Source organism: Phragmites australis, chromosome 6, assembly GCF_958298935.1.
Source record: "Phragmites australis chromosome 6, lpPhrAust1.1, whole genome shotgun sequence".
Classification (NCBI taxonomy): domain Eukaryota; kingdom Viridiplantae; phylum Streptophyta; class Magnoliopsida; order Poales; family Poaceae; genus Phragmites; species Phragmites australis.
Window position 1 is genome coordinate 8,616,521 of NC_084926.1, and position 59,905 is coordinate 8,676,425.

The 59,905-nt window shown below is 43.3% G+C and overlaps 5 protein-coding genes across 6 annotated transcripts; 3 read left to right on the top strand and 2 right to left on the bottom strand.

The window, feature by feature from the left end:
• The first annotated feature begins 21,182 nt into the window (after positions 1-21,182).
• Positions 21,183-22,090, top strand: LOC133921516 (RING-H2 finger protein ATL8-like). Its single transcript, XM_062366431.1, has one exon. The coding sequence runs from the start codon at positions 21,262-21,264 to the stop codon at positions 21,808-21,810; it is 549 nt and encodes a 182-aa protein (XP_062222415.1). The 5' UTR covers positions 21,183-21,261; the 3' UTR covers positions 21,811-22,090.
• A 1,799-nt stretch (positions 22,091-23,889) lies between these two features.
• Positions 23,890-29,731, bottom strand: LOC133921515 (calcium-dependent protein kinase 5). The gene is made up of 7 exons (XM_062366429.1): positions 28,639-29,731; positions 27,669-27,812; positions 27,309-27,461; positions 26,894-27,009; positions 26,246-26,413; positions 24,803-25,027; positions 23,890-24,357 (listed from the first exon to the last, which is right to left on the bottom strand). The coding sequence occupies exons 1-7, from the start codon at positions 29,381-29,383 to the stop codon at positions 24,235-24,237; spliced, it is 1,674 nt and encodes a 557-aa protein (XP_062222413.1). The 5' UTR covers positions 29,384-29,731; the 3' UTR covers positions 23,890-24,234.
• A 5,483-nt stretch (positions 29,732-35,214) lies between these two features.
• On the top strand, positions 35,215-39,463 carry LOC133921517 (probable protein phosphatase 2C 25). The gene is made up of 5 exons (XM_062366432.1): positions 35,215-35,358; positions 35,508-35,962; positions 38,091-38,455; positions 38,750-38,986; positions 39,082-39,463. Exons 2-5 carry the CDS (start codon positions 35,653-35,655, stop codon positions 39,331-39,333), a joined length of 1,164 nt encoding a protein of 387 aa, XP_062222416.1. The 5' UTR covers positions 35,215-35,358; positions 35,508-35,652; the 3' UTR covers positions 39,334-39,463.
• A 9,024-nt stretch (positions 39,464-48,487) lies between these two features.
• Positions 48,488-51,416, top strand: LOC133921519 (protein REVEILLE 1-like). Its single transcript, XM_062366435.1, has 6 exons — positions 48,488-48,682; positions 48,807-48,935; positions 49,063-49,174; positions 49,265-49,326; positions 49,519-49,953; positions 50,301-51,416. Exons 1-6 carry the CDS (start codon positions 48,668-48,670, stop codon positions 50,976-50,978), a joined length of 1,431 nt encoding a protein of 476 aa, XP_062222419.1. The 5' UTR covers positions 48,488-48,667; the 3' UTR covers positions 50,979-51,416.
• Positions 51,417-51,892: 476 nt separating this feature from the next.
• LOC133921518 (PH, RCC1 and FYVE domains-containing protein 1-like) lies at positions 51,893-58,261 on the bottom strand. 2 transcript variants are annotated; one of them, XM_062366434.1, is made up of 9 exons: positions 57,911-58,261; positions 57,352-57,438; positions 56,389-56,478; positions 56,204-56,290; positions 55,910-56,104; positions 53,411-55,435; positions 53,116-53,262; positions 52,615-53,027; positions 51,893-52,521 (listed from the first exon to the last, which is right to left on the bottom strand). In XM_062366434.1, exons 1-9 carry the CDS (start codon positions 57,959-57,961, stop codon positions 52,422-52,424), a joined length of 3,195 nt encoding a protein of 1,064 aa, XP_062222418.1. In that variant the 5' UTR covers positions 57,962-58,261; the 3' UTR covers positions 51,893-52,421. The 2 variants fall into 2 exon arrangements, with proteins under 2 accessions (XP_062222418.1, XP_062222417.1); XM_062366433.1 differs by having other exon boundaries at positions 53,116-53,265.
• Positions 58,262-59,905: the final 1,644 nt, after the last annotated feature.

A 59,905-nucleotide genomic window follows, 5' to 3' on the forward strand; every position in this document is an offset into this window, starting at 1 on the left:
ACCGTGCCATCCACAGCTCCGTGCCCGTCCCCAACTCTCACTGGCAACTGTCATCCGTCGTCTGTGCTTGTCCTCGACAGCGCCAACCGCTGACTGCCCAGATCCACTGTCCTTGATCGCACTGACCGCTGTCCATGCCCGTCCTCGCACTGACGCAATTGTTCCTCTTGTTGAATCATGTAATGAATCCCCCCTCTACATTGGCACAAGCTAGAACAATAGAAATTGGTTGATTTCATAATGCGGAGATGAATGCTCTGCGATTTTTCCTTAGACGTGGGTTGTTCTATTCTTTCAACTTATTTAGAACATGTGTTCTTGAATATGCTTGTCTACTCTATATTGGCACGAGCTAGAACATATGTTTCTGTTGTTAAAGTATTTCAAAGTATTGGGCTGGCCAGTTCATTTTATAGGTCTAGGAATTCTTGATATGCTTGTTCTGACACTGCTGATGGTATAAGTAACTTGTGTGGCCTCCCTTTCATGCTTGATATTGCTTATCAAGTTATGTGTGATGCTTTGTTTCTTTGTCTCCTTGATGTAAGTAGTTTCTGCCACTACTGATGATGTATCTATCAATATGTCAATAAGTTCATTATCTGTAGTTTAGATGTATATTTAAATTGTTGATATGATGGTGTTACTATATTTACGGGTATATAGGCGTGTCCGCAGGTGGCGGGGATGGGTTTCAGTTTTAACCAGTGGCGGGTAATGGGTGCGGGCGCGGATTTAGGAATTAGCGCGTGGGTATGAGTTTGTATAGCTTCTACCTACAGGTATTATACCTGTTGCCATCCCTAGATTCGATTCATCACTTGTGCTTAGCATTTTTAGGTTCTCTTCGTATCTACTATTTTTTGGGGCTCCGAATTGCACACTCAACATTCTTGATGTTTTTAGTTTTACTTCTAAGATCAGACGTTTGCTGCATTCTTGAACCTGATATTATGGTATTAGGGTGGATTATTCCCTTTGAGATCATGCAATGATTATGATATATTAAAATATAGAATAATGCTATTTATTTGTCGACAATTTTAGGAGGGAGAATCTGACAAATTTCTAACGTTCCAATCGGCGAAGAGATTCATGCCGGACGCCTCCCCTTCCACCTTTGACAAGCTCCGATGAGTTCTATTAACTCCGGTGAAGTTAGGGTTTTAGGTTGGGGTTAGGGTTTGAGTTTCTTGGGCGGGGGGAGGGGGGATTTAGGGTCTCCGGCTACAGAGGGAGCTCCGAGGGAGGTCGCTCGACGACAGTGGGTGGGCGACGGAGGAACGGTAGTTGGCCAATGATGGTGGCAGGGGTGTCGAGGATGTAGTAGTTAGCGGTGGGTGGCGATGGAGGACGAAGGCTCTGGTGGCGGGGGTGCCACCGTAGCTAGGCGGAGAGGCGTGAAAGTCCTTGATGTCAACTAGAGGGGGGGGGGGTGAATAGTCATTTCTAAAATTTAAAACTCTGCAGCGGATCAGACAGTGTCCGGGACTCCAGCTCAATCCGGATACTCCGGGTTCTAGAGTATCCAAGTTCACTCGGATTATCCGGACTAAACAGGAACTCGAAATCAAAGTAAATTTAAGTAAGTCTAATGTAGTCTACGAGTTACCACTATCTCTATAAGATGAATGAGCTCCTTTCAACAATAATCTGCACTCAAACACTCGCAAGCAACAATATTGAGGCAAATCCCCAAATAACAATTTGAATGAGTATTTGCAAGAAATTAAATGGAAACAAGATTTGTTCCTGAAGTTCGGTCACCTCACAAAGAAGTGCCTATGTCTCCGTTGAGGAGCTCACAAAGAGCCGAATTTTTTTCAACCCTATCCTCACCCAAGCGACCACAAAGATCGAGCTAGGGTTCTTACTCAATTCGCAGGTAATACAAACTTTTCTTGGCACTCCACAATAATTGGCTGCTTTACGAGTGACCTCTTGTCGTCTAGAAGCACAAAGCTTCAAGAGAAAGAACGCAAATCGCAGCTTGGCAAGAATTCAAAATGCTCAAAGATTTTCTTGTTGCTCTCTTGCTACAATCTCACTCCCCAAGCCTAACTCTCAAATCTTTGCAAAAATCAAGAACTAGAGGTGTTTGGGAAGGCTATTGAATGCTCTAAAGAGAGTTTGTTCACCGGTAGATCAGCAGCAATAAATGGAGGGGGTGAAGAGGTATTTATACCCTTCCCCCCAAAACTAGCTGTTACTGTGCTTTTCAGACAGACCTGGAGTATCTGGGTTCACCCGGAGACTCTGGGTAGCACATAAACACACATACCTAACATGTCAGAACTAATCGTTACACTGACTCGGAGTATCCGAGTTCACCCGGAGACTCCGAGTAACACTTGAGAAAAACCGGCTAGAACACTAGTTCGGAGGATGCCCGGAAAGTCCGAAAGCATCAGGATCCGGAGACTCCGGACCAACTCGGAGACTCTGGCTAAAGCACCCTTGGCTAACCGATACTCTTTCTCAGAGTCTCACTCGGAGACTCCGGGACACTAACAGTATCCGGAGTATCCAGGCTAACCCAGAGACTCTGGGCTCAGGCTTTGAAGCGAGACCGAGACTCTCTCTCTCTCTCGGAGTCTCACTCGGAGACTCTGGAACACTTACATAGTCCGGAGTATCCGGGCTAACCCGGAGACTCTGGGCTCAGAATTAAAGCCAAACCGAGACCTTTTCTCGGAGCCTCACTCGGAGACTCCGGGGCACCTAACAGAATCTGGAGTTTCCGGACTAACCCGGAGACTCCGGGCTCAGACAACTCTGCCCTTTTCCCGGTGTCCGTGAGTGATGGTGTCCCTCAAAATTTGGTTTTCACAAGATACTTTGAGCACTTAGACACTAGCAAGACTCAAAAAGCATCCCTCTTTATAGTACGACATTCATAAACTCAAATTCAAAATTAAAATAAATTGAACCCTATGAGTTTTTTCATGTCGCTTCTCTTTTCTTTTTGAGGGACATTGACTTCTTTTAACATTTTTCAATGGGACTAAAACATGTTCATAAACTCGATAAACCCATTAGTCTCTTAATCGTTTATCATCAATAAGTCAAAACCCACAAGTGGCCTAGATGCACTTTCAAGGCATAAATGGCAAGGGAGCGCGGGGAGGACGGGCGCCAAGAAGAGAGATCAGCACAGGAGGGAGGGGTGGGCCGTGTGCGGTAGGAGGCGTCGGGGTCAGGAGCACGCGTCGGAGTCGGGACCTGGAGGTAGATGGCGGTGAGATCGAGTTAAAATGAGGCTCGGCGTTAGGGTAGTATTGTATGTTGTACAAGCTAATCTAGTCCATTGAATATTGATCCAACATAGCAAAATTCGACAGATTTTTTATGGGAAAATCTGTCAACAGTCAACTAGACAAACCTAAAATATATGCAAGGTGTTCGACAAACTAACCATTTTAAGAAGGAATAAAGGAACCGATAAGAGAGTCGTTCGTCATCGTATTAAGAAGGAATAAAAGGAGATATACAAAACAAATAGAAACCCAAGACAACAACCCCACAAGGTTAGAGAAACAGAAGAAAAACTACATGAAAAAAAACAGCACCACAACACGCCACTAAAATGAGAAGTACGACTCAAACCATCGCCTTAATCTGTGAGGTCAGACAGCCCCTTTGTGCCGGCCACCCATCAAAGCGCAGCCTCATCCCAAATGGCACGCACCAGCCTATTGTTATCCAGAGAAGCGCCATCAAACTGTCTGATCATCTTTGGTTTGTTTTTGCAGTCTTTCATTGCTAAGCACGTGAGGCATGTTTTTGGAGTGGAAACAGTTTAATACTGCACAACGTGTCCACTTTTGAGTATATGTTTTCGGGAAGAAATACTTGAAAGGTCGGTTTACTAGCCTACTATCCTATTCCTTCTGTTTTATTTACTTCAGTATATTGTAGCTAGCAGTCAACACTTGCTAGTGTAAGTACGAACTAAACTTAGGAGCTTGCACAAGGCTAAATCACAAGGGACACCGAAAGAGAAGAAGCATACTAATCTACACTGCTTGAAACATTGGGAAAGAGCATGATCTTTTAAACGAACTACAAGTGATACACAGTACCAGCAATGATATCGCGTTGCCAAACAGAGTGGTTGTGGAGGAAGAACCAGAGCAGGGAAAGGCGTTCCAATGAAGCATCATGTCACCGGATATCATTTTTCGGATCTTGGAACAGTGCAATAGGATATGAAATCGTCTAGTACTGTGCCCTAAGCTACTACTCTGTAAACATTTGACTTCCCTACTCTAATGGCAGGGGCATTTTTTTACTTAGGATCTTGATTCTACAATTGAAATGGCTAGTTTATAATGTCGAGATGCACTTTATACTGAATAGCATCTTACATGCTAATCTGCTGTATTTCAGGAAAGCTGGTGCACGATCAATATCGACTCTGCCAATTTGATAACTTTGTCTAACGCTGTTCATCTCATCGTTGGAAAATCAACCATGGAGAGGGTGCATATTGTTTCCTGTTCTCCTTTATTACTTGCGTTCTGACCTTTTTGGGTCTAAGATGCTTGTTCATCTCGAACTGCAGCCGTATCTGTGCAATTGCATCAAGTGGTGGAAGTTTCATCTCCTGCCAAGTTTTTTGTGATAAACATGTAATATATTAAGTAAAACCAAGGATACAGGAACACCCTCGCAGAGGGCGTAGATTACAGCACTGCAACAGGGCAATGCATTCACGGTTAACACTGCGACACGTACACGCACACGGACACGGGGACGGCATGGTGGTCGGCTGAACGCCGGCGAGGTTGGTCGTTACTGGAGCCGGCGGCGCCAGACAGCAAAACGGCCGGGCGGAAGGACCTCCCTTGCTTCCTGGGAAGCGCCCGGTGCAGTCTTCTGGCCCCATGTTTCAGGTGAGGAGGTCGTTTCTCATCCTGACGGTCTGAAAATCGGACGTGTGAAGTGCAATCACCCTTTGGCTGCAACTGTGCACTTTCGTCTTGGGCATGGCATCAGTATGAAGAATTCCGAAAAGACCATAGGAGTAATCTTCAGTATACTCTTATCATTTAATGGTAAAAAGGAAATTAGCAAATCAATCGAAACGCATATAAAATCCTTTCCCTAGTGGCAAATATAAAATTTCCCTAGCCATTGATACAAATACCGTATATTACCGCTGCCCCCCCCCCCCCCCCCCCAAAAAAAATTGTATGCATAAACGAAGAAACGGACACCAGTCACGCTGAGTACAGACGTACAGGCAGAGAAGAGATCTGTTCTGAAAACGGTGGCATGAGCGGGATTTATCACCCGTTGGCCGTTGCCTCTCGCCTGGAAGGCTTGGCCGGCATTGGCAACGCCGCGAGCCCGCGACGCCGTCTCCCGATCCGCGGCGGCCGAGGGCCTAGTGTGGTCTGACGAGTGACGAAGCCTACTGCTAGTCTGCTACGGTGCGAGTGCAGCCCCTCCCCTCTGCCGCGCAACTTGTTGCTCGGAACGGGAGAAGCGCTCTCCTCGCCGGCGTTTGACCGCTTTGCCTGGACTCTTCTAACCAAGGCCATATCTCTGCCTACGGCCTTGGCCCATTTTAGCCCGTTTCCAAATTTTCTTTTTACAAAAAAGGTGAAGAAAAGATCGATGTTTCTAACTCTCTTCTGATTGCGTCAGGCAGGTTCATCTCGATTTGTCGACGCTGCTGTCTATTGTAACTCTGGTCTCTGGGAATAGAGGTGAGCAGGTGAACAGCGCATAGGAAGTCCCGGGTCAGCTCCAGCAAAATTGCTAATATCCCACTCGATCTGATTGATCGCGCGGAAATTGAACATCTTATTGTCACCTTTCTTCAGGGGCATCCCCTAGATGTTCCCATCATGCATGTCAGACGCGTCGGTCGGCAGCGTGCTTGCTATTCGGATAGAATCGCCCTCCCATACCACCATCCACTTACACAGATCTTATCGGAAAACCAGCGTCTTTCTTATCCAAGATGCCCTGTCACGTTTCAGGCTCACGCTTTGCCGGTCCTAATCACCTTGGATCTAAAGTATTGCACCAATTACCTTTTCTTAAAGTTCGGCTAATTCGCACATGTATTGATTCGATCTTCGCCCTGAAAAGGATGAATTCATCCCATACTTGGTCCTGGACCCATGGTTTCGGTTCTTGCTTCAACACTTGGTTTGTTCCCTTGATGGGGGAACCTCCCCGCCGGAGCAAAATGCTAAGCGTCTTTTGTCTCGGGAGTTCAGGCCTCATTTTGTTTTGTTGTACCTGTGGACAACCTCCCAGGATTTTCTACTTGTAAATACTTCTGCTCTATCAATTGAATTGGCACTGTCTCGTGCCTTTCATTCAAAAAATAATAATCAAAGTTCAAGTTTTTCTTTTTTGAAAAAAAAGTTTATGCTAGGAACTCTAGCGTTCACTTAAGAAGAGAGCGATGGCCTGCCTGACGGATGTTGTCCTCGACGATACACTCTACCAACCAAGCAAGCGCTCTGTCCTTCGTCGAGTTCAAGTTCTAGTACCGATTCAGATGCGCACATACTCCCTTTACCAATAACAAAACCCCTGACCAAGTAGAGAGAGAGAGAGAGAGAAGAAATCTTGATCCTTCATCCGTGCAGTGAAGCCGGCCAGCGTGTTCGTGTCTGCAGAGAAACCACGTATGCAGCGTCCGCTTTCGAGCTCGATCGTGCGTTTGCAAAGTCCGGTTTCTGGTAGTCTGGTATGCACTGCTGCAACGTGCTGATCAAAGCGACATCCGATTGTAATGTGCATGTAGGCTGACCCGTCCCATCGAAATAGATCTTTGTGGATATTATACCATGCTATCATACGTACGGTCTAACCGTGATCCAAGAGAAAGAAAAATACACTGTTAAGATGGAGCAATAGGATTGTTTCAGGTGGCCCGAAGACAAAATTAGATGGCTGTGCGTCTCACCTTTTGATCAGTCTTTATATCTCTTGAAACAGACTGTTCGGGGCAAGGTGATCATCTTCTTGTAAAGATCAGCTGAAGTGATTATCACTTAGAATTGGTCCTTGTGTGATTTTCACATGGCCCTTCGGTACTTCAAGATGAATTCAGCTTCTTGGTATATCGCTTAGAATAAAGTTTGCAGTTTCTTTCTTTCAAAAAGTTTGCAGTTTCTCGTATCGAGGGAATGGAGCACTGTCTTCTTCTTTATTTTTGAGCAAATGGAGACTGTCGTCTTCTTTATTTTTGAGCAAATGGAGCACTGTCTTCCAAAAGATCATTATTTGGTCAATTAGGTGCAGCGCAAACCTGTCTTTGCGTTGCAGATGTATCGTCCCGTGCCTCGATCTCTTGGCCACAAGACCATTTTGGCTTGCATGCAACTGAAAGTTCGCCGCGGCTTTACTCTGAAAGGTAAGAAGAAATGCTATGGAATGTGCGGTTTCGGGGCTGAAAAGAGGCATTACAAGCCACCCAACCGCTGTGCATCGACACATCACACGCGAGCACTTTGGCATCTCTAATACCCCTGCGAGATCTACACATCGATCGAGTAGTGCGGTCGTACGTCCAGCGGCCTGCCGATGCCGTCCGTCCGTCCGTCAGTTACATACACCAGGGCACGCCATGTGATACGCATGTGCCGCGCGAAAAAGGCGCGGCTCCATGTGCGAAGTGGACACGGATGGACATTGGATAAAAAATGAGTGGGGTTATGTATGATTTCTCACCACCTTGTTGACGTCAAAGGTTATACTATCCGGTTTCATAACGTTGTTGAATGAGACTAGTTTGATGTTATCGTCGTCTATCTCTAGCAATCTTATATCGTTGTGTGAGTTGAACTAGAAAAATATCTGAGCTATAATAAAAACGTCGAATATGAACTCGAACCGATAGCGATGGAATGACAGTCAGAATCGATGATAATCGAAGAGGAGTGTGACTGCACGACGGCAGCAAGCAAGTGAAGGAGCACCCCCACGTACCGTGATAACGCGATTTCAAAATGCCAATGCAAGGGCCAAAGTATCTACAACGAATCTACAATGACTGAGTCGTTGGGTAGCGAGCGAAGGAGGTCTAATGGTTAGTTACTCAATACAATACGTTAGTCAAAAGAATTGATAAAAGCTAAGGCCCCACTGCTCATGCCGTGCGTCCGCCCCTGGAAGTGGATGCGCTTTGGCTCGCCACTACCGATCGCCTAAAGAAGCAGGACGATCGAGCCGGGGAGGGAGGTCGCTGAAAAAGGCGAGTTCCACGGCGCTTCCTGGCGAACTCCGTAACAAACACGAGAAAAACGGAAGAAGGACAGCAAACACACGCACGCACACACACGAGACCGTCGTCGGATGTCACCGCGCACTGCTTTGCATCGCACACGCCGGCGTTTTACAGGCAGCCGCAGCCTGTGGCAGCTAATGTTCTTTCTTCACACGTCATGGCCGCACATTTTTTACGTTGCAACGCATGCCCTCCGGTCCGGTGTCGCGGAAACGGCAAGTTCGTCCCAGGCACATGCCAAGCCGTGCTTTCGGAGACCATACGAGCCCGGCATGCGTTTCGGGGCTTCGACCTGCGCCGACCACGCGCGACGTACGAATCTAAAGAACGGCGGGGAGGAGGCGGGCTACAAACGGACGTGACCACTGAGCAGTGAGCACCCAGCGCAAAAAGGTCAGTGCAGCGGCACATGCAGGCCAGGCCGAGTGACAGGTAGCGAAGGGAAACCGAAAGTCTCTGTACCTCAGCGAAGTGTTGCTCGTGTGGTTGCAGGGAAGGACATCTGGCCCTTGCTCGTTACCCCTGTTCTGGCACAAGTGTTTCATTGGTTTGGCTATGAGAGGTACGGTTAGAACACACGCATTAATATTTAATTTTTCTTTTTTAATAATGGAATAAAATTCTGGCTTCAACCTCCAAAGAGACATCTAACCGTTCTTATTATAAAGTTTCGACCATAAAGCTGATGGCATCACACACCTGTGATGTGGACAAATCGAAAGTAACATGCACCCACATAGTTTTGATGAGATACATTATTAGCAAATCCTATTATAAATCTCCATCCATGCAAGATGAAAATCTGTATAAAGGTAGTTTTCAATGTACGGCATGCAAGCTTTATCATCTCCTTATCCTCTTCACTTCTTTGTAGCAGCGCTCCGCTATGTTCCCATGTATATTACCTATATATAAGATTTAATTGGTGTTTTATCAAAGACCAAATTATTCCTACTAACCCATAAGGCCCAGCATAAAGTAGCAACTCCCACTAACAATTGCAACTTTAATTTAGAACCCACTCTCGTAAGCCAATTATCGCATGTACTACTAAAGGAATTTAGCAAAGTGACAGTCAAAAAAGATTCTGGATAATTTCATTACTGCTAAAAAATAAGATTGACTTCCCATTTCAATTTCTTCTTGATAAGTTGTCTTGGTAAGTGTAACGCCTTTCTTTAAGTGCCATATAAAAATCTTAATTTTTTAGGGGCAACTTAAGTTTCCATATTTCCTTGTTTACATTCGATATACAGTTGTTTATTAGAGCCTGATATATCGATTGGGCTGAGAGCTGACCACTTTGATGTTGGTTTCAGCCGAATATATCCATCATATCATTTAATTGTACATGAACAATCCTTGCTATAAGATTATTCCATACATTAATAGTGTAACCTACCGATGTCCGTCAAAAAGATATATTGAATGGTACACTACTTAACACTTTAGCTACTATTGTATGCTTATTTTGTACATGTTATACAACCATAGATACTGTCGGTGTATCAGGAACCGGGGGTCCCCGAATCCAGAGGTCAGACCAGCCATCCGTCACATGGCGCCATCCCGCGGAGTCTCTCCCGGAAGGTGAGAAAAGATCAAGTCCCGGGAGAGGGTGCTCGGGGCCGCAGTCGGTGGTCCCTGAGTACCCCAATTCCCTGATGATCCACGAACTCTAAGTACCAGGAAGAAAACGCTCGGGAAGGTATATAGTGACCCCCGAGCACCCTAGTCCCCCGACGACCAGGAGAGCTAAGCACCGGAAGGAACGTGCCCGGAGCTGCCGGCGGTGGCCCCTGGGCACCTAAGTATCCCGAGGACTCACCGAAGGAAGTTCCGGGAGAGAGTGCTCGGGGAGATGAACAGTAGAGCACTCAGTTCCCCAAGAATTCGTGCAAGTATGCCCGGGAGAGAGTGCTCGGGGAGGTGAACAGTACCCCCGAGCACTCGGTTCCCCGAGGACAAGAAAGGGCATTCTCGGGAGAGAGTGGTCGGGGAGATGAACAGTACCCCCGAGCTCTCGGTACCCCGACGACCCAAAAAGCCCCCTGGCAGAGGCCCCCGAGGGGCCCACCGATGAGGTGTCAGCCAGTCAAAGGCCTGAGGCCGCATTTAAAGAGCGTGCGTGGCCTGTCACCTCCAACTGCTCCCGCCGAGCTTAGCGTCAGTTCCTGCCACGTTCTGGCAGAGAGGCGTAGGGTTATTAATTGCACGGGTCCCGTCCTGTGCTATCCGGCCCGTCTCAGGATAACGTCGTGAGGGCCGAGGCGTTCCGTCTGCCGCGCTGCTGTGGCAGGGGAACAAGACAGGGTGGGCATGCCGGGCCGCTCTGCGGCTGCCCGGTGGGTCCTCTCCACGGTGCCCGTTGCCAGGCCATTTATGGTGATGGATGACCGGGCGTATGCCGCATTTTCCACCCCCGGTCACTTCGTCCAGAGGAAATGATGACGCCCTTTCCATTTATGGTGTCTTGGAACTCGTACCTCCTCCCTCCCGTTCAGGGCACGTTGCTGCCGGCGGGTATTTAAAGCAGCCGGCGGCACAGAAGGAAACAATCCAAAAAAGGTATGGAAAAAAGAGAGGACGTACAAGCATAGACAAGAATGCAGCACAAGAGAAACACGGCCGAGAAGTGAGCAGCACGAGACAGGCCGAAGAACAAAGAGCCCCAGGCTCTAGGATAGACTCACATTCTTGTAACCAGCAACATCCTTGAGAGACTTCCTCAGGGCATTTATAGTATCCATACAGGAGTAGAGTGTTACGCCCCTGTGCGGCCCGAACCTGTCTAAATTCCGGTGCATTTACTTATTTTCGCACTAGGTCATTCCACCACCACCGGCAGTTGCATTCATTCCTATTTATTTCTCCGATGAACATACTCAGGATCATCCCCCCGGCCGAATCTCTAAAAATGGGTCTCTCGGGATCCCTGCGACAGGAGTTAATCCTCCGACAGATACCTCTTCTTAAAGGAGTTATTACCAATCCATTATCCTCCCAAAATAAAATCTAGCATCCATCATTTAAATGACATATGCTAAGATTAAGGAATTTGTCTTTTACCTTCGTTAGGCTCGACAAAAAAATGTGAAGCGTCTGGTTTTCTTTCTACCCGCCCAATTATCTTGTTTTTCAAATACTTGTTTCTTAATAGCTATTACCACACACCATCTTCATTGATTGCCTTAAATAACCATTTGGTAAGTGAAAGGATCAATGACGTCCTAGGAGGGGGTGAATTTGGACATTTAAAACTATTCGGCTCCAAAAAAACTTCATAAGATAAACCTATATTAATTTATATCTAAATATGCTCTAGGTTCATCTAGTGTGTTTACTCTACCATTCAAAAGGTTTGCAACCTATAGCCAATCCTAACAATCTACTCTATGAAAGTAAGCATGCAAGGATAGATTACAAGAAGTAGATGTAAAAATATAAATAAGATTGAGAGAGTAAAATCGACACAAACGATTTTTATCTCGTGGTATTGATGGTATAAACGCCACTTTTAGTCCACGTTGTAGTAGCTGCCTAGGTTATAGCTCCTAGACGACACCCGGTCATAGCCCTTGAGCCACCTAGACTTCAAGTAGGTTGAACCACTAAGCCACTAAGGCAAGATCTCACCACAAGCCTTTTTTTGTCACTTGCCTCTGTCTTCACTTTGGAACTTGAATCATAAGAAGTAGATTGCTCCAAGAAGTAGAAGTATTTAACTTATAATTAAAATCAAATAGAGATGTAGATATCTCCAAAGGGACCTTAGGTTAAGATTCTGTGAGATCATGTGATGGAAAATTGGTTTGATTGATGAAATTGGTAGAACAAAGTGATTTAACATAATGATATTTGGTTGATGTTCATGAGTTGCTAAGATATGCTTGGATAGCATAGTTGGTTTGATGCGTTGTCATTAGTTGGGTATGCATATGTTAGCATGTTGATACCAATTGAAAGGATCGGTGACATTTAAGGGGAGTGAATTAAGAACTTAAAATTATTCGGCTCCAAAAAAATTTACAAGATAAACTTATATCAAATTCTAACTAAATGTACTTTAGGTTTATCTAGTATGCCTATTCTATCATTCAAAAGGTTTGTAACCTATAGCTAATCCTAGCAATCTACTCTATGAAGGTAAACATGTAAGGATATATTGCAAGCAGTAAATGCAGAAATGTAAATAAGGTAGAGTGAGAAAACTCAGTACAAAAGATTTTTATCCTATGGTATCAATACCATAAACATCACTCCTAGTCCACGTTGGAGTAGCCATCTAAGCTATAGCTCCCGGACGACACCCGATTATGGCCCTTGAGCCACCTAGGTCTCAAGTAGGTTTAGCCAACAAGCCTCTCTTCCGATCACTTATCGTCATCTTCACTTTAGAGCTTGAGCCACCAAGGAAAGGGTCTTCGCATCCCCATACAAGACTCTTGCCATCGCTCCTCACCAAGTCAGAGGGTCAACAAGCATGAGCCACCAAGGATCACAGTGTCGGTGAGTCATCAAAACTCTAAGGTGTCAGTGTACCACTTGATATAAGCTAAGATCACCTTTTGATCCTCTCTCTAAGCAGCAACACCTAGTAATAACTCTCTTTAGGACTATTAGCACTAACCACTTCCTAATCATATGCTTAATTTCCTTAGATGATCATTTTAAGCATTTTGGTGGCTTGAATGTCTTCTCAAGTATCTATGAGCTTTCCTAGAATACAACACACTCAAATAATCGAGTGGGGGTATTTATAGCCTCAACCCCACGAACTAGTCGTTGCTCCAACAACTCTAACAACCTATGAACACCGGATGATCTAGTGTCAACAGCAGTACCAACATTGGATCATCTGGTGTGTACAATAGTACAAAGTAGCTGTTGGAACTCCACTCAAATTCATTTATGAACACCAGATATTCCGGTGTAGCCTTCAACTCCATCACCGGACTACCTGGTGTGTAGACTTGAGCCTGACTGAGTCACTTCTCATTGTGTATTAGTCCGGTGTGTATAACCCCTCTGATCACCAGACTATTCGGCGTGTACATCTTCTCACACCTCTGAAAACTTTCTGAAAAATCCTCCGGTGAAGCCTCTGGTTTATTCTTCTCTTTATCGCCAGACCATCCGGTGAGTTCAAAGCTCTTCTGCACTGAAAAACTTGCTCGTGGAAAATGCTTCGGTGTGCACTTCTCCTTAACATCGGACCATCCGGTGTGTTTAACTGTAGAACCTCTTCTGAGATAAAATGCTCCGGTGTGCACACTTGCTGAGCATCGGATCATCCAATGTACTCTTCTCTATTTTCTCCTTTGAGCTAAAATTTTTTCCGATGTGTACAACAGCCAGAACACCGAACCATCCGATGAAGTTATTTTTCCTGAGACTTCTTCAATTCAATCAATCTTGAGTTCGTCTTCAATGTCTTCTTCATGTATTGCATCCATGAGACCTACTAAAGTATATACTTAACAAAAATGTTAGTCTTATTGACTATATTATCATTAATCAACAAAATCACATACATACCTTAAAGGATCATGTTCGCTACAATCTCACTATTTTTGGTGATTGATGACAACACAACCAAAACAAGAGGCAAATACTAAAAATATCAATTGAAAACAAAAAAAACCAAATGTGAATGACACAAAGCATTACCTACTTGCTTGGATGAATGGTAAGAACAAACAAATTAACAATTGTAAGGAAAAGATCATATCTTTGTCTTACCATGTTCTTACCTTTATTTCGCCCCCCTTTTGTGGCTGTCAAGGAGACAATTCTCCCCCTATCGCCACTATCTCCCTTGATCGACCCAAACAATAGATCCTTCATTTTGTCCCCCTTTGTCAACCTTGCCATCCCTAGATATTTTGCTTTCTTACTTGTTCTTCTCCTAGGCATGCTATCTTGCTTTGATCGCTAAAATTCTCCCGCTTTGTGAACAATCTCAAAAAAGCTACAAGCATATGTTGACTTTAAGGAAAAATGTTACAACAAATGGGAGAGAGCTTTATAAATCATAATCCAATAAGATGATACCACTTGTAGTAATATATATAAATCACAATTCATAAAACTCACATAATATGGTCTAAATTCCTCCTATGTGTGTGCATGCGATTAGGCTCACTTGTGATGAACCACTTGTAGGTATGTGACAATACTTGCACACTAAACAATATATAAAGATAGGAAGTTTAAGAGATATTATGCATGAAGGTAGCTTAAATGTACAAATGATTTGATAATAATATCAATTGAAGCCTTTAAGTATTTTATATTTCCAGGGACTTATAGATTATTCCATGAGAATACAAAAGATACGACTTGCAACACATGTTAGTCTCAAAATTACAACCCATAGGATGTGTTTCCCTAATGTGCGCATATAAATATTGAATACATATGAGAGACATGTATTTGTCACTGATAAAAATAAGGAACTTATCTTATAGATTGGACTTATTGCACGTAAATAAAAGATTTGAAAACAAGTGTCATGAAATGAACCTACAACTAAAAAACCATATAGGTTGCTAATGGGTTAGAGAGAAATACAAGAAACCTACCATATAAAAATCTATATCATGCATTACAAAGAAATAAAATATATACATACAATCCTAGACAAGGTAAATGTACTAGATATAAAATAAAATATATGAATAAAAATCTACCTATAATTACCTATTTTACCTTTAGATAGGGGATTTGAGTAGATGATGATGAAAGTCTTCATCAAAGCGTCCAATCTTGTATACTTAGCTTCTTTGCTTGAACCTTCACTTCATCTTGTGCGCTAATTCTCCAAATCCTCCGAACTGACCCGTCGACTTCAAATCTTTTTTGAACCCAAACCAATTGGGGGCCCTACATATTGGTGATGACTTCCTTGAGCATCCAAATAGGTTGGTTCCACCCCCGCTCCTTTCTCCCAACTATATGTGCAACCACTTTGCTATTGTCTTTCTTCTTGAGCTTGTAGTAACTACTTTTGATCTTGATCTTGTAGTTATGCTTAGTGTAGATATTAGAAGTCTTGTTGGAGAGGTTCATCATCTTTTTCTTCTCTCTGGTCTCCTTCTTGACTCTTGAATTGAAAGAATTTGTGACCTTCTTGATGACACTTGAATCTTGTCACAGTGGACCCCTCTGTAAGCTTGTTCACCATGTTATCAGTTGTCAAGTACTTATTGAGCTTCTCCACTTCTTACTTGAGCTCATAATTCTCTTATGCAATGATATCATTACTTGATTCTACAACAACATTCTCAACATATATCTCATTGCAAATATGTGAGCTAGATAGATTAATCAAATCATCATAAGAAGTAGAAACATCTACCTTATGATTCAAATCAAAGAGAGAGGTAGATTTCTCCAAAGAGCTCTTAAGTTGAGATTAAATGCACTCAAGTTTTACTTTAAGATCTTCATGATCTTGTTTAGCAATTCGAAATTGCTCAATAATTGTTTAAAATTAGAGATAAACAAAGCATAAATGTTATTCAGGGCAGTAAATTTCTTCAGTTCTTTAGCTTGTTTCTTTAAGGTCATTTGTTTCTCACTTATCAATTCAAGAAGTTCTTCTTTAGAGGGTCCATCCTTATCGGATTCATTATCATTTACATCGTTTTCCATAAATTTTGTCATAAGGCACTTGTGTGATGATGACTTACGTAAGAGCTTCTCTTGGAGGAGTGGATGGTGAAGCTCTCATTACTTGATCTTGAATATTCATATTCACTCACCTATCTTCCTATACTTTGCCACTTTCCTTTGTCTCCCTCTTGTTCTTGGTCTTCTTCTCCTTCTTGATATGACCAATTGTATTGACCAAATTGCTCATGAAGATTGAATGATCAATCTTAGTATTGATCCTCTTGAGGTCCTTCTCCAATCTTGATATGTGCTTGGTGATCTTAGAATCCATTTCTTCATCACTCGAGGTGTTTTGCCCATCTTATTTATCGCTCTCTTCATCTTCATCACCATCATCTTCGCTTGAGCTTGACTCTTGCTCTTATCTTCTCATCTTCTCTTTCATGTGTGGGCAATGAGCTTTCTTGCTTGTGAGGGCAAAGTTGTTAGCATCGAATGAGGATGAGTCTTCAACTTTCATGTTCATGGTCATCTCATGGGCGACGATCTTGCTGAGAACTTGGCTTAGATTCATCTTGCTAATATTGGATGAGGATGAGCCTTCAACTTTTATGTTCATGGTCATTTTATGGGCGGTAATCTTACCGAGAATTGGGCTTGAAGTCATCTTGCTAATGTTATTATTGTCGTAGATAATAGACATAATTAACTTGTACTTTGGAAGAAGAGCTTGAAATATTCTTCTCACTACTTTATCGTCTCTAATAGACGTCAAAGCTAGCTCATTGATATCTTTGATAAGAATATTCAAACGTGAGTACACGATATTAGCACTTTCATGGGGAAGTTATTTAATGCTATTGAGTTGAGAGACTAGCGTATAATATTTCTCATTACGCATATTATTTGTGCCTTCATATATTTCGATGAGATTAGTCTAAATATCATGAGCATTGATAAAAGAATAAACTCGATTAAATGACTCAATACTTAGAGATGATAAAATGATGCTCTTCGCTAAAGCAACAAATTGACTCTCCTTGTTTTCGACACGTTGCTTCATCCCCTGTTTGGTGACTCTCCAAATATCTAAATCTTTGGTTTGCAAATAACAAGTTATTAGAATCTTTCAATAGAGAAAGTGAGTACCGTCAAAATATGGAGCACTACCGGTATCCATCACTACCCCGGGCGTTACAACTCACTAGGCAGTGAAGCTAAACCGATCAAAATGAGAACACAGCTCAAATGCCACTTGAATTGGCGTATACTTGTGAAAGATGTGGACCTTTGCTCTGATACCAATTGAAAGGATCGATGACGTTCTAAGAGGGGGTGAATTATGACACTTCAAACTATTCGACTCAAAAAAAACTTCAAAAGATAAACATATATCAGTTTCTATCTAAATATGCTCTAGATTTATCTAATATGTCTACTCTACTAAGGTTCACAATCCATAGTCAATCCTAGCAATCTAGTCTATGAAGGTAAACATGTAAGGATAGATTGCAAGAAGTAAATACGAAAATGTAAATAAGGTAGAGATGGCAAACTCGACATAAGGAACTTTTATCTCGTGGTATCAATGCCATAAATATCACTCATAGTCCATGTTGGAGTAGCCACCTAGGCTATAGCTGCCGGAAGACAGCCGGTCACAACCCTTGAGCCACCTAAGTCTCAAGTTGGTTGAGCCACCAAACCATCAATTCAAGGCCTCAACACAAGCCTCTCTTCTATTCATTTGCCGCTATCTTCACGTCGGAGCTTGAGCCACCAAGGTAAGGGTCTTCGTGTCCCCGTACAAGAGTCTTTCCGCTGCTCCACATCAAGTCAAAGAGTCAATAAGCATGAGCCACTATGGCTCACGATACCGATGAGTCACCAAGACTCCAAGGTGCCGGTGTACCATTTGGTACAAGTTAGGATTATTTCTTGATCCTCTCTCTAGACAGCAACACATAGCAACAACTCTCTCTAGATCTATTAGCACTAATCACTTCCTAATCATATGCTTAATTGTCTTAGATGATCAATTTAAGCACTTAGTTGGCTCAGATGTCTTATCAAGTGTCTATGAGTTTCACAAAACTCCAGCACACTCAAATGACCGAGTGAGGGGTATTTATAGCCTCAACCCTGTGAACTAGTTGCTGCTCTAACGGCTCCAACAAACTGTGAACACTGGATGATCTGGTGTCAACAGCAATACCAACACCGGACCATTAGATATATACAACAGTACAAACTAACCGTTGAAACTCCACTCATATCCATTTCTAAACACCAGATATTCTGATGTAACCTTCAACTCCATCATCGGTCTATCCAATATGTAGACTTGAGCTTGACCGGGCCACTTCTCACTATGCATTAGTCAGGTGTGTATAACCCCTCTGATCACCGGATCATCCAGTGTGTACAACTTCTCACACCTCTGAAAATATTCTGAAAAAATCCTCCGATGAAGCCTCTAGTGTATTCTTCTCTTCATCATCGGACCATCCGGTGAGTTCAAAGCTCTTCTGCACTGAAAAACTTGCTCCTAGAAAATGCTCATGTGTGCACTTCTCCTTAACATCGAAACATCCGGTGTGTTGAACTGTAGAATCTCTTCTGACACAAAATGCTCTGGTGTGCACACTTGCTGAGCACCGGACTATCTGATGTACTCTTCTCCTTTTTCTCCTCCGAGCTGAAAAATACTTTGGCGTGTACAATAGCCAGAATATCGGATCATCCGGTGAAGTTATTTTTTCTAGGACTTCTTCAATTCAATCAATCTTGAGTTCAGCTTCAGTAGCTTCCTCATATATTATATCTATGAGATATACTAAATCATATACTTGACAAACATGTTGATCCTATTAACTATGTTCGCTACACTAAGTAAGCATTGATTCTGCAGGTCTAGGTTTTTTTATACCTAACCAATCTTGATCATTGGGTCCATACAGCATACTCCACTTAGCAAACCGATACTTCTTTTTGTATTGGTCATTTTGCCAAAAGAATCGAGGTATGTGATACTCCATTTTTTAGGATTCCTCTAGGGATTAGAAAAGATACATTGCTAGGCTGGTCAAAACTGAGTTAATTAATATTAACCTATCACCAATAGATAGATATTTTCTTTTCTAATTACTTAATTTATTCTCAAATCTTTCTTCAATTACTTTCCAATCCTTATTACATAGTTTTGTGTGGTGCATTGGGATGCTAGATATCTCAATGGGTAAGTTCTCATCTCACACCTAAACAACTACGAATATTGGACTCCACACTCATTTTGCATCCCCATAGCAAAATAGCTCACTCGTATGGAAGTTGATCTTGAGACCAGACAACTAATTGTTTAAATACACAAAGTATAAGCTTCATATTTTTGCGTGCTCGATACCATGTTCCATAAAGGTAACAGTATCATCTATACATTGTAAGATGAACAAACCATCTTCAATTAGATGTGGCATGAACCTTGTGATATGTCCATCCTCCTTAACTCTAGCAATAAGGGTTTCCAACATGTCAACCACTATGTTAAATAGTTGTAAGCCTTCTTCATTTGAAAATTTGGACCTACATGATCATTAATTTTTATCCCCACATTTCCTCCTTAGATGAAGGATTCAATCCAATTACACTAGAATGGTGGACAACATTTCATTATCAGAGTTTATTGGATAAAAGGCCGCATAGATTTATTGTAGGCTTTCTCAAAATCAAGTTTTGAGATGTGCTTACCTGCAGTGTTGGATAAAATGCCACTTAAACTTATCACGGGTTTTCTCAAAAAAATAGCATCACTATCCGTCTAGCCAGTGAACATCTCTGTCATGTCCCTGCCATTACCAAAGATGTGGTTACGTGCACTATAGGAGCGGACAACTCGACCTCAGCAATGTGTAGATCAGCCATGGAGAAATTCGCCGCCTATGCTTCCTGGATGAACTACGGCGTTGTAATGGATTCTTTGTCACTCTCATCATCATCCGATTATTCCCCTTCTGACAATCCCCAAAATTTGGAGCCACTCCAAGGTTTGACACCATGGCGCAATTTTGGTTTGCTTCCCAACTCCACCGCTATGGAGATGATATCTGGCATGCGCTTTTTCACCCTCCTGCATTCCTCATCGGTTCGATCCACATGAAATATGTCCTCCGACAAGCGATTGGAGGACTTTGCCTGTAGCGCCAGTGTCAGTCGTCGTCCCCTCATCACCGCTCTACGCCCTCTGGCCAACCTGGACAAATAAGACTTTATCTATTTTTTTCTCCTTTTGCTATTCCTTTTTTCCGTTTTTCGTTCACTGCAAGGAAGAAGAACACGTAACCCACACCATGCTCACACACACTTTTATGAGTTAAGAACAACTTACATAGCGCTAAAAGAACGGAACAAGATCAACGGTGGAAAGAAAGATCAACTCAGGGCTCTTCTTTTTTTTTTTTGGCGGGAGATCGACCCAGGGCTCTAAGTAAACTAAACTGTAACCAGTGGACTGTTGAAAACATGTTTCAAATAAAATAGAGAAAATGTTGAAATTTGTAACCTACGGATACTAAAAATATATAAACATAATAAACGGTTAGCATTTCCCTTATGAAAATGTTCTATAAGTCAAAATTGGATCCTACACTTTGCAGTTTGCACTCCCTACAATTCCGAATGGAAGCCCTTTTAAACTTGAGCGCATGGTGTCCCTCCCCGCCCCACCCCCCACCCCCCCCCCCCCCAAAAAAAACTTGTACGCATGAATTAACATAGTCGATATAGTGACCTTATTACTGCCTTGATCACTAGTCCACTACAGCAGCTGAACAGTCCATTTATTGGTTAGAAGAAACATTACGAGGAGCAGCATTTAAGCAAAGGTACGACAAAGAAGAAATGAATGAAAATCATACAGCGAATTATATGAAACAAATTGAAGGGGCTTAAACATCTTATATTTAGACCGGAGGGAGTGAAAATTGAAGTCACCTCACTCAAAGCTTTTTCCTCCATTTTGTACACTTCGCTCGGACTAGTTTATGGATGCTTGGCTAAAAGAAGCGCTGAAAGGGAGCATTATGAGTGCCATTTTAAGCCCTGAAACGGCGAAGGACTATTGAAACACCCAAGGGAAGACCCACTTCAAATTTCAACCACCAAAGAAACTATTCCACCGGCCTGTGATCTGTTCTTTTCTTCTGATTTCCAAAGACCAAAAGTCACCGATCAGCTACACGCACGCCGGCACGCGGGAGCTCTCTATATAAGCTCAAGCAAACCACCCCTCCTACACACACTTCTCATTCTCACGGTGCCCAAGCTACCATCAGCCAACAACAGCAGGTCAGCAGCATAGCTCGTGACTCGCGCCATCTCTGCTAGAGCCAGCCATGGCTAGAACGCTCGTTGAAGCGGCCGCCGGCTCGCCGAGCTCGCCGGAAGACTCCCTCAACTCGGACATGGTCCTCATCCTCGCCGGACTGCTCTGCGCGCTCGTCTGCATCCTCGGCCTCGGCCTCGTCGCGCGGTGCGCGTGCTCGCGGCGCTGGGCCACCGGGGGCCGGGCACCACAGGGTGCGGCAGGCGCGAACAAGGGCGTCAAGAAGGAGGTGCTGCGCTCGCTCCCGACTGTCACGTACATCTCCGACCGCAGCAAGGCGGCGGAGGAGGGGGCTGAGGCGGACGAGTGCGCCATCTGCCTCGCGGAGTTCGAGGACGGCCAGGACATGCGCGTGCTGCCGCAGTGCGGCCACGGGTTCCACGCCGCCTGCGTCGACACGTGGCTGCGCGCGCACTCCTCCTGCCCGTCGTGCCGGCGGGTGCTGGCCGTGGAGCAGCTGCCACCCGGTGAGCGGTGCCGCCGCTGCGGCGTGCGCCCTGGCATCAGCACGCTCTGGAAGGCGCCCTGCAGCGCCGAGGGGCCGGCGTTCTTGGCGTAGTGCTGTGCGCACTATAGACAAGAACTAACCAATGTGCAAGCTCATTGGTTAACCATTTTCTTTTCTTTTCTTGTTTAGCCTTGTAGGTTTCAAGGTTTCATTGTTGTTTAGGTGTGATCAGTGAGTAGTGACTAGCTGGGACCTGGGCTGGGAATGTGGAGCATTTGGGACAAGCATCAAGATATGTGTACCTGATTGATGGATAAAAAAAATGTCCTTGTAACTTTTTTGTAAATATGTGCAATGATATGAATCTTGAAGTCAGTTTCAATTGGGAGAATTCAGTGGTGATAAGTTGTCGTGGTTACCGAAGAGTATGTCTATTCAAGTCTCCATTCGTATCATGAGATTAACCGTTAATTCAGCTGTTCATCAGGAGTGCTCGCTTGAATTTGAGTTAGACCAACGTTGAAGAAAGACAGCAATCAGAATCTGTGCTGCAAGATTATAGAACGACAACTGCTCATCGCTGAGATATTTGGTTAACTTTATCTTCTTCCGTTGATTCCATCTAAAAGGTGTATTACCTGTTGTACATGGACCAACAGTTACTGTTTGTGTGGCCAGCCGGGTGTGCATTAGTTAACTTTTATGTTGCTAATTGAGGCGTTTTTTCAGTTTCTTATGTAATCACAACCATGTAACAACTGTTTTTCTTCTGCTACTTAAACGAAAGAGCAGTGATCCTGCTCATGGTAAAAAAAAAAAAAAAAAACAGTTATTGTTTGAAAATTTTGTGTCACCTCATCATTTCTTAGTTAAAATTATTAGAATTTTTACAAGGATGCTAAGGAACTGCAGCAGTGCTAAACAACGGAATTAGAATCTTTTTGGAAAGACCAACGGTATTAGAATGTTCGATGTAGAATACAAAGCAAAGGCTAGCAGGATGCCGAATCCTGTGAAATCTGTATCCGACCACGACCTCTCGATTCCAAAGGAGTCAACCACACTTGCAACCTCTCCTCCATGAGCCACAATCCGTTGAAGTGGCCCAGCGACCTAAGCAAGTGCACTATGCAAACATAACACACGCATGTGCACATGTCACTAGTTTAGCAGTTGGAAGAAGAGCAGCGAAGTGTGTAGCAAGCAAACAAAAAGGACCACACAAACACTCCGGCTACTTGCCAGCACTAGTTTTTGGGTCAACCAATTTCTGGGCACCTGTGTACCCTGGCAAGTCAAATCAGCGATCTAGTTTAAATGTTTAATGCGAAAGATACTATCTTCATTTTCGTTTTGCCATTAATCTTTTACTTCGGTAATTTTAATCTTACGTTTTTTTAAAAAAATGTATTTCTCACAATGCCAACAGGTTGTGTTGCGTGTATTGCTCTCTCTATGTCTCACAATGCCAGCAGCAGCTAAGGCAAAAGGAGGCGATTTTCATCGTTGATTCGAATAAACTGTTCAGACGCACTTGGGCTCGTGGGCTGTTTTGCTGGGCTTCAAATCAACTTCCACGTGGAGGAATTCAGCCGAACACTTTGAAACGCACCCGTGGGCTGCGGCCGTCCCATGAAACTGAATTCCGTCCGGTCTGGCGCCACCGTGCTTTCTCGCAACGGGGTAACCCAATTTTCCCTTGCGACGCGCGGGCCTGCAGCCAACGCGGCGCGCCGACTCGCCAAGACGCCAACACACCCGACCTCTCGCTACGACTACCGAGTTGCGAACTTGCGACTCGAGACTTGAGATCTGAGTCCGAGAGGCACATGAGTACAGGTTGTTTGCAGCGCCAGTGTAACATATGATAAAAATTATTATAAAATTTATAATAAAATCATGAGAAATCATGTCAGAAAACTAATGAAATAAATAAATTATTATATGTCACACGATAAATTGATTTTAAACTGCAAATACATTAAACCAATTATTTTCCGACCCCTACCCATGGCTCAGCCGCCGTGGGCACCCCTCATTCCCAGCGGCCTTCGAACGAACCACCACGACGATACTCTTTCAAGCTTCCTTGTCCAAGTTCCATTCAGCAATTTGGTGTACAGAAAGCCACGTCGGTGTCAGCTCATTGCATAGCAGGATAAATAATTAAAGGCCAAAACAGGCATTACATAAGCATAAGCCAACTTGCAAATTCCAATTTTTCATATCAAGATATCGAATATCCACAGTTACAGGTAGCGCGACTTTGGTGCTACGGTACGGACCAGCTCTAGATAACAAATTAGTGGAAAGGCAACGACTTGTATTAACATTTGCAACCCAAGTAAGGCATGACAATTTTTCATACATCCCCCCGAGGCAAAAATAGGAGTTAAACTAGAGGACCCTGAAGTCCTGAAACACACACTCCCGCCTACAATGCTACAACTGATAGCAAACAAAGATTGCAGTCTGAGTCCGTAGATGGGATTGAAAGAAGCTCTCAACAGTCTGTACTTCTTGGATGTTCAGACTTCAGAGTGCACCAGGTGCGTCTCTCATGCTTATGTTCAAGCTGTTTCTCATTGTTCTTCTCCCAATTCCCATATTGCCCTTTGTCATCATGGCAACAAATTCCCCATAATCGATGCGGCCATCCTGATAAATAAGAACAGAATAAGGGCAATCACTGTCATACACTGTCACAAAAAGATCACTGGTACAAGGTGACGTAGCTAGTCATGCATAATGCGATGGTCCATACGGTCGTTAACATTTTGACTTAATAATATTACTGAAGAAACACCACAAACATCAATGGGAAAGGGAGTTTATAGGTTCTGCAATAGTAAACATATACATCTTCAGGTTCCATATATATCAGCAAGCATTCAGACCAAATTTGTCCTGATACAGAAGGCAATGCAGTTTCAGGTATTACCCTCTTGTGCAAGGATGGCTACAAATGCAACACCTTTTCTTCAATTAAAAAGATAAGCAAATTAGATTCTGTTCGTCCTTCGTGCATGAGTTAACTAGAATATAAATCCAAACTAACACAATGTTAATATATGAAAACCGGTACAAGCATCAATGTACTTACATTATCCTGATCAACTTCTTTAATGACGTCATCAAGAAAAGCAGCTGGCATGTTATGCTCTTTACAGGCTTGCTGAAGCTCATCCACCGTAATGTAACCACTGCCATCTTTGTCAAAATATGAAAAGGCTGCCACCAGATGTTCCTCCCGCTCTAGTTTATTGAGGTGCAATGTAGCAGCAATGAATTCTATATAATCAATGGTCCCACTGTTGTCTATATCCGCCTAAATGATTCAAATAAAACAAAAGGTGTAAGCAGTTGCCATGTAGGTTACTTTGTTTATTACTGTTTAAGACTAATTCTAAAAATTAATTTCAGGATGGTAACTCCCCACCAAGATTCATTAAAAAAAGAGAAAGAACTAATTCTTTAATTCCTATATCATAATACATATCCCCAATATGGAAGAGACCGTAAGTTGATTTAGGAGGACATGCAAAATCAAAATGGCGTTTATGGACTTTCAGTAGTAACATATAAGCAAATTTTCATTAGAAATAAAATCATGAGTAAATATCACAAAACTACACTTTTGGGGGGTAAACCATCACAAAACTACAATTTATAGTATCAATTTCACAAAACCACACTTATTTTGGGTTATGTATCACAGAACTACACTTTTTGTTTCTATTTCACAGAACTACACTTCTTTTGCAACAAATTTTCACAGAACTACACTTGGAGAGATTATGGTCCACATGGCATACTCACATGGGTCCAGGTTGTTCAGCCTAACAAAAGTATGGTTTTGAAAATTTGTTGCAAAGAAAGTGTAGTCTTGTGAAATGTAAAAAAAAAAAAAGTGCAATTCCATGATAACTTACCCAAAAAGAAGTGTAGTTTTGTGACATAGGAACAAAAAAGTGTAGTTTTGTGATAGTTTACCCGAAAGAAGTTAGTTTTGTGATAGTTTACCCGGAAGAAGTGTAGTTTTGTGATATTTGCTCTAAAATCATTGATGTTTCAAGGAAGTTATGGCTGTGGAATGCCCAAAACATGTAACTTTGTGAGTTGGGAACATCACAGAACATCACAAATGAAAATGAGAGAAACTTTATCCAACTCAAAAATTCTGGAATATATCAGTTAGATGTATTAGTTTTGTGTCAAGAAAGATCTTAATATCCAAAACATTCCTGGCTCTGGGAAATATAGGGACCATCTTATCACTAAGAAGGCAGAACAATATCATGGCATATCAGATTTCCTAATCCTACTCGCAGGCAATGTTTTCACTCAAATGAATAAAGTTGCAAATCCAAGAATACTGATCATAAATCTGCATTGCAAGATTAGGGCCTTAGTGCACATGTGCAAGAAAAGCCCACTGGCTGAAGCTCAAGGGTAAGGCCCTTTTCTGTCAACAAAAGCCACCCACATAGCAGATCCAAAACCTAAAGAAAGTCCTAACTGGTTAATCGATCTTCAACCAACTTACTGCCTCCATAAGATCACGAATTTCAGTATCCTTTAGTGTGGAACCATATTTTTTCAATCCTTCTTTCAGCTCATCATATGTAATTGCGCCGCTGTTATCTGTGTCCATTGCCTTGAACATTTCCTTCAGTCCTGCAATCTCCTCCTCCGAAAGGCTCTCAGCAATTACCTGGTAGAACAATTACAAATCCTCTATTAACACAAAACTCGATGCAGGTGTTCCAATACAATGCATCAAAATAAGAACAATGCCACCATATGAATAAACAACAACAACAACAACAACAAAGCCTTTCAGTCCCAAACAAGTTGGGGTAGTGCCAGTAGCAGAAATACTAGTAATCTTAGTTCAATACCATAAATACTGGTAATCTTAGGTAATGCAAGTAGACCAGTTACAGATAAGAGAATCCAGTTGATTTTATAAACCATTAATCATGTCAATCAGAGTAATGAGAAGTACTGGTCATGTAATGCAGTGGAAATACTAAACTTCACAAGACAGTTCTTATAATAGAATAGAAAACAATAGGCAGGAATAAAACTCAGCAAATATAAAGCAAACAGAAGGAACTTCATTGCTGTGCAGGATGAAGTATTGTACGAAAATAACTATACAATCCACCTAAAGGAAAATAAATGCACTTACCTGCAAAGCCATCTTCTTTAACTTATTCATTGCTGAGAATTGCTTAATGCGAGAAAGGACAGCTGGATCAAGAGGCCGATCAGGAGCAACTCCATGGTCACAAATCCATGGATGACCTGAACAAAAAAGTTGTGCTTTGATATCCAAACAATTGTACATGTGGTGCAGATTTTTTCTTTTCGAGCAATCATGTGGTGCAGATTTTTTCTTTTCGAGCAATCATGTGGTGCAGATATTAATATTAGGCATTAAAAAGGATGGGTGCATAATCATTTTGTTCACAATTTCAAGTAACCATGATTAGCATATACCTGTATCTGCACCAAAGAAAAGTACGCCAGAACAGTATGTTCAACAAACCAACAAAATTAATGGAGAAAAGGGAAGAGAAAAGCTCTGTACAGGTGAAACTAACATAGAACTTCATGTGCTGTTAGGCGCTCTGCTGGGAGAGGATTCAACATTCTTCTAATAAGATCCTTTGCGCTATCAGAGATCAAAGGCCAGGGATCTGAATCGAAATCAATGAAACCTTTTAAAACAGCATCAAATATTCCTTGCTGGGTCTCTGCAACAAGTACATTCAGAAATCAGTCTAGAAGATTAAACGATACTCTATCCAATAAAAAAAATAACTCTGACAATCCAGAGTCAATGAAATGCCAATATATTGGGTCAAAATCATTATAGGGCTCTTTTTTATTGTGACTGGAGGGACCACACATGAGCAACAAAATTCACTAAAGATAGAAGAAAATAAAAGATGGCGTTGTACCTGCCCAAAATGGTGGTACACCACTTAGCAGTATGTAAAGAATTACTCCAGCTGTCCACACATCAGCTTCAGGTCCATAGCGTTTGCGCAGCACTTCTGGAGCTACATAGTAAGGGCTTCCCACAACATCGGTAAAAATTTGACCTAAAAAGAAATAAACAACAAAAGGGAAACAAGGTTGGATGTGCATCATTGAAATGAAAACATCAACATCCTCATCAAATGAACACATTCACTCAAGGGTAGAAGCAAAAAAAAGTTTTAGATATAACTGATCGGGAGTATTCGTTCAAAAAATATATAACTGATTGGGACAGAAACTCAGATAATGTCTTGAGGAAAAGAATGAATGGATGGTCATTTGAACATCAGTCCTGATGAACTTGAAATAATACGCTGAACTAAGACAAGTAATTGTAACTTTTTCCCTTTCCATGCTATCTTGAATAATGTGTTGCCAGTAACCTCAGTCATAAAAATGTCATGATTATTCTGGAATAGTAAAAGGAAGGTGGTATTGAGTAACAAACCAATGCATAACAAATCATTATGTAAGTGTCAACATGCAGTAATGATCGCAATGCATAACAAATCATTTCTTCAGAGTTGCAATGACATAATTGATTCTTGAAATTAGCATGGATATAAACTTAGAACACAGCATTTCCTTCAACGATAGTGTTACTCCCAAATGGAACCTCCCATGTTCTATCCTGTCAGCATAAATAAAGCATTTTTTTTTCTTGAATACGCTGGAGAGATGTGCATCTTTGTATTAAGAAAAAGACATCGAGTCTTACACAGCTACCTTGTAAGGTCAGGAACAGCATCAAACTAGCACATCGGCTTTATATACGCGCTAATACGAATCTAATATGTATAGCACAATTTCAATTCAATGCAAACAGTTTTCACCAGTTAGCGTCAAGGCAAAGCTAGCATGAGAGCACTACAGCCAGCAGTGACTAACCAGGCTTGAAGAACACCGAGAGGCCGAAGTCGATGGCCTTGAGCGACATATCATCATCCTTGTTCGCGAGCAAGAAGTTCTCGGGCTTGAGATCCCTGTGAATGACTCCTAACGAGTGGCACGCCTCAACGACACCTACAATGATGCGCGTGAGCTCCGCCGCCTTTCGCTCGCTGTAATGCCCGCGCTGTATAATACGGTCGAACAGCTCGCCGCCCGCGCAAAGCTCCATGACGATGTGGACGTACTGCTGGTCCTCGTAGGCGCCCTTGATGGCGACGACGTTCCGGTGTCCCGCGAGGTGGTGCATGATCTGGATCTCGCGGCGCACATCCTCGACGTCCTCCCTGGTGATGAGCTTGCGCTTGGCGATGGACTTGCAAGCGTAGTCCACCCCCGTGGCGAGGTCCGTGCACAGGTAGGTGGTGCCGAACTGCCCCTGCCCGAGTTTGTGGCCGAGCGCGTAGTGGTCGCGGAGGCTCGAGGTGGGGTGGCCGAGCACGTTGGCCGTGAGCTCCGCGGGGGCCGGCGCCCCGCGCCGCATGCCTGGGGCGGGGGGCGGGGCGGCCGCGGCCGCCTCGCCCGGGCGCGAGGCCCGCTTCCCGTTCCTGTGCGGCGCGGCCTCGTCGGCGGCGGCGGAGGTGGCGACCGGGGTGTACCCCGCCGCGTCGTGGCGCTGTGACGGGCCGCCGCGGAAGCTGGAGAAGTACTTGGATCTCAGCGTGACGCCGCACGTGTTGCCCATCACGCCCTGGGCACGGGCGCGGCGCGAGGGCGAGGGCGAGGCGATCCCTCTCGCATCTACCCCCAGCCTCTCGCGGGGGTTTAGGGGAAATCGCGTGCGGCCTAGTTATGATTGGAAGTGGTGATGGGTGAAGCGGAATTCGAGTTGGAGGATTGGAAGTGAGCGGAAGCGATCGGGGGAAGGAGCGCGGCGTGGGAGAGAGGAGGATTCGCCGTCACGCTTCGAGGAAAGTGAAGCGAAGGCTGCTTGCTCTGCTGCGGTCGCGCTGCTTCTCTCTGGCTCTGCGGCTCTGCTCCTGTTTGGTCGGGACAGGATATCCTATTGGCAGTGTCAGCACGCTGCTTCCGGCGAGCGATGCAAATATCTAGTGATGCAGGAAAGGTTGGTCGATTCTTTCGTTCCTCGCATCATAAACGTTTCTGGGTTACTGGTTTCTGCTGTTGTTTAGGTCCCTGATTTTTGAAGTAAAGCGGTAAACAGATTTAGGATCTTTATATAGATATATTGTTTTTATTTTAAATTAAAAATAACATTTAAATTATTTTATTTTATTCTATAAACTTTAAATCCTGCGTTAAGAACTGGAGCCTACTCTGGCTGATCCGCCACTTGATCCAGCATCGCGGTAGAGTCGAGTTCAACTGGCCAGTATGATACTATGATCCGCGGCGGAGGACCACGGACGCAGTGGGCAGCGTGCGGCGGCGGGGGATCAGGGGCGCTCGTGCGGGTGGGTGCCGGTGCGCCCACGCTTGTCTCCTTTCCCGCGCGCTTCGGCGATTCACTTGCAGTTTTGTTCTCGCTGCCATGCGGTGCCGCACGGAAATGGACCCCGAGCGACAGCCAGTGAAGCTTGTTAGCTGAGTGCTGCTAGCTAATGTTACCTGGTCCATGGACGTTTTAGGCGTTCGAGGCCAATAGCAGCCATTGCTACCTCCGATCCCAAATATAAATTTAATATCGACATGGTTTTTAATATAATGTTTTAATTAATAATATAGATTATTTTAAAATAGAAAGATATATGTATTATGAGAGTATTTTCATGATGAATCTAATAATATCAAACTTGTGTTATCAATCTATGTGATTGTTTAACCATTGATGGTCAAAAGCTAAAACTAAAAAGTTCAACTTTACACAAACCTAAATAGACTTATTTAAAATCCAACGGAGTAGTACCGTGCGTGTCCGCGAGTTCAAAGTGGAGTAGAAATGAAACGATGTACACGGAGAAAGAGGCAGTGTGGTGGAGAGGAAAGGCGAAAACGAAGCGGAGAAAAGTGTGTCTCGGTGCATGAATTTCAACAGCGCACACGCTACAGACGCGACTGTGGAAAAGTTGATCAGTTGGAAACTTGGAATGTTGGAAAGGCTGTAGTCATCACCGGATCACATCTGTTTTGACACGGGGCTTATCAGTTATCGTTGCTTTTCTGGTGCACGAGTGCTTTGGAGCACGGATTTCAGCTCCTATCGCTAATGTGTCATCAAAACCGTTACCAGTTAAAAATCGATTCGATTAAGAGGCGCGTTAGTGTCAGTCGAGCCACTGCCTACTGCTAACAGTAGCACATTTACGGATATACCATTAATGTTGCTAAACAATAATTTATGGGTATCTTGTCGACTTTGAAAAGACAGATTATAAACTAGCACTATATGCCCTCCTTTTTTTCAGAGACAGGTTCAAACGTCTCGATCCAAACGGTTGGACCGTACGATGGGCCGATTCAGTCTTCAACCATGCTACAACAAAGAGCGAACGGCCCATGGACCACCGTCTGTTTTCTATGTTGTGTAAGCCCAGTAGGTTATTGGCCCATACAAATTAGTAGGTTATGCGCTCAACATTTCTTTAAGGTCTTCTATGATGATTTGAAGATTTCCCAAACTTGAGTTGGTCGTTCTTTTTTTCGTGGGAAAGTTGTCTTGAGTTTAAGCTCCGCCCATCAGCTCGACAAGCTATCATGTGAGTTTAAGTCCTGGAGCGGATTTATTTGCTCACGAGAAGGTTCAATCACAATTAAACAACGCTAGTTTAGGCATGTAGGTAGAGGAAAGAGACATGGAACCATCGATCCCATGTCTCACCATTGCACGAGTCCTGAAAGGGGGATCAGGGGTCAAAGCTCACAGATACTCTGTTACTTACGGGGCAATCAGCTTTGAGCTGAAGGATGGCGATCTTTAAGAACAGAAAGTGAAGCAAATGCACACAACACATGTGCACAGCACGAAACGCAGCCCTTCAACTTTGCTCGTTTTGGATGGGGCGGGGCCGAAACGAAGGCACATCCGTTCCAACATTTGCCCACTTAGACTAACTCAGTTCCAGTCACAAACCAAAGGTGCTAAGGACGAGGATTTCCGGATTTATACTAACAGTAGCCTAGTTAGACTATACCTAACGTGTTCCTTTCGCGGCAGAGAATTTCTTCAGGAAGTAATTTTTGTTTCCCTTAGCACTCTAACGATTTATCTTCACGATTCACTTCACAAAGGGATTTACAAGATCATTTAATTCAGAATGTGATTCTCTCTTTTCTCTTTATGAATCCCTTTAAAAGAGAGTTGATGTAGATGATGAAAAATAAATTGAATAAGAACGGAGAAGAAAATCAAAAAGAGAATAAAATAAAAGAATATATATATATATATATATAGACACACACACACGTATATAAAGCTAAGCTCAAGCTTCAGTGACGAAATTGTAAAATCAGATCCGATCTATGGTGCTAGTGCCATCTTACTCGGCGCACATGTCACGTCCGCCTCGAGACCCACGCCCACGAACGCACAGCCACTATGGCTATTCGCTCGCCATGATTGCGCTCGCTCTGTGCCTCCGGGCCGCCGCTCAAAACGCTCGAACCGTTGACCTTACCAGCCCACCGGACTGCTCTGCTCTGCTCTGCTCCTCCGACCTTATCACATCAGCGGCTGCACTTTTGGATCACCGGAAACGGAGATCGCCAGCCTAGCTTTCTTTACTCTACCTAAAAGAAACGATGCACCAACGGAGGCACGGAGCCGAGCCCCCCGTGCGTGTGCGTGTGCATGCTCGACAGGCGTAGAGAAGCTCGGGAACCGCGGGGCACACGTACGTACGCGTACATTGAAGGCGCTGGACCACTGCTGCACCCGTCGGCACGCACGAGGCCATTAAAGCGCGCCCGGCCGTGCGCCGCGGTCACAGGTTGCCGGTGACGCGCGCGCTGTCGAGGCTGTTCCGTGCGGCTGAGCCTTTTCCTTTCTTCAGCGCACGCTTTACCTGTGAAGCCACGAGGGAGGCTACCGCTGGCCTGCTTATCGGCTTATCGCGGCCGGGGCTTGCTTGCGTGCTCTGCTATATCGAGCTGAAAACCGGCTAAGCTACTCCTAATGCTTGTTTTTTAGTAATGCTTAAAAGAGAAGAGAGTAATAAATTAATATTAAAAATAAGTATTTTTCAATCGATATATATGTCTTATTAGTTTCTTAATATCTTTCAAAGTAAATTATTATCTCACAATCACTTAGTATTGTTTTAAGATCTAGTTTTCTCTATAAGAAATAAATTTCTCCACTTTCATCTTTAAATTATTTGTGACATCATATTTTTCTTAGATAAAAAACTAATTAATATTTAAAAAATTGGTATTAGGAGTAGCCTAAGTTGCATCTGCGATCGTAACCATGCAGTTATGCAAATGTCATCCCTCCAGGCTTATGCTTCTTGGTTCAGCGGTGGTTTTGGGTTTTCACGGTTGGGGCGGTTGGATCGACGCCATCGGCGTAGCCCTCAAGTTCTCTCGGACGGAGTTCTTGCTGCTGTGATCCCATCCTGTGTGCTCTTTTCTGCACTTTACTTGCGCTTTTCAGACAATGATCTGATCTGCTGTAGCTGAGAGGAACAAGCGGGTTTTTTCTGGAGCGTCTTTCTATACGCGCTCACAACATCACGAACACTATTAACTGACAGCGAAAGTACTGTGCACGCTTTAACTTGCCACCGTTTAGATCCTCAATGCTGTTGAATATTGATTGCGGGAAAATAAATTGCATAGCCTGTAGTATGACATGCCACTGGCTGCGACAAAGGAACTTCTGTCTGTACTTATTTATGAAGTACTCGCGATGGAGGATGGAGTGACAGGTCCACCTTATCCATATATAATTAAAATTAAAACTATCCATATAGGACTATGAAGTAGTCTTTGATTAATAAAAGATAATAAAAACATAAAGTATTCATATTTATCGAAATAGGTAACATATCATTGTATTTATAAATTTAGCATACGTATTCGGTATCTTATTTACCGAAAATATATTTTCGGTACACCGTACTTGAAAACACGTCGACCCCACTCTTTTTCGACACCTCAGGTACTGAATATGTCATTATTCACTATATTTGAAACCTAAGTTACCGAATATCAACTGTATTTAGCACTCACCATATTCGGCACTAAAGTTTTGAATACAACTAAACCCTCAGTAAACTCCCGTTTGTATGAACAGTACTCAGCTGAGTTAAATTTCGCTTTCACTCTTTTTCAAAACGATGTTCTTTTGTTACTTTAAAAATCTTATAATTTTTTGTATGTGTTGCATAATCTATGTGCAACCTATTTTAGTTGGATTCACCTACAATTTCTTTGTATAATTTAAATTAAAATTCTTCAAAAATACTACTTTTATAACTTCTAACAATTATTAGTGCCTCAAATAAATTCCCAAAAACCTGGAAAAATTCACTAATATTTTTCTTATGTGATATAATAATTTCCATAATTGTTTTCAGTCCTAGGTTATTTGGTGAAAAGGTGAATTCCTTTCTAAATACTCCATTTATATGCATTTTTATCATTTCATGTGATATTCTCTTTTTAATTCAATTTGAATAAAAAAAATTTAAACATGCACAAAACCTACAATCAAGGGGTAAGTTCACAAATAATCATCATAACCAACTCATCATCTTTCTGACGTACTTCACGATGGACATATTGCCTTTTTGTGTTTGAACAGGTCTGTTGTTAAATTTAAAGTTAATTTGTCATAGAAGGTCAATATGTCAAATAAATTTAAATATGTCCGTTGCAGCGTACATCAGAAAGACGTTGAGTTGGTTATCATGATTTTTTGGTGAACTTACCCTTTGATTGTAGGTTTTGTGCATGTTTAAATTTATTTTTATTCAAATCAAATTAGAAAGAATATAACATGAAATGATAAAAATGCATATAAATTGAGTATTTACAAAGGAACTCACTTTTTCACCATATAACCTAGAGCTTAAAATTATTTTAGAAATCAGTCTATCACATTATAAGAATATTAGTGAATTTTCTTAGATTTTTGAAAATTTATCTGAGGTACTAACAATTGTTAAGTTATAAAAATAGTCTTTTTAGAGAATTTTAATTTAAAATATACAAAGGAATTTTGGGATAATCCTATTAAAATAGGTTGCATGTAGATTATAAAACATATATAAAAAGTTATAATTTTTTTAGAATAACAAAAGAGCATTGTTTCGAAAAAGAGTGGAAGCAAAATTTAACTCACTTGATATTGTTCATGCAAACAGGGTTGACTGAGGGTTCGGGTGTATTCGGCAACTTATGTGTCGATTATATTCAGCACTCAGATATCGAATATGGTAAATAGTATACCGAATATGCATATTAAATTTATAAATATTATAATATATTATCTATTTAAATAAATACGGTTGAGTAAATTTTTGCCGCTTTTTCCGTGCACTTTGCACTTTTCTCCGGGCTGCCACGATCGTAAACAACCTCAACCTCAGGGGCATTCCGGACAAACAACTCTATAAATTGCTTTCACAAGTCACGCAGAGGAGCCGCCTGTTCCTCCTCGCTCGCGATGCGAACTTCGAAGTCAAAACCCACGAGCCGATAATTTCGCTGGTTTCTTAAGGCAAAATCCAACTATTGCACTAATACGCGGGCGTTTCGGTAAGTTCTTCCGAACCCAGAGTTCTCTCTTCCAATCTGCGATTCTCGTGGTTCGACGAGAAGCCGTCTGATTAAAAAAAATTGTATTTTGTGTTTGATTTCTCGACGCAGAATTACCCTCCAAATCTAATCTTTCGTCATGTGTACAGGTCCAATTTGGAGATTCTTGGGTATTCTGATCCCGGAGAGACGCTAGGAGGGGGCAAATGTGTGGCGAAAACTGAATTCGTGCTGCTCTGGGGGTTCCGGAAGCGGCGCCTTTCGAGAGGAGGAGGCAGGATCGGGAAATGAGGGATGTGGTCGTGGTTGTCGAAGATTGCGTCCGCGTGCTTGGGCCCGGTCCGGAGGTACGCGCGTATGAGGAAGGATGAGTACGGCAGCGACAATGGCCACGGCGTCGCCGACGACCTGCTCTGGTCGCGGGACCTTGGGCGCCACGCGGCGGGTGAGTTCTCGTTTGCCGTCGCGCAGGCCAACGAGGCGTTGGAGGACCACAGCCAGGTGGAGACAGGCGCTGCAGCCACCTTCGTCGGTGTCTACGATGGCCACGGCGGCGCCGAGGCTGCCCGCTTCATATCTGATCACCTCTTCGCACATCTCATTCGTAAGTAGTAGTCACTTCTCTCTACTTGCAAAAGTACTCAATTCAGTTGCAGTTGCAGATTAATGATAATAATAATTTTACTAGGTTTCACACTTCAGTAGGTTGTTGATTAATGATGACGGATTTTTGCTACGTTTTGCACTTTAGTGCCTCAGTAGTGATCTTTGCTTCTTGTTTGTGCAATTGGTGCTATTATTTTTCGCTTATACGTATAGACTATTGTAGGACCGGGATATGTGACTAGAATGGACGAATATACACCTTACAAATTTTTTATGAAATAGATGGCATACTCTTTGTTCACCTAATGCGACAAAGTCAGAGAGAAAGTTTCAATGCAACATGACTCCACGGATGAAATATGAGCCATAGTTTCTATTCAAGATCATTTTTGCGTCTTTGTGCACAAAAGCTTAAAACTTGAATGAAAAATAAAGCAAATAATAGTCACCGAAAGAAATAACTTTTCAAGTTGATGATTTAAAGACAATGAGACATAAGACCTTCTCAAACACATAAATATATGAACATTTATGCCTCTAACAACAACAAGAACAACTTCCAAGGTTGAAAAATTGCAGCTCAAATATACTAGAAGAAGATAAACACAAGCTTATACGAGAAAATGAACTTCATTAAGCACAAAAATCAGTCCTCTTTTCAGCAGATTATAAAGTTATTTTTCTCACAAAACTCTAGCTTATTACAAAGACTAAGTCTATTCTCTCATCTATTCCAAAACCCATCATTAGGCCTAGTTCAAAATTCTCACAGCTCTGTCCCTTTTTTATAGCCTTTAGGAGCTTATTTGGCTCTTAAGTTTTCTTGTTCCTAAAATACTTTTTATCGGTAGTGCACTCCTACCTACCATCGATGTATTTTGATCCAGATTTCGCTTCTTCCATCGAACTGTCACGGCTTCTTCACGACTTAGTTTTACCTCGACGCAAGTTTCGCTACCACGTGACCCTCCAGTCCTCTCGTGGTTTTGTGGTCAAACCGCGAAACTCTAGTACGCTTCTCAAAGCGTGACTAATCACCATTATCTTTGCCTCAAGCAAGCGTTTCGATGTCGACGCGTGTACTCCGTCTTGCGATCTTAACTGTTGGCAAGTCTCTCCCGATCTCTTGAGGCTCCTTATCACTTACACCGGCATCCCCTTCGCTTAACTTTGTCAACACGTCGTCTTCATCCTTCTCCATCCATGCTTTGCTTAACCTCCACGTGTACCGCTAAAATCACCATTGACTCCGTCCGACCTTCTTGATCGTCCGGCACCAAGCCTCTCGCTTGGTCCTAATCATTTCACCGTTGACCGCCAATTTCACAGGATAATTCGGTGGGGCTAAAATTCTTAGACTCAGAGAAAATTGCCAATTTCATTATTCCTTCAACTCGAGTTAGTAAGAACAAGCATCAACAAATACATGTTAACCAAGTTTAACTCAACTCGAACGTTGTCAATAGCTCATCATAGTCAAACTAAGGTACATCTCAACTTAGTTTTTCACCTATTATATACAACTCAATTCAGAATCAGAAGTCCCAGAGCACTTGGACGTTAGTTCACATATGATTGGGAGAGCTTAAACAGATGGATGTAAGAGAGTTGGATGTCAAAGGTTTTACATGAAGTATTTCCCTTTAGTTGTTGTTTTGCCAATGGTGTAATTACTGTTTTTAATGGGAAATTGTTACTTTTATGTTTTGAAACATCAATCCCTGTCATGTTTCAAAGATTGGAGCTACCTTTGCTGAGTGTTTTTCCTCAGCGCAATACATGTTGTATTACTTTCCACTTATTGAGTATGCTGTTGTTTCATGAGCAGAGCAATGGACAACGCAATACTCTTGCCAGTGACTGAGTGGATTCTGATCATTGGACGAGCTATCAGTATTCGTGGTCCTTTGCAATAGCAGATTAGGTAGATTCTTGTCGTGTTCAATTGCTCAACATTGTGTTGTGTAATTTTGGCAGACTGACACTGACTTCACTTATTGAGATGCTGCTGAGTACCTGTGGCTCCTGTGATCTGATTATTATCCTTACAAATGGGAAGCATATTGCAACCGATCCAATTTTTTTCATTGTGCTAAAATAATATCTTCTGATCTCTTGTCTTGTAGGACTTGCTCAAGAAAATGGAACAATATCTGAGGATGTTGTTCGGAGTGCATTTTCTGCTACTGAGGAAGGCTTCTTGTCACTTGTGCGGAAAACACATTTTATAAAGCCTTTGATTGCTGCAGTTGGATCTTGCTGTCTGGTTGGTGTCATATGGAGAGGGACGCTCTATGTGGCTAATCTAGGTGATTCCAGGGCTGTTATTGGCTGTTTAGGTAGATCAAACAAGATCGTTGCGGAGCCACTCACAAGAGATCATAATGCAAGTATGGAGGAAGTGAGGCGGGAACTTATATCTCGTCATCCAGATGATTCGCAAATTGTTGTTCTCAAGCATGGTGTTTGGCGCATCAAGGGCATAATTCAGGTTGGTGAACAACAGTTACTGCATCATTATACCTTTTTTGTAAAGATGTAGGGTGTTATAACTTGGTAAATATAACTTATAGTTTAATGGCTGTTAGTGGCATAGTAATATTTTAGCTTGTTAGAAAGAGAACTGCAATACTATTATGTTAGATTCTCCAATGTGTGGGCACAAAGGCACGTCGACCTGCAATACATGATCAAAGTACTCTGTACGGAAACTATTGGATACTTTCTTGCCGAACCTAATCATATCCTTTTCGTCATATTTCTGATTTTTTTTTTCTACTATTAGGTTTCAAGAACAATAGGGGATGCCTATTTGAAGAGGCAGGAATTCGCTCTTGATCCATCCATTACTCGTTTCCGCCTTTCTGAACCTCTCTGCAGGCCTGTTCTTACGGCAGAGCCATCGATCTGCACAAGAGTGCTTCGTCCGCAAGATAAATTTATTATTTTTGCATCTGATGGTCTTTGGGAGCACCTGGCAAATCAGCAAGCTGTTGAAATTGTCCACGGCAATCCACGAGCAGTATGGCTTACTTCTTAGACACCTTACTTACATGTGCTTAACAGCTAGCTCTCTGTTTGAAAGATGCTAAATCTAATGTCCATATTTTTTTATAGGGAATTGCAAAGAGGCTAGTAAGAGCAGCATTGAAACAAGCTGCACGGAAGAGGGAAATGAGGTATGATGATCTCAAGAAAGTTGAAAAGGGGGTGCGCCGCTTCTTCCATGATGACATTACAGTAGTCGTCGTTTACATTGATCACGAGTTACTGCAAGAAAGGGGTGCTTCTGTGCCTGAACTTTCAGTCCGTGGGTTTGTGGATTCAGTTGGCCCCTCAGGGTTTTCAGGGGTAGCCGCCATATCCTGACTAGCTAATGTAGCAGGACAATTTTGATGTACGGCATTCCAGTAGCATCTGACTATCTGAGTGTTACGCTTCACCAAGCTTGTTCTCACTTTTGCTTTTGCTGAGTACTTGAATACTGCATTGCATTGTTGCAAGGTCTAATTTGCTCAAAATAAGAGGCTCGTGTTGATCAGATGTTGCGTGGCGCCTGTGCCGCGCTGTCCCTGACTCTCTATGGTGCGTACGCCGAAACCGCGCTGGGCCGCCGACGCTCGTGGCCTCGCGCTACGTTGTGTGCAGCCTAGCAGCGAGATCAGCCGGGCCGCTTGGCAGGCCGGCCGAATGGAGCTCTACCTGATTGCAATAAGCTCGGCCGCGCTGGGCAATGGATTTGATGGAGAGAAATTTTACGAGATCAGGTCTTTTGGTGAGATCCGTGTAGCGTTTGACACGTGTTCTCGTTTGTGCAGGTATGTACACGTGCGTGTCGTGTGATCGCACGTGTACGACGTGAATGAGAGTCTCACCAGAGTCTTATACGTGCGGGTCTCATAAAATTTCTCTCCAGATTTAACCGAGGTCTGAGCGCTGGGCGTCACGTACTCCCCCCCCCCCCCCCTAAAGAACGTGTTGTGTCACGTACTCAAAGTGCCTCCTCACTCTCAAATAAAAAAAAGCTCTCAAAGGCCAACCAAACCTATCCCCCTTTTATTTTAAGTTCTTTGCAACAGTATATGATCTAGAATTTAGATCGAGTAAATAGGGAGTAAATAGGATATGTATTTACCGGTGGCGGATCAAAAGTGAAGTAAGTCTTTCACTTTTCTTCCTTTCATTCCTTTTTTTTCTGGTTCTTCCCCTTTTATGCCTAAAAATTGAAGGTGTGAGGGGCTTAGGAGTGCTCCAGAGTAAGGGGCTTGAACCCTCTTGCAATTTGGATCCGCCGCTGGTATTTAACTTGCAAAAGATTTATTTAGCTTAAACATGTTTATTTTAAGTTTGGGAACTGCTCGTAGAGCAATTGGTAAAAGCTTAAGTGGGAGCTACCCGGTCAGAGATCGCATCCACAAATTGGCCTTCTAGAAGACCGGATCAAGGGACCCTTATCTTAAAAAAAAAATGTTTATTTTAAGTTCCAGTGAAAAGTATTATGAGGTGGACTACACTCACATAATTGTAGATCCTTGCCAGATATATATGCACGTCGCTCTTTTTGTCGTGAAATGAAACACAACGTCAAGCTAGGAGCCAATCAAGACGTAGCGAAACAAAGTATCGTCGCAAGGCGCACATGCACGATTTGCCGGTCTGAGATTGGATCCTCGGATGTGCAACTCCATTTAAGATCTCCAATGTTCTTACTCGGGAAGAAAAAAAATTGACAGGAGACTCTTTGATTCAGTGGTCCATCTAAGCATTCGGAACAATCGTGCGCCACGCACCCCGCGTAGTGCGTGGCGATGACTGATGATGTGCGATCCATCAATCGGCCGGCATTATCAAACCGGAGCGTACGTGTACCGCCGTAGGCGACAGCTACGTCTCGCGGAGGGCTGCTCCCTGCCCAGCCACATGTGCCCGGCCCCGGCCGCCAGGGCTTGCGGCTGCGCGCCCCGTTGCCGCCGTGCCCGACGCCTTGACGCCACCCGTGAGCTGGCTGTTTCGCAAGTGCGGCGGAGGATTCTGGAGTTGGCGTGGTCTGGAAGCCTCGCCGCTTTACTCCCTCTGCCCTCGTCTCACGGCGGCCACAAGTTTGGCTGTCTTCCTCCGGTGGTAGGTGCCCCGCCCCCCCCCCCCCACCCCCCTCTGCGCCAAGTGTCCGCCGGATAGTGGCGAGGTGGGTGTGCTTTTGTTTATTCAAAGGCGATGCTTGATAAGAATAAATCTTCTGCGCTACACTTGTTAAGGTCTTAGTTCAGTAGTGCGTCGGTTTCTTAGGATTAGCTAGCTGGAGTTTTTTCAGAGTCGGTCAGAATCAATACTATATATTAAAGCTCTAAGAATTAAAGTGATTGTATGGTTCAAGCACATGGGTCCTATATATATACGCATGTATATATACGGATACGGATATATATATATATATATATATATATATATATATATATATTTGCATGTATAATATATTTTTTTGAAAATTCTAGAAAAATAGTGAAAGGTATAATAGTTATATTGGTAAATCGGTTGAAATAATCTAAAATGCACAGAAAAATATCTAAAACTCAAAAAAATATAAAACATATTTTGTTAGGTTCGTATTACTGTCGTCTACATATTAAAACTACGTGCATGCGTAAAATAATATTGTTTTCCTCATAATTAAATGAATATATTAAATATTAATAAATTCATAAATAAATATTGAGATGTCCAAAATTAGTGAACATATTTTTTTGTCTTCTTTTGTCATATTCTGTGAAAAAAATGGGCGCGGCATAAGCGCGTCAAACCGCCTAGTTTGTTTTGAGTCGGCCACGCATGCAGGAATGTGGGATGGCACGTTCGCTCGGCGTGGCTAAGATGTCGGACATTCAGCGCATGTGTTCGTGTTTCCTATTTAGTCAGAAGAAAATCCCGCTGCAAGATCAGTTCAGCAGCACCAAATCCCTCGCGGGTTTCTGTCTGCGTTCTTTAGAATACTGTAGCACGTCTGAAACTCGCCTGATTTTCGTCAGACTTGCCGTGAGTGTTCCAACAATGCTTGCCGATGAGGAGGAACCGTGCAAAACTGGAGATATGCGAGCAGCTGGAGTAATCGCACCGAAATGTCAGCCTACTTCATGCCGGCAAGGCGTGGCCGTATGGGTCAGAGGCAGGCGTCTGTTGCGTTAGGGAAAGGGCAGTGCTCCAAGTCTCGTGGCTGAGGCTGTAACCAAACTTCTTTTGTGATTTCTTTCTGTATGCAACATTGCAGGAGCCCATGACCCATGAGTGGAGCTGCAAGACTGCAGCTATGGATGTGAATTATCACAGGAAGATGGCAATTCTAAATCATTCAGGCTCTTTGCACATAATTATCCCGCGGTCCCTGAAATGAATACCACAGTGATCTGAGTGCAGCTGATTACATATGAAATTACCATTAGCCGCCTCTGTGTGCGTACTGCTACAGTAATTGTACTTGGCCGACGCGGCCAGGCGCAATGTTTCTAGATGGCATGGTGAGAGAAGCTTTAGCGTTGATGTCACTGTCATTGTGTCTGGTAAATTCCTACTGGGAAAATTGTTACGTCACTACTCTAGGATGGAAAATGCACTGATCAAGAAGCAAAAGATGGAACGATATAGTTCTTTAACGATCTGGATTCTATGTAGTGAAAGAGTTACTGTAGAGGATCTACAATTATCTACAGTGATGAGAAATCTCAGCCGTCCGATCCATGGTGAATTAATGTAGCTACAGTAAAAATAATTAATTAATTTAGAATACTATAGCACAAGACACATTTCACTATGCAAACAGTATCTCTCTACCTTAAACCTGGCTTAATACAGAGGATTTGGATCCCTTCTTCGGCACTTGGGAGCATGCCATCGGGACACTTCTGTCAATATGATTCGCATAGAGGTCTTCATTTGTATATGCTTCTGTTAGGGTTTAGCAGAATCATTATCAAAATAGTCAAGCCAAGTATAAAATCAACACACTAAGACTTGATGTTTTTTTAACAAGGTTCGATTATGTTACTTACATCCTCGATGTATGACTACAGACGCTCATCCTCATATTTATCTGTTTTGTCGTTGTTACGGTTACACGATTACACTCGATATTTATAAGCCTAGAAATATCATCTAATTTAAACTCAAATCTATTTATAACTGATTTTATACACATATTCCACCTATATCCAACAGCTTCAATTTCCAGCATGCCAGAGTAGCAGGATCGCAGGTCCCAGCTAGGAATTCTGGTAAAAGGACCTCGCTGGAAGTTGCAGATTCTCGAATATGCCTCTACACATGAAAGGTCGTTGCAGAGTTGCAGTCTGCTGGTCAGATTTCCAGTCTCGTCGCTAGAAGCCTAGAACGTCTTGCTTAGTACAGTTTAATGGCTGCTTTTACACCCTGTTTCGGTTTGAGCAATAGTAGCTTTCCCTAGCCAAGCAGGTTTGAGTTTTCTTTGCGTTAACACGGAGAACGGCAAATGTGAAATGATTCGCAAAAAAGCAGCTTCCATGCGCTGATTTTTTTCTTTTTTTTAAAAAAAAAATACCTCGGCTTCTGTTGAAAGTCAATAACAAGGTACAGAACAAGAAATAGAATTATATGACATTAGAAGTGGGGAGAAGGATAGCAGAAACATCAGACTGCCGGGACACTCAACACAAATACAAGATCAAACACATCAGGTTTTGGGTGACTGACACGGGTAAACTATTACACACGACCAAACAACACCCAGTTAAAGCTCATAAACGTCTAAAATAAGGCCATCAGTAGGTGCACATTCTTGCAGCCACTCGCGGACCTGAGAGGAGGCATTACCCATCTTGAGCTTGTCATCTCGTATGAGGAGGATGCTTTATTTTTGCACGAACGATATAGCGAGAATTAAGACGTCCCGCATGTTTGTTAGGAAACTTCTTCTTGATAGCTATGGCTTTCTTTGTCCTCCACAAGATCTATGTTATACCTGCAAAGAGGAACCGTCCTAGAGTTTGAGAGATTTTGAAAAACTTCGAAAACCAACTTACCCATAAATCAGCTACTGAGATGGGAAACCCATTGTAACAAAGATATCTCTCGCAAGCTTTAAGAAAATTAGGCCATCATACAGCCAAAAAGGGTATGGTTGGTGTCCGCAGTATTATTGCACAAACAAAAGCTCAAGCTCCTTTTTCAACCCCTCTTCTTTAGAGTAGGTCACAGTAAACTTATTATGCAGCATTTGTTAAAGAAATATCTTAATCGTAAGGGGGATTTTACTGTTGTTGATTTTTTTTCTTTCACCCGACTTAACTGAAACTTTTACAATTTTCAACCCAAGCACATATGCGATCAGGTACCTAACCCCCGTTACGTCCATGTTCCTGTTCCAGTAACTAAGCGTAACGATACTTCCCTCTTGCCAAGCCGTTTTGAGTTTCTTTAGAGTTTTCATGATAGGCGACACCTCATCTCGTGGGAAGGAAAAAAATAGAAATGACCAGCGAAAAGCAGCTTTCATTTGCCACTGTCCATGGGTAACACGGAGCATGTCTATCTCATCCTCTCAGATGTCAGCTACGGGAGCAAAGCAATGCCAGCTCTCAAAGGGAACAGCAGAACAAGGGACCAGCCGTCTGCGTTGCAGTACGCCAGCACGTAGTCACATTCCCATTTCGTTGGTGCCTGTGTTGCTTGTGTGTCAATAGATAGCGGAGGATACCTCCCCCCTGGCACTTTCAGTAACAGGAATCAGTTTGAGCTCAAGAAATGGGGTTTCGGTTGTCTTCTTTTGATGATAGTGGACTGCCTATTCAGGTTTGCTTTTGAACGGTCCAACTATGCAATTGGGAACGCACCTCCAAGTGTTCGTCCAAGGAGAGCTATTTGGGCTAAGAAATCAATCCAAGACGCGGTCAGTTTGATTCAAGTTGAACTTATGCCTGATCGAGACAACGTACGATAGAACACTCCAAAACACCTTTTTATTTTCGTTAGAGTTAAGAGCGTATACTGTATAGTATAACTTTTGCACCATGTATCTTGCGGCAGCGTGGAGATGGCGTATGTGCTGCCAGTGTTGCAATCCATGGAGGATGCCCTTTCCCTGTTAGGGTCGATCGCTTCCCGCAGCTGACCCTCAGATTTGACAGGGGAACATCTAATTGGAGTATTGGACAAGCCCGGCGTTGCTCCTCCAAGATTTTGCGGCTTGGTCCCCCTCTACTCCCGGTGCTTTGCCTGAGGCGACCGTCGGGTGGACCGCTGGCGTGTCAATCGGCTTGCACATCGAATCCCTCTTATTATCTCCACCGCGGTGGCTCGACAGCTTCGTGCTGTACACACCGCCCGGCTCCGGTGTGGATGAAGCAGTGATGGATCCAAATGGTAGTTTAGTGGGTTTGAGACTATCTTGGAATTTGATCTATGTTTAATTTAGTATGTGGTATAGTCTATGGTTCGTTCAAACAAAAGTGAAAAAAAGAAAAAGACTAATTGGATGTTTACCCAATGCTCTGACACTAGATCCGTCACTGAAATGATGGTGCCTTCGTATGGATCTACGGTTCTGGTGCCTTGTCGCTCAACATGGTGAGCTGCTTTGACGGTGCGGATCTTGTCTCCACCGGCATTGCTGCTCCATGGAGGAGGCTTGGACTGTACTTTTTATTTGCTTTTATATCCTCCTAGCCATTTTCAGGGACTTACGTGAAATTTCATTTTCTCTTAAAGACTTCCGTGTAAAATGGCTTGCCCCACAACTGAGTAATGAAGGAACTATCTAGCCCCTTGTGGGCCTGTTGCCTTAAAAAAATAAAAAATGTTGACGTGAAGCAACACAACCTGAAGGAGGTAGACCACTTCTCCCGAACGTTATACAGTACGATCCACTATGGCCAAACCTACGCCCACAATCTGACGACATCATTAAAAAACATTAAAACAATGTAACGACAGGGACCGAATCGGGTACCCGTCCAAGTCCACAAAAGCACGCCGCCGAAGTGCCCCCTCCCCGCCACGTAAACAAACACCTCCCGTTTCTGTTTCCCGTGCAAGCCAAACCACCGCCACACGTTGCGCCGCTGATTAACGGCATGTTTAGTTCGTATCTAATTATTTAATTGATTATTATAAACATAATAAATCATCTTTCTTAGTTATCCTTATCATGTACACTCTGTTTTTTTATTAATTTTACTAAGATATTTAACTATTTGTTATCTTTATCATGTGACAATTCACGTGTGAGGTTATCTGAGTTCATTAACAATAGTTCAGTGTCTTTATCACACTTATGGTTAAAAATTTATTAGCCACACTTAATTAATCTTAAGTGTGATCCAAACAGACCCAAGCGTATGTTTTGGATTACAACTATATCTACCACACTTCAACTTAGACGATCTCAGTTTTGTTATACAGTATTTCGTTGCTATCATTATTCTAATTTACTTAACTTTTCAGCCTCTTGATTCACTTATCATAAATATAATATTTTGTTACGATTTATCTAAGATTAATTAGTTAATATTTTTACCATAAACGTATGATAAGATTAGTCTTAGATAGCTATATGTGACAAAATTAGTTAGGAACCAAATGAGCCAAAATTACTTCAGGCCCCACGCGTCACCCTCATAGGGACCACCACGACGACGGACGGGAACGAGGGGGGCAGGGCCCTAGAAACTTGTGGCTAGAGAAATTTCGCGTATTTCCTAGTGCCAACCAGTGCAGCTTGTGGCCAAGAGGTTTCCACTTGTGGCGAGCCCGCCACGAGTGACGTGTCGTAAAGCGCATCAAAAGGCCACCTGTCTGGTGCCCCCGCTTTGTTTCTTCACTTTTTTATTCGACCACACAACCACCTCGTTACTCCTTGTCGCTCTAAATTTAGAGGCTGGGGATATTTTCATGATTTTTAAGGCCAGAGAGAATTTTTTTTCTTTCTTTTTCCTTTTTCTCCCAGAAAGGGAAGAAAAGCGCGAGCCTTTGGTGATCAAAATCGGACTAGTACCTTTCATCTCCGCTGGATTCTGAATTTCCGATACGTATGCACGAAGATATTGTGTTGTCCAGATATATCCCGATGTTTTATGACGCTAGCACATCGGTTCACACTGCAATTGCATCTTCTTGATGCTGCATTTGCATCACTTCTTAACGAATTATATTTGATAATTGCCTTGGAACAAAACTTCTGGCGCCGCCACTCAAAGGAGATTAACACACAGGAGCAAGGTTAACTATTAACTAGTTAGACCATCTCTAATTATATTTCTTTTATTTTGTTCCTTTCCTAATTCCCTTTCTCATTTCTATTATATTTATTTTCTCTCATATTCAACAGCTTCCATTTGAAGAAATTTGTGGTTTGAAGAAATTTGTGAAGTGAAATGAGAGAGAATACCGTCTTAAAGGGAATGAACTTAAAAATTCCTTCATAACGAAAATCGTAAAGTGAAACTGTTGGAGTGCTAAAAGGAACGAAAATCACTTCGTGAAAGGATTCTGGACTCTTACGGGAAACGATTGGAGATGATCTTATTGCACTACACCTAGGGTGGAAGGGGATAGAATGCGAATTAGATAGTGCTCTAACCGCATTTCAAATGTGAATACAAACAGCATAACAAAACTTTATGTTACACAAATTCAAATACAGAAACACATAGTATAGTTAAATGTATACAACATTTGCCTTTTAACGGTTACGAGTGTGACAGTGTCGGATAACGCGGATTATTTATATCCATTTTTCACCCCCTAACTCATCTAAAAAAATTGCTATCGCAAAATTTTGCAATCCCAGAATGTGTTATTGACACGTGAGCTAGTGCAAGATGGCAATGGTAACATCTGCCATCTTATCTGTCATTAAAAAAAGGGGGCCAGTGAAAGATGCCAATGCTAATATGTACCATCTTACGTATAATCGAGCGCACACTTTTCAGGTCATGTTCGTCCATGATTTACACAAGCTAGATCGCTGGATGCAGCATTTCAGCTGCATTTCACAAAACGTGCATCTAACCATCCAGGTCTAGATCGCAGGATGGATCGACCGGCGGCATCCTCTACGCCAACCCGTCGTTGCCGATCCAAACTCCCAAAGAATCAGACGAACCACGCATGGATCCCTGCATTTTTGGAAGCCCTGCAGTCTGCTGAACACACAACGCTGATGGCCCCGTGAACACGAGCCGATGTCTATCACGCGGGCATTGAGCCGCCGGTGTTAGGTTGCTAAGCTATTGCCACGCCACGCGACAGCCAGCCATTAAACGGGGGCACTCGCAACCCACGACAGCGACGGGGCCGGAGGAGGAGCCGCAGCCACGAGAACGAGCGGCCCCCCGAATTCTCCACCGGATTATTCCCGCGAGGAGGAAAGAAAAGAGGAAAAAAGAGCCGAGAAAAACGCAGCCAACAGAAATGAAGGGGAAGGGGGGAAAGTGGCAAAGTGGAAAAATCCCGTCCTACGTGGCACACTTTATCCATGCTCTTTTTCTCCCGTCCCCTCGACGCCTCTCCCTCTCTTCTTCTTCAGTGCAACCGGGCGTTCGCCTCTCTGCCTCTCCTCCTCCTCCTCCCTCTCTCTCCTCCTTATCGGCAACAAGTCGAGGCTTGATATCTGTTCTAGGTCGGCAAGCTTGGTGGCCTGATTGGGCTTGATTGGTCTGGAGAAGTTTCTTGCAAACTGCGGATGGCCTGCTTGGAGGTAATTTATTGATCTTTCTGTCTTTCTGCCTTACATTTGGGATGGAATTGAGGAGTCTGGGTTGAACGATGTTCTTGGGACCTGATTATTGGATGTTTCCCCCTCTTTCCCCTGTTATCCACAGGAAAACCTGATGGCAACTGACGAGAACGCCGTTGCCGATCGCGCGGGCGGTGAAGACACCGCGGATCATCGCAACAATCCTCTCGATCCCGGCGACATGGATTTGTTAGGAGAAGGGCACGTACCCAAGGTATAGCAACGACTCCGCTACCGGCTCTCTTTTCGTTGTTTCGGAACACAAATTGCCGCTGCGTCACCGCAGAATCTGCGCAGTCTGTGTGTTCTAAAATTTCTCGCTTCCACGCATGTCCGACCAGGCGCGGAAGCCTTACACGATCACGAAGCAGCGGGAGAAGTGGTCGGAGGAAGAGCACAAGCGGTTCTTGGAGGCCCTGCAGTTACACGGCCGCGCCTGGCGCCGCATACAAGGTGCGTGCCTGTGCGCGCGTAGCGCGGTTCTTGATTAGGCTCATGAAGAAATCAATACTCACTCCGTTCTCTGTGCGTGCGTGCGTGCAGAGCACATCGGCACCAAGACCGCCGTGCAAATCCGGAGCCACGCGCAGAAGTTCTTCACCAAGGTCGTAACCGTCCGCCTTTCTCCCCGTGTAAACCAATTCTCTGATCTCTGCCATGAAAAAAAATGGGTTGTGTTACTTGACTGACTGCCCAAGTAAGTCACCCAATCAATCATGGTTGAGCAGACGACGTCGCTTTTTTGACCGGCCAGGTGCTTACATACACGCCTCCTGACGTCGTGCTCTGCTCTGCAGGTTGTCAGAGAATCGTCGGGGAGCAACAGCGGCCCGGGAGCTGCGCAGGCAATCCAGATCCCTCCGCCGCGGCCGAAGAGGAAGCCGGCCCACCCGTACCCGCGCAAGGTGGACGGCGCGGCCAAGAAGCACGCGCCGGCGCTCAAGCAGCTGGAGAAGCCACCTTCCCTGCGGATGCAGTCTCTGCGCGAGCAGGACGACAGGTCGCCGACGTCGGTGTTGACCGCGGCGCAGACGATGTTGCGAGCGGACGCGCTGGGTGGCGTGTTCTTCAACAGCTCGAGCGGCAGCAGGTCGCCGGCTCCGTCAGCCGCCGGTACAGATGAGCATGGCAACGGTGGTGGCTCGCCGGTCTCGTCGGTGGACAAAGAGGACGGATGCATATCGCCAAGCAAAGTATTAGCTGGGTTGGCTGTGAGAGCACCAAATACCAAGGTACAGTATGTTGTTCCTTAGGCAGTTAGGCAGCAGACAAAATAAAAATCGTGACTGTGAAGCATAAGTTTTTTAAATTTGGCGAGAAATATGTCATATAATACCAAGGTAGCAATATAAAATCAGTAAAAAAGATGGCACTATAAAGGTCGATTCTTTCTGACAAAAAAAAAAAAACTATGCACTGCAAGTAATTCTGCTGATATCACTTCCAAGTCTAAAAACGCAGATTTTAGATCTCAGGATCATAATTTTGCAATTTTGTTATATCCCTGTGCTTGCGATAATATGTTCTGCTTAAATTTGTCCCCTTAATTTCTAATTCGTTTCTGGAATGTGAATTTCAGGCACTCGGTGATACAAATGAAGTTTCTTGTATAGCATCAGAAGCTTCAGTCTTCAAGCTGTTCGGAAAGAAAGTTGCGGTGAAGGATTCCTATGAGCACCTACAGAACTCAAGAGACCTGAAAATGGATGATTCACCTTCGAGCGTTACCCAGGCAACCAGAAACTCGTTTCCTTTTGTTTCCGCAGAAGGAAACTCGTGGAATCCATGGCCGAGCAGCATGCAGCAGCTCATGTACTTTCTTCCCCAGCCGGACGGTTTCATCGCGCAAACCGTCGTGCCATGGCTCGGTTACAACGGGAGCCTGCCTTGCGCGTTGTTCTACCCGCAGGCGGTGGCTTTGAATCAGCAGCAGCACCAACCTTCAGAGACCCTAGATCACAAAGGCATGCAGAGGGAAGGTTCATGGACAGGCTCCAACACGGCCTCTAGCGTCGTGCCAGCCGCATCAGCGGCTCAGAATTCAGACGCCGCAGAGTCTCATGGCGGGCAAGAAAACACCAGCGAAAGCGACACGGCGCCTGCTGTTCCATGGCTAACGGAGTGCCTGAGCTCGGCTTCCTTCAGCCGGAGAGGGTTCGTACCGTACAAGAGATGCGCGGCCAAGAGCGAGGCGGTGCCGCGATCAGTGGCACCCGGAGAGGAGGCAGACGGCGAACTGACGAGGCTGTGTTTGTAACAACTGGGAGCCGTCACTTTGCCAACTCACGATACATGCTTTGGATGTTTGCTGGTTTTGCTCCGGCCGGTTTTCTTGAGCTGTTCATATGGCTCTGCTCCAGGAAGCTGACCTGCATGCTGCAGCCTGCCTGCCACTTCTCTGAGGCAGCAGCTGTAAACCACATAAGATTTCCAGAAATGAGGAGCAACCCTGTTTCTTACTCCTCAGTATATAGACACATGTAGCTAACTGTGATATCCCACTTTTGTTCAGTGTGTGATCATGTAATTTTGCCCCAACTTGGGAGATTCAGGGGTCAGGAGCAGCCTGTACCAACCTGGATCTCAGGTAGGGTTGTGTGTTAGTCTGACCACATGTAAAACTAGGCCTGTACTATCTGAAAGGAATGTAATGGGCAGAAGACGAAGGAAATGTTGAACGCTCTGTTCATCTGAAGTTCTGCATGAGCCAGTATGGGGGTGTTCTGAACTTGGTTATTGCGTGTAAGTGATGTCGCCAGAGGCCATTCAGATGGACGACGAGGTGAACCAGGATCTGGAATTGCAGCACCGCGATCTGTGGGCACAGGCAAAGCATTGGATCGTGCACAGCCTTGAGAGTTGAGAGGACTTGAGTGTTTCTTGGTCACGTCAATTGTGTAGAGAGAACTTGAGTTGTGTAGTCAGGTGGAGAGGGACCGTATCTTTTTTTTATTTTTTATTTTAAAAAGGGTCTTTTTGACCCACTTTCTTTAGAGACTAGAGGGACCGTATCCTACTCAAAGAGTTTCTAGAAAGAAACATGACACGTGTACATACGTGTCATGCTTGAATTTCTAACATATTTCTACTACTAGGATCTGTATATGGTACTCGTCAAATTGCGATCAACTTTTTACAGAAAAAATCTATACTCCTGTAAAGGAGGGCGGTTATTAATCGCGATCCAATTTATGCAAATAGCCCCCTACAATCCTCTGCGCTATCCCTGTGGCCCCCTTTCGCGTCCGGCGACGGCCGACGGGACGCGCCACGGGAGGGGAGAGGGGTCGTCGGCCGCGCCAAGGACAGCTAGCGTCGCTGGGATCGGGAGCGCCAGCGCCCAGGCGGCAACGCGAGTAGCCGTTCAGGTACCTCTATGCTCTGTCTTGTTTCTCATTGAACTAGGGTTACGGAAGGAATGCCAATCCATTCTACAAGCTTTCCCTTGATCTGAATGATCGCCAATCGGAGCTGCCAACAAACTCTTGCTAGCTCTCTCATCCCCATCGAACCCAAACCCCAATTGGTAGAATTTACTGTATTGAGATAAAGCAAAACCATGGACCTACCCCTTTCTTAACTCATTTGATCCCATGATTCCTTCCACCTCATCTATCCTACGTCTTTACTGAGCTGTATCGTCTTGACGTATACATGGCCTAATAACTGGTTACTCCTGTACTTTTTTTTCTTTAGGAGATTATGTTGCCTGGTACTCCATGCTGTTGTACTTGGCAAATACCCAGCCCTCATTCTCTTCCCACCATTTCTGCGCCTCCTTCTCGCCAAAATGCTTCCGGCTGTGAGATCAATCATGAGCAAGTTATTGCAAAATTATCACAATGTTAAGCCGTGATGACAGAAAAGTATCGCCAAGGTTTTCAGGAGTTCACCTGAACCGGATGCGCTTGATGCCTTTCTTACCACCGGGGGATGTAACAACTGTAACATACACCCCACTCGCGATTTGCTCAATCACACCATTGGAATCAGTAGGAGCAACTGTGATATCTGTTCCTCCATCATAACCTCTGCTGCTGTTGGAGGTTCTTCTACCATTCAGATGTGCAACTGAGTCATCCACTACTACAGTATTAGAGGATGGTATAGATTGCATATACACTTGCTCTATGACGTGTTGATCTCTGCTGCTGTTTAGCTGCGGAAATTTGCCAGTGAGAAGAGTTTTGTCGGGTGGGTCAGGCAATTCAGCTTTTACTGGTTGTCCAGTGATAATGCGTCTAGGTACCGTACTAGAGTTATCTAGTTCCAAACCATCTAAAAGTTTCTTTGACAAAGCATTCCTCTGCATAAGTTTGCCAAAGATAAACTTATTTTACATCAGAAAGAAAAAATCTGAATAGATTAGTATTTGTGATAGGTTAGACTTATACCTGATTTGTTAAAACCTTTATAATGTCTTTTGCGGCTTTGCACTTTGCAGCTTCATCCCTGACAATCAACCAGGTTTCCTCAACTTTTTGTTTATACAACTGAACCTTCAGGCTCTTATGCCGGCATTGTTCTGTTAGAGTGGTTACCTGCTTTGATAAGAACAATACCACCGTTGTCTAAGCAATCAACACTTTCCAGCATAGAATAAAAACTAGTCAACCATTTGGTAAAAAAGATATAAGAGTTCAACAAATGCTACTACAGAAAAAAGTGTTGTATGACTGTATGAGTTACCTGTGCTCGAAGCTGTTTCACCTCTTCCAATTGTATATTTTCCATTAAACCCAATTCTTCTTTCACATCATTAGCATCTTGTGGCAAAGCGCTGGCAGTCTTTCTTGACATTGTTTCATTCACACTCCCCATAAGAGTAGCACTGACTGTCTGCTTCTGTGATGTTAACCGATATGGAATGCTGTCCCATGCAAATTTGAATTGATCAGGACAGTCTACGTGCCCCCATTTCTGTGTTTGCACTTTATTCAGAGTGGCCAGCTCCTGATTTCTCTGATTTGTATTTTGTGTCGAGGCCATTTTATCCATAATAATGAAGTTTGCTTCCTTAATTATGCGAGATAGCTTTGGTGTGTGTGTTCTTGTTTCTGTTAGAGATGACTCGTCTTTTTGGATCTTCGGTCGAGAACCTACTTTGCTGGGTTCTGCAGTTTTGTTCAGCTCACTGAAACATGCATCACAAACACGGTACCTTTTGCTGTTATCTGGTGCAAGAGCTGCACTCGGAACCTTGTTGCTGCTGCAGGAATTGCAGAACACAGAACCACAGTTGTAGCAGTTGTGCTTCTTCCTTGAAAAACCAAAAGCCAACCGACAACTGCTGCATACAGATTGGTTCTTGCTTGAGATTGACCTATGCACACAGATTGCAACAGTGAAATTGGAACCACAAACTATTCTCTCCACCTGCTTATCTTCCAAGGCCTCCACTAGAGTTGGGGAGCTCTTGTCAACACAATCACCTAAACCAAGTTGCCCTTCTGTGCCTTTGCCCCACGTAAATACTTTGCCATCCATTGTCAAAACTGCGACATGGGAAGAGCCAGATGATATCTCTTTGATAAACTCAGTCTTAAGTGGCCCTTCAACCATACAAATAGATTTTTCCTCGGATCGTGGGTTCCCTAATTGTCCATGTTCCTTGCTTCCAATGGTAAAAGCAACACCTGTTATTGTGAGCACAACTGTTAGTGACATCCCACAGGATACCTGAACAAAATTGCAGTCAGTGAGTGACTCGACACAAGTTGGAACAAGCTTCCATTTTTTGTCTGTATGGCCTAACTTCCATCTACCTCCATCACCCCACGTGAATAGCTTCCCACAAGGAGCATTGCTCTTGTGAGTGCATTCCACAATGGCAGCTGTGTGCCATGGTCCACATGCGACAGACTTGGCTCTTAACCCCCTCAAGGACTCCACTTCTTTCGGCCGAGCAACGCTACACGTGTCACCATGTCCAAGAACACCAAATGTCCCATCCCCATATGTGAACATCTGACCAGAAGAGGATATGATAGCTGTGTGCCACTGACCACATGCAATCTTCGACACATAGGTGCCATCCAAAGTACCAATAAGTTTATGAGGGAACCACTGGCTTCTTTGACACTGATCGGTCCACAACCCTAGGCTATGAATCCCCTCACCCCATTCATAAAGTTCTCCTGAAACTGAAACTGCACAGGTGTGCTTTGCTCCAAATGCAATAGCCTTCACAGGTGTAGAGGCAAGAGACTCAATGATTTTAGGATGAGAGACACTGTCACTTGTTTTGTGTCCCAATCTCCCCCCGCTCTCCTCACCCCAGGAGAATACCTGGCCTTGCTTATTAACTATTGCTGCATGTTTCTCTCCACAAGCAATGCTCTGCACATCAAGAATCTGTGCCGAGTTAAACAACTTTGGAAGTGAAACCTTAGCTCTTGATACATGTCCATAGTCTGACATTATGCCAAGAACATCACCCCAAACAAAGATATCCTTTAGAGGATCTGTTTCTGCATGTGATCCTTCAGATGGTTTGAGTTTAGGCATTTGGGTAATTCTTTGCTCCTTAGCAACTGTTATGTCTCTGAAATTGTCTTTTACTTGATTATCCACTTTGGGAATAATCTTTTCCAAGTAGAAATCTAATTCTGACCATGCTTTCTGTCTTTTAGAGAAGAATGGTTCAGAGCAATCCAGATTGCTCCGCAAGAATTTGTTCTGTATTAACCTAGGACTGCCATATAGCGAGTGTACCTTCATGAATAAATCAGTTGGAGACGTTATCTTTTGAACTAAACATAAAAGCACGATGCAACTGAGAACATATTGGGATGGCTACTTACAACCAATCATCAGCCATATTCCTATAATTAATTGCAAGATATATGACAAATGTCTGTCCTTAACGTATATGCAGATTTAAAGGCCTGTTGAACATCTTAGTTTGAAAGTCATTAGTGGTTATATTGTTATCATTGTTTTTGGATGGGAAATAGTTACATGAAATATTATTATCTTAATCAAACCGGTCTGCCATCATCAACATAACCGCAGCATAATCTAATATTGACCATCATCATCGATATATCCTTTTTTTTAAAACATGGAGTCCAGAGCATGCTACTTAGTGTAACACAAGAAATTTCACAAGCAGTGTCAAACTCGCACTTAGAGAAAGCTATCATGTTCTTGCATAGAAATCATACATGCATGAATTCTGGAACGAACCTTTGTAAAATTTCTTGCATCATGCACAGCGAAGACCCTACTCCTTTGCTGAATATAGCTAGGAGGGCTATTTGTGCAGCTGTTTATCTGACGGCTGTTTGTTGAGTTAACCAGAAGTAATGGGGTGTATGGAACTGATATTAAGGCTGTCAGGCCTATATACCAACATTCAGCTTGATCTCTATCTTTGCAGACCTGAGTAAATATGATGGAAAAAAATAAAACATAATAAAAGTTAACATAAGGAATAAGGAGATCACAAACTCTAAACAATATGGCCTACTGAGGAAATACCAAGTCAAGTGAGGATTCACCGTTCTTGTATATAACTGACAAGGACTGGGATTCCTTTTCTGGCCAATGCAGACGCAAAAGTTTTGTCTGTAAAATATTGACTTTTCAGAAAATCAGCGTCTACCAACCGTAGTGCCGTAGTCCTAAGAAAAATAGTATATATTTGTAAAAACAAAATCACATACGGTCTTCTGTCCAAGAACTACGCTTGACACGGAGCTCAAGCTCAAACGTTTTTCCCTCTCTTTGGAGTACCATATTAGTGCTCTCTCGTCCTGCAAATAGAAAAATATCAAATACAGTGCTGTGATTCAGAGGAGGAGCAAAATCCCATATATGTATATGAAAGTGGAAGGCATTCATTTTCAGTTTACTCAAGTTGGTCAATCTATAGCAAGCTCCAGAAACCTTATATATTGGTCAGAGCACCAGGGTATACTTAAATTCTATTGCAAGCTTCTCGATGCAAAAAAGGCATTGTAGGAGTGAAAAAAATGGCAAACGACCATTCCAAAATCACCAATAGAACTGTGACATTTGCTTTGTTTTTGTCAACAGCAACAAAACAAGGATAGCTTTGAAAGGAGGCCAGGAAGAGATCAGGACCAGTGGACCACGCAGAGCAATGAAGGATTAGTGGACAATCGAGCAGAATACATCAGAGATATTGACCATTGCTAACGAAGGGGATGATTGAGAAACTGGAAATGGAAACACTATTAATCTACCTTGGCATGAATTTCACATGGACTTGTTTTTCTAATTGTTTAACTGCGCGTTTGGATACCTCTTATTGCTTCCATGAAATTTCCTGATATATAGAGGAGCTGAGCCTATCCTAGTTGGTGGGAAGCGTGGGTGTATATCCCATCACTCAGGTTTGAGTCCGTTGGCTCAAATTTGGGTGCCTATTTGGCAGTTAGGTACTGGACATTAGGATTCTGGAGACTGGAGGTATCACTATTAGCCTGTAGGTCTTAGTTAGCAAGAAAACATTGGGGGAAACTATTGACAGCAAAATAAGACACGTCAATACAAGGTTGCATAGTAAAATCTTGTTTTATTTATATGAAGCAAATGGAAGACCGTGTATATATGTAACCTTCAAGCACTCTGCACAGAATAATTACAGAGTTAAAGCTACTCACATAAGATAGCCTGATAGTGCAGAATTTGGGTTTGCCTCGCTTCCCACATTTCAGGATATGTGCACCCTTCTTGAGAGCAACAATGGCCTGTAGGAAGGAACCAAGCTGTCAAACCACGAGATGCTGATCTTCTAATATGCGTCTTTTCCGGCATTTCTATACTGTTTTGTATAAATGAATCGAAAACGATGCAGACAGGAAAACATATATTAAAAAGAGATGGGACATGCACAGAAGGAAATGTCATGTGCACATTCAGAATATACATTCATAAGAAATCATGTGCATCAGTCTTCAAAAAGGATAATCATGTCCATCGTGCTGTCTAATGCATATGATTTGTTTGGAAGGAAATGCAAGCTGTTTATTCCCCAAGAGAAAGAGATGCGCAGACCAGGAAGAACAGGTCCTTCTATTTGACTGGGATGCTGTGATGAAACTACAAGCAGCAAAAGAAGAATCATAGGAGTATGAAAACTGCTGGGCATGCCTTACGCGTAGATCTGCTTGAGAGACTGCAATGCTCTGTAAGAAAGCGCAATAAAAAACAGCTGCACACCTGCTCAACTCCTCTAGTTGCAGAGCTCCTCCCCTCAAAGCCCCCAGCCATTTCAGCCAAAAAGATTAAGCAGACGGAAAGGAGGGCAACACCCTGGATTTAGTTCAAACCTCCTTTGATCAACAGTGGAGAGAGCAAAAGATGGGCATTGAAGTGACAGAAAGAGAGATGCAAGGAAGAAAGAATGAAAGCGAGGAGAGAAAGAAGACGGGGGCAGAGCTTGAGGAGGGAGGACGGTGGCTGGCTGGCTGCGCAGTTCAGGGAGCCGGAACAGGAAACGGTAGCGATTTTAACTTTGCGTGTTTAAAGAGGAGAGAGGAGGACGAGGTTCAGCCACTGAGAGTGCTGTGTGCTTTGTTCGACACACATGCACACAGACACAGGCACTCGGAGAAAGAAAGGCTGCCCAGTACTCTCTCTCTCTCTCTCTCTCTCTCTCTCTCTCTCCTTGCCGTGCCAGAAGCAGAACTGCAGAGGTAATCCTCTGGCAAATGTAACCGATTGTTTTTTATCCCTTGCTTTTCCCGTGCAACGGCATTCCAGTAGTATAGAACAATGCTGCTGCCAAACAACATTACTCCTGTCCTACACGTCTACATGGTAAAAAAAAAGACCCATCAACCTAGATATATCATGTTCTACATTTCTACTCTTGATCTGCTGTAGCTTAATGTAGCTTATGAGCAGGTTTTGTACCTAAAACTAGCGAGGCTAATAGTAAATCAGGCCAAAAGATTCACCCTGTTAGTTTAGCCTATGCGAGGCCATATCCATAGAGTCAACTTTATGGGTGATTTGGCCTAAATTGACAGTGGTGGTTGATGCTAGGAGTAGGCACGTTACCTCGGCCGGCCTCAGGGTACTGAACGGCATTATTGCTTCGCATCTTGGGTTGGTACTAGGTAGTACTAGTTTTCATTTGGTCTGGCATTGTTGCCATTGCTCTCTGCGATCTGCTGTTATTCAGATTCTTCAGACAAAGCAACTTGATTAAAGTGTAGCTTAGCCAGATCACATTATCATCGTCAGTGCTTTGTTTATTTATTTACTTTTGCGAAAGAGCCTGCTTTGCTTTGACGTGACTGAAATATGGGCATCTAAATCTGCCAACTTCCTGTGACCCGCACATGCGATGCGCCATTGTTTGTGCAATTGAGTTTCTGGCATTTGCATGTGCCTCAATGTACGCAGTTTAGTGTTCTAATTACCATTGTAAGCTTGATCCTTGTATTGGTAGGACAAAGAAGAGGGGCATCAGTAGCTAGCTACCGTCCAGGTGAAGCCGCCGAGCTCGACGAACTGTGCGTGCATGCATGTAGATTGCTCATTACATTGTCAGAAATGTCCCCCACCCAGTGCAACAATTCGTGCGAGATGAGCAATCATTTGACAGTTGACACAAGAGGATCAAAAGAGAGCCATCGATTGCTGCTGCTGTCACTCTCACCGTGCTTGCCTCCGCTTTAGGTCACATTGAATGCCTTAGCGTGTGTTTGTTTCCTCGAACATGTTTTTAAAGTTGTATCGATTAAATAGGTTAAGATTAAGTTGTTTAAGTGCAGTTATATGTATAAAAAAATATTTGATTAGTTATATCTATCTAGATATGATGAGCTGATTTTCTATTTAGTTGATAGAATTTGAGATCGTATGAGCAGATACAAGAGTTAAAATTTTAATTGATCATTTATATGAAAATAATTTTATAACACTGATAAATATGTCTGCTTGTATGAACCTACATCCGCTCAGCTAGGATGAGACGATATATTTATATTCACTCATACAGACAAAAACAATAAATATAAACAATCAAACACATTTCTTACTAAAATTATATATATTTATCAAACCAAACTAAGAAGATTCCACAAAAACAAACACATCTTTAGGCTCCACCACGAAAAAGAAATGACTGTCGGCATGTTAGCATTGATCTTGCAGTTCTCGAAGTTTTCCATGACTCATACGACCCCTAATACCTATGCGGGTCCT

Bases quoted from the DNA above. Each gene is read 5' to 3' on its own strand.
- LOC133921516 (XM_062366431.1), top strand. From the start codon at position 21,262: ATGGCTAGAACGCTCGTTGAAGCGGCCGCCGGCTCGCCGAGCTCGCCG.
- LOC133921515 (XM_062366429.1), bottom strand. From the start codon at position 29,383: ATGGGCAACACGTGCGGCGTCACGCTGAGATCCAAGTACTTCTCCAGC. The intron at 27,010-27,308 runs GTTAGTTTCACC...TTTTTTGTTCAG, and splicing joins AACAGCACATGAAGTTCTAT to GTCATCCATGGATTTGTGAC. The intron at 26,414-26,893 runs GTAAGTGCATTT...TTGTTCTACCAG, and splicing joins TAAAGAAGATGGCTTTGCAG to GTAATTGCTGAGAGCCTTTC.
- LOC133921517 (XM_062366432.1), top strand. From the start codon at position 35,653: ATGTGGTCGTGGTTGTCGAAGATTGCGTCCGCGTGCTTGGGCCCGGTC. The intron at 35,963-38,090 runs GTAAGTAGTAGT...CTTGTCTTGTAG, and splicing joins CCTCTTCGCACATCTCATTC to GACTTGCTCAAGAAAATGGA. The intron at 38,456-38,749 runs GTTGGTGAACAA...TTCTACTATTAG, and splicing joins GCATCAAGGGCATAATTCAG to GTTTCAAGAACAATAGGGGA.
- LOC133921519 (XM_062366435.1), top strand. The intron at 48,936-49,062 runs GTATAGCAACGA...ATGTCCGACCAG, and splicing joins GAGAAGGGCACGTACCCAAG to GCGCGGAAGCCTTACACGAT. The intron at 49,175-49,264 runs GTGCGTGCCTGT...GCGTGCGTGCAG, and splicing joins CGCCTGGCGCCGCATACAAG to AGCACATCGGCACCAAGACC.
- LOC133921518 (XM_062366433.1), bottom strand. From the start codon at position 57,961: ATGGCTGGGGGCTTTGAGGGGAGGAGCTCTGCAACTAGAGGAGTTGAG. The intron at 56,291-56,388 runs GTATGTGATTTT...AATATTTTACAG, and splicing joins TAGTTCTTGGACAGAAGACC to ACAAAACTTTTGCGTCTGCA. The intron at 55,436-55,909 runs GTTCGTTCCAGA...TTATTCATGAAG, and splicing joins ATGCAAGAAATTTTACAAAG to GTACACTCGCTATATGGCAG.